Source organism: Nomascus leucogenys, chromosome 7b (genome assembly GCF_006542625.1).
Source record: "Nomascus leucogenys isolate Asia chromosome 7b, Asia_NLE_v1, whole genome shotgun sequence".
In the NCBI taxonomy this organism is placed as follows: domain Eukaryota; kingdom Metazoa; phylum Chordata; class Mammalia; order Primates; family Hylobatidae; genus Nomascus; species Nomascus leucogenys.
The window spans coordinates 105258887-105323323 of NC_044387.1; the positions used below are offsets into that span (position 1 = coordinate 105258887).

The following is a 64437-nucleotide window of genomic DNA, read 5'->3' on the forward strand; positions in this document are numbered from 1 at the left end:
TGAGCAGTGTGCGCGGCTGGAGAGGCGGTTTGCCTGCAGCTGCTAGAGCCGCGCCTTTGACGACTTCCCGGGCAAAGCCATCCTAAACGTACAACCCTCTGTTCGCAGAGAACCCCCGTTTCTCATAAAGTGATAGAAAAGCGGAGGAGGGACAGGATCAACCGCTGCTTGAACGAGCTGGGCAAGACAGTGCCCATGGCCCTGGCGAAGCAGGTAACGTTGGCGGCCTGGAGCCGGGTGCCAGGCGTTGGGAGGCCTCTGCGGCCACTCTGCGGAGACGCCCGAGCCTACGGACACAGAGGACCTCACTTGCGGGCCCCTCCCGGGGGGGCCTGAGCGCAGGGCGAACCTCAGGAGGCTCTGGCGCAGATCCGCAGCCGCGTCCGCTCGCTGGTCCTCTCCAGCGCCACAGTGCCCGCCCAGCAGGCGCTGGGCCGCTGCGAGGGGCCCTTCCTCCTTTTGCAGAGTTCCGGGAAGCTGGAGAAGGCGGAGATCCTCGAGATGACCGTTCAGTACCTGAGAGCACTGCACTCCGCTGATTTTCCCCGGGGAAGGGAAAAAGGTGGGCACAGGTTAGGGGATGGGACTCCTGGGCCAGGCGCCTGCGCCACCCACAGACCCTGGGGCTGGGAGGGTAGTGACTGAGCGTTCCCGAGAGCTCTACTAAGCTCCACTCTCCGGGAGGGCAGGGGTCCTGCGAAGGCGCCTCTCCCGGCCCGGCGACAGCAAGGCGGCGAGGGAGAGCTGGTTTCCAGGGAGGCTGGTTCCATCGCCTCCTCCTGGGTGGGGTGGGTGGGGTCAGGCTCTCAGGGAAAGGGGGCGTTTGAGCGTGCCTTGCCAGTCTCTAAGATTGCGCAGAGGAGAGGGCGGGGCTCAAATGGGAACTTTGGCCAGAAAATGTGGTGGGAGGTGCCCTGCACCCGCTTTGGGCTCGCGTGGCGAAGGGGCGCTCGGGATGTGTCCGTCCTACGGGCTTTCTCGTTCCTCCAGCAGAACTTCTAGCGGAGTTTGCAAACTACTTCCACTATGGCTACCACGAATGCATGAAGAACCTAGTGCATTACCTCACCACGGTGGAGCGGATGGAGACCAAGGACACCAAATACGCGCGCATCCTCGCCTTCTTGCAGTCCAAGGCCCGCCTGGGCGCGGAGCCAGCCTTTCCGCCGCTGGGTTCGCTCCCGGAGCCGGATTTCTCCTATCAGCTGCACCCTGGGGGGCCCGAATTCGCCGGCCACAGCCCGGGCGAAGCCGCTGTGTTCCCGCAGGGCTCTGGTGCCGGGCCTTTCCCCTGGCCGCCTGGCGCGGCCCGCAGCCCCGCGCTGCCCTACCTGCCCAGCGCGCCAGTGCCTCTTGCGAGCCCAGCGCAGCAGCACAGCCCCTTCCTGACGCCGGTGCAGGGCCTGGACCGGCATTACCTCAACCTGATCGGCCACGCGCACCCCAACGCCCTTAACCTGCACACGCCCCAGCACCCCCCGGTGCTCTGACGCCCACTCGCCCGCCAGATTTCTCCGCGCTTTGGGCGCTGTTTAGGAGAAATGCTGTATATATTGTACACATATTGTGTAAATATTGTACCCCAAAAAAACTGGGCGGGGGGAGGCAAAGAGCGAATGAGTCTTCTGAAGGATCTCCCCCTGGTAATAAACGTTTTCTGATAAAGACCCAAAGAGAGGGATTTATTTACTACCTTCTGCTCATCCGCAACCCATTCCCTCCGCGGTGCCCAGGGCGCAAGGCTGACAGGGTTCAAGGTAAAAGACCTCAGTAACCCAAGGGGCCCGCTGCGGAGTCTGACGGAGGAGGACGTTAAATGGAGGTTCAGACAGATATTCTAGGCGTCGCTTAAGGGCGAGATTCGCGGCTCCCTGCACCCGCCCCCGCGCCTCTTGAGCATCAGCCTCAGAGAAACAGGGGAGGCGAAGAACACTGCCCTTGGCTCTCAGGAAAATGCAAATTGAAGGACCTGCCCCAAACTGACTTAGACGGACTGTTGCCAGCTGCGACCCCGGCGCCCTTCCTACCCGGAGCCAAGTGCCCGACGCGCGCGCACCGCACGCCCGCGAGTCTGGAATGTGGCGAAACCCGGGCCAGCGGGGCGCGTGGCTGAGTTTACGGAACTAAAAATCCTCTAAAAAATGCCGGAACCAAGTACAGTTCTGAGTTGCGGATTAGAAACAACATCGTTGATGATAACTACTCAGAGCCTGAGGCTTCCGAGAAGCTGGCGTTGCCTTTTGCGCACAGAAGCAGGCCAGCTTCGGGGGCTCTGGGCGTCTCGGCGGGAGGTCGGCACCTGCCGGGTTGGGAGACGCCCCTTCCCCACCACTTAGGGGATTGTTCCCTACCCGCCATCCTCTACCATTCGGCCACTGGTGCGGGATGGAGACCCTGGGCTCTCCGTTTAAGTTCTCAGGCTTGGAGAGAAAAGTCTTCCTTATCCTTTCCCCAGTGAGATTTTTTTTTTTTTATCTCGCCCCACCCACAACGTGGTGAGGAAAGCTTGGAATCCAGGAGAGACTTGGCTAATGGTCTTTTAGGGGATTGTAATTTTCAGTTCCAGGACATCTGTGCCCTACCCACAAAATAGCGATGCATCAAAACGGCAAGCTAAAATCCTGTTTCTCTAAGACTCAAAGGGCAAAATAGGGCTCCCCGTTGTTTTATGTAAATAGGTAAAATAAACAATGTATCCAAGTGGCTAAATTTGTGTTTCTGGGTATTTAAATTTTTCTTTGAACTTCTGTGCCTCATTAACTTTAATGCCTTTTAAATAAATAATTCGAAATTAGGTAGCACGTTTTCCTCTTTGTTTCCAGAGGCCATTTCGCTGAACTGTGGTGATTTGTCTTCTCTCAGATCCGCTGGAGGAGGTAAATTAACTTATTCTATTTTCTCTGGACAGGGTTTAAGAAAGCTATGACCTAGACTGTTTGCTGAGGTCATGGAATGGGATGACCTGCAATTTGTAAACCATCAAACTTCGTTATGCACAGACAGGCAAAAAAAAAAAAAGAAGCCCTCATTACATTGCCCATAAAGTGAAACTTACACGTATATGTTTTGCCAGGAGAAAATCTTAAACTTTAGAAAAGGTCTTGCATGTGAGAGGGTCTTGAAATAACTTGTCTATAAAATGTGAGCTCTCTCCTTTCTATGAAGTGATAGAGCTGGAGCACAGAAGTGAGAGTGAGACCAGGCGGCCCTCCCGGATAACGAATATACATTGAGCAATATGGGATAAAAACAAATTATGCAGAAATGGGGAGAATGGGTGGTGCCTATTATTGGAACACATGTCTTACACCCATTTTCATCAGCGCTGGATACAGAATATGAAGAAGGCCTTTCAGGGTTTTTTTCCCTGAGCATTAAGCCAATCTGAATTCCCTTCGGCAGTGAAGCATTAAAGATATAGTGTTACCCTGGAAATATAAATTATTAATATATTCAGCATTTTTGTCACTTCTCAACTGTTAACCAAATTAGACAAAACTTTCTTTTGCTAAGTAGATTTTCTCTTTGGGATTAGCTTTGGGAATGCACAGGGCCACCACAGTAAAAACTGCTGTCATTTACATATAATTTTGCAAACTTCCACTGGTCCATGACAGTCTTTGTACCTCAAATGTTGGTATTCTTGATTTTTTTCCTTTCTCATTTAACTGTGGAGGATAAAACCCTGCTTTAGATTTACAATGACTTTAGGATAAAAGTCTCCCTCCGCTTTCTCTCTTTGCCCCTTTCTCTCTCCCCCCCCCCCCCCCCCCCCCGCCGTGTGTGTGTGGACGTGTGTATGTTTTGTGTCTTTTTCTGAAACCTTCACCCAAAGTCCCAATTCTCCAGGCTTGGCTAAAAGTCAATCTTGGAATAGTTTGACTTTGCAAAAGATTAAAAATGTCACTACAAAATGGAATGGATTCAAATCTGTTTGTGACATGAATGTGTTCTTCTTGCACTGTCTCTGACAATATAATACCTCCAGCTTCCCAGCTATAGCCCCTCTCCTGTCTCCCTCTGTCTGAGTCTCTTATGCCCAATCCCTCCACTTTCTTTAAGTAAGTTGTATAGTAATGGTTTCCAAGAGAGGCCCAACCAAACCTAGAAGTAACAAAAAACAGTGGGTTTGGCTGGAGGTAACCCATTGTGATGCCTCTGAAAGGGGCAACCTCTTGTTTCTTGGGCTTCATCCTTGAGTGGGCAAGAATAAAAATAATCATCCCCATGAAATCAAAGGTTTTCTCCAGAAGCTCAAGGAACAAAGCTGATGGCTGGTGCTTGGGGTCGGTCCCTGTGGCCCAGCAGGGCTGGAACTAGTCGCTTCCAGGCACTCCAGCCATCCCTGCCGAAAGGGCGGTAATACAGAGCTCACTTGTGCTTCCAAGCGTTGTTGAACAAAGACAGCCCCGTGTGTCAGTGAGAGCCCCTCCAGTCCGGGCCGCTGGATACCAGGAAAGGAAGGTGGAGGAGCTGCCATGGGAAGTGCCTGAGCCCACAGAGGCATGGACTTCTGGGAAGCTGGTAGTGGGTGTCTTCACAGAGTAACAAGAAGAAAAGAAAGGCCACATGGGCGTGAGGAAGAGTTTGATAAATACTCGGGGAACGGCTGAATGAACTGCCTCAGTGCTGAGCTCTTGGAGTTCTGCGTCAGGTCCTCCCTATCCTCAGTCGCCACCCTGTGTCATCAGAGACTAGCAAGTAATTGTACATCCACCCAGAAATCCATGGAGCACTCCACATGCATTCTGAGGATTGTCAGAACAAGCAACAGTCTTGCCTTTGCCTGGACATTCTCCCTTGTGGTCTGGCAGCAGGAGACCATGCCTGGCCTGTTTGGGTAAAGCAGTGAACTCTCCCTGCAGGTCCAGCTAAATGCAGAACACAACTGTAGAATTTGGATTCAAAACTAGCTTGATGGAGTTCTGCTCCTTTCACACAGAAAAGCTCCAGGTTGGGCCAAGTCAGCTTCGACCTTCCTTTCTGCTCCATTTATGATGCAGAGTGTAGCTTCTGGAGTCAGACAGCCTGGATTTGCATTCCAGCTCTGCTGTCTACTAGCTGCGTGACTTTGGACAAGTTGTTCAGCTTCTCGGGGTCTCTTTCATCATCCATAACACAAAGCTATCAAAAGCGCATACTCCCTAGAGTTGCTATGAGGATTCAGGGAGTTGGGACATCAAAGCACTGCAGACAGTGCCTGGCCCATAGGGGATGTTCAGTATATGTTAGCTATTATAATAAGCTATTTTTAATCTATCTCTGCCTTCCAAAGAGTTAGATATGTAGGGCTAGCTCAAACTAAAAACAAAATGCCCAGGGAAATCACGAAAAAAGTCTTTAATCTCAGGGCTTTTTAAACTCCCAAGTCTTGCTCTGGAACAGACAATTGTCTTCATTTAGGACAAGTCAGGATAAGGGTTTCTAATTCATCCCATGATCAACCTTGGAGCTGTGCGCCCTGCTTCAAGCTATGATTGGTCGTCAGAACCCCTCTAGTAAATCTGGAATGCTATCCCTTACAATCTTTTATATACAGAAATTTGGCCTCGTGTTGTTGTACGACAGCTCTTGTATCTGCAGCCACACACTCCCTACAGTGTAATGCTATTCATGTACAAATCTTGGCCATTGCAAATTTTTTTTGGACCATGAAGGACACAAACTATTTCAATGTTCCTTAAATGCAATTTTGGTAGCACCTCAATGTTCTTCTCAGCATCTCCCCCATTTCCTGTTAATGTTTTCCATTCCATTTTTTCCTTTTGCCTATCCTATTCATCACCTACTGCTCCACTCCTGAGTTCACAGTCAGCCTGAGGAGTCAACCCCAGATGCAGGTTCCAGCCCTGCTGCAGCCCCCAGCTCCCTGGACTCTGTCCCCCAACTCCCCTCCCTTTCTTGCTTGGCCTTCAGCTCTCCTTCTCCCTGGTTTTCTGGGTGCTTGACTCCTGAGGTCTGACTCCCCAACACCCAGGGCCTGGTGAGAGAACTGATCCATGTACACATGTGGCCATGTATACTTACATGTGTGGTTGAGAGGGACTTTGATTTCCCACTGCTCCTGGCTCCATGTGGAGGGATATTACTAGAGTAACACTCAGCACCTCTCAGCATTCCTTTCATATTCCCCAGTGATCTGATTGGAGTGTTTGGAAGCAGGACCCAGGCATGCTCCACTCAGCTCCTTTCTCTTTGGTGTCAGCCTACCCACAGAAAGCAAGCAAGCATGCCCAGCTGGCTGGTTGGAAGATGTCTAGCTCTTCCTGTGCTTGTGATGGATAAGCTTAATTCTTTTATTTTTATTTATTTATTTATTTTGAGACAGAGTCTCGCTCTGTTGCCCAGGCTGGAGTGCAGTGGCATGATCTCAGCTCACTGCGAGCTCCGCCTCCCAGGTTCACGCTATTCTCCTGCATCAGCCTCCCAAGTAGCTGGGATTACAGGCGCCCACCACCAAGCCCAGCTAATTTTTTGCATTTTTTTAGTAGAGACGGGGTTTCACGGTGTTAGCCAGGATGGTCTCGATCTCCCGACCTCGTGATCCGCCCGTCTCGGCCTCCTAAAGTGCTGGGATTAGAGGCGTGAGCCACCGTGCCCGACCTTAATTCTAAGCTTAATTCTAAGGTGAAATGTTGCAAGCCCACTGTCCCTGTAAACTGATGTCACATCCTCCTGTCAGTTGCAAAACAGACATTTTTATCTCCGCCTGACACCTACATCTATATATCAAAGGGTTCTGGGAACAGTAGGAAGAAAAAATGGCTATTGGCTATCCTAAAAACCCAGAACCTGGGTGCTTATCTGTGTGCAGCTAGGAATGGAGATACACATACATGCCTGTGTGCATGCACGGTGCAGGCCCAGGAGTGCCACATACGTGTGTGCAGGGTGTATGCTTGTGTACACAAGGGTGTGCATGAAGGAAAAACTAGGGCCAGAGGAAAGAGCTCCCCAATGAATAGAATTGCTAGGTTAGAGCTCGATGGACCCAACTTACTTCTGGCTCACATGGGAGATAAGAAACTATCATTATGAAAGTCTGGGTACTGGCACCAAAGCAGATATATAGACCAATGGAACAGAACAGAGACCTCAGAAATAACACCACACATCTACAACCATATGATCTTCGACAAACCTGACAAAAACAAGCAATGGGGAAAGGATCTCCTATTCAGTAAGTGGTGCTGGGAAAACTGGCTAGCCATATGCAGAAAACAGAAACAGGATCCCTTCCTCACACCTTATACAAAAATTATCTCAAGATGGATTAAAGACAACTGTAAAACCCAAAACCATAAAAACCCTAGAAGAAAACCTAGGAAATACCATTCAGGACATAGGCATGGGCAAAGACTTCATGATGAAAACACCAAAAGCAATGGCAACAAAAGCCAAAATTGACAAACAGGACCTAATTAAACTAAAGAGCTCAGGCACAGCAAAAGAAACTATCATCAGAGTGAACAGGCAACCTACAGAATGGGAGACAATTTTTGCAATCTACCCATCTGACAAAGGTCTAATGTCCAGAATTTACAAGGAACTTAAACACATTTACATGAAAAAAAAACCCATCAAAAAGTGGGCAAAGGATATGAACAGACACTTCTCAAAAGAAGACATCTATGCAGCCAACAGACATATGAAAAAAATGCTCATCATCACTGATCATTACAGAAATGCAAATCAAAATCACAATGAGATACCATCTCATGCCAGTCAGAATGGCGATTATTAAAAAGTCAAGAAACAATAGATGCTGTGGAGAAATAGGAACACTTTTATACTGTTGCTGGGAATGTAAATTAGTTCAACCATTGTGGAAGACAGTGTGGCGATTCCTCAAGGATGTAGAACCAGAAATACCATTTTACCCAGCAATCCCATTACTGGGTATATACCCAAAGGAATAGAAGTCATTCAACTATGAAGACACATGCACACGTATGTTTATTGCAGCACTATTTACAATAGCCAAGTCATGGAACCAACCCAAATACCCATCAGTGACAATCTAAATAAAGAAAATGTGGCACATATACACCGTGGAATGCTATGCAGCCACAAAAAGAAATGAGATCGTGTCCTTTGCAGGGACATGGATGAAGCTGGAAGCCATCATCCTCAGCAAACTAACACAGGAACAGAGAACCAAACACTGCATGTTCTCACTCATAAGTGGGAGTTGAACAATGAGAACACATGGACACAGGAAAGGGAGAAATACATACCAGGGTCTGTTAGGGGGTGGGGAGAAAGGGGAGGGAACTGAAAGGATTGGTCAATAGGTGCAGCAAACCACCATGGCACACGTATACCTATGTAACAAACCTGCACATTCTGCACATGTATCCCAGAACTTAAAGTATAACAATAATAATAATAAAGAAAGTCTGCAAATCTGTGCAATTATACTTTTGACCAACTCCCTCTATAGCAAGTAGGGCTGAAGCAAAACAGAAGAGTGGCAGCAAGCAGCGTTATGCTGAATAGGGGCATGGGAGATAGGGGGGAAGTTATTGAAATGCTAGTAAGTGGGGATGGGAAATTGAATGGGGTGGGAATTCTGGGCTAGACTATAGAGAGAGTGAGAGGAAAAAGGACCCCAGGAGAATTGGGAACATGAGCATTTTTGCTTCATTTACTATAATGTTTAGCTTAAAAGCAAGAGTCAATAAAATATATCAGTTAAAACTTTATAAATATAATGAAACTTTATCACTATGATATTTCTAGACGACCTTCTGCAATGTTTGCAATGACACAAAAGCAAGACTTCTCTATAATGTTGTTAGTTATATTAGTAGAGGTTTTTCCACAATAAAACTTTTGCATTTTCACCCACTAGTATCAGCACTCCCTTTTTTACATAAACATGATTTTTGTTTTATATTTGTCAGAATATAAATTTGTGGTCTAGGCAGGGCGCAGTGGATCACGCCTGTAATCCCAGCATTTTGAGAGGCTGAGGTGGGTGGATCACTTGAGGTCAGGAGTTTGAGACCAGCCTGGCCAACATGGTGAAACCCCATCTCTACTAAAAGTACAAAAATTAGCCAGGCCTGGTGGCATGCGCATGTAATTCCAGCTACTCGGGAGGCTGAGGCAGGAGAATCGATTGAACCCAGGAGGCAGAGGTTGCAGTGAGCCAAGATTGCACCACAGAACACCAGCCTGGGCGACAGAGTGAGACGCCGTCTCAAAAAAAAAAAAAAAATTGTGGTCTAGCCTTGTTGCTCTTTCTAAATACAACATAAAGTGTGGTAAGTGAAGACAAAATTCCTATAGAGGGTAGCCAGAAATAAAATGCCTGAGGTTTTAGGACTGGAAGTTGCACGCTGTCCCTGTACATTATGGATGTATTGTATGCTGCATGCATAGCCATAACTGCAAGCCAGATAGCCCTCGCAATACTGAGGGAGTATGGCAAAGCCAGTTCTGGGCACTTGGAGAAGCCGTTTTGGAAAAAAGTCAAATCGGAGAGAGTGTCATATGCAACCTTACATTCTGGCCATGAGCAATAAATCTGTGAAAGCTTGAAGAACCTGATTTCACAAACCCTTCCTACTCTGAGTTTCAGTAAAGAGGTAGATGTGAATACAAGTGAATCCCATCTGAACTACATCACAGTTCGGTCAAAAAGACGAGAGCAGCGTGGATATTGTCATATTAGAACAGAATGATAGTGACTCTGGCCTTGAACCCAGGCTGATGATGGCCCAAATATATGTGGTGAAGAAAGACTACTGGGGAAGGCATTTCATTGCTCTGTCATTTCAGAACAAAGAAATTGAACAAATAATTTCTTAGAATACAATTTAAAATGGAAAGATAATTTCTAAAATGACGGAAACTAGGATTATGTTATCTGTTTCCGTGATGTGAAAAGAACATTTATCAATGAGACAATACTTTCAAACCTTTTCATTTATGATTAGAGAAAGAGACACCCAGAAAGGTGAACCTGCTCAGTGGATAAATGGAGTTTAGAAAATAAGTAATTTCCAAGAAGCATCAAATGATTTTTCTGTGAGAAGGACAGTCCTGTAGGTAAGAAGCAAGTGATGTGGGTAGAGAGAGCATTGATAAATGTACAGTACACTTGATGGTGGCTCTCTGGCATCAGGTGTTCACTGTGATTTGCAAGTTTCTTTCAAAAAAGCCGTTTAATCAATTTTCCCATCTAACTTCTCGTCATACTTTGACATGGTATGATAAACCTCGTCTTCACTAAGGAGGAAGCTGCAAAGCTTAAGAACTGATCTAAATGCTTCTCAGAAGCTACATGTAGAGTCTTCCAGTCACCCTGGAGCTACAGAAGAGAAACTTATTGGACAAATAAATTCTTTCTCCCGAAATAAATATAAACATATCAAAATATAAATGGTTCCGCCCTTCTCGTCTCTCCTCTTTCTCTCTCCCTCCTACCCCGATTCCCAGCTTTTTTCCTGTTAGGCAGGATTCAGTTATCCTGAAGGTTTCTTTTGAGGCCCTTAATCTAGGCAAAATCATCCTATGTGATACAGGAAAATCACACGTTGGTCTCATTTCCTGATCTGTCTTCACCCCAGGGAGACTCACACGATCTCTCTCTCTTGATCCACCTCATCCCAAGATCAGTCTCTCTCTCCTGAACTCCACGTCTTGTCGATTTTGCCACCTGCCTTGAATCCTTTCGCTTCTGTCCATCCTCTCTGCCCTCACCACAGGCCAGGCTGCCAATGTTCCTTTTCAGACTGCTGTCCCCCTTACCACCAATTCTCCCAGCCTCCATTTTTGCTCCCTCTAATTCATTTTCAGCATAGCAGGAAGAGTGATTTTTTCCTAAAACTCACATCTTAAATTCCTCTGTCTAAAATTATTCGGTGGCTTCCTGTTGCTCTTAGGATGAAGCCCAAGTTCTTTGTGAGATCTTCCCATGGAGGCCCCTGCATATTTATTTCTCAAGCCTCTTTGCTTGACATTACCCCAAATCAGCATCCACGCACACTGACTTCCTTCATTTCTGGGGTGGACGGAGCTCTCTTCCATGCCAGGCTCTTGGGAATGCTGTGTTTGAGAGGCCAAGAAAAGTCCCAAGTACCTTTTCCCTTAGGCGATTGGTCAGCACACTCAGCCCTGCTGACTCTTCTCCAGTGAAAGGTTGGTCCTTATCCTCCCCAGGTGAAGGGAAATGTGTAATTGTAGCAACATTGTCCCCATTCATACAAACCTGTTTATGGAATGGCTTCAGAAACCCTAGGTATGAAATGCTGACCAAATTATATGGAATGTGTGTTCTACGTTTTCTCTGGACTTCCGTTAATTCCCATAGTCAAATAATACCATTGCTAGAGGCATTAATTATATCATCACTGAGAGGCATGGTGATGAAGAACATGGCCCTGGAGCTAGACTGCTGGGCTGGAGACCAGGCTCAGCTGTTTTCTGGTTGTATGACCTCCAGTGCACGGTTTCACAGCTCTGGGCTTCAGTTTGCACAAGTGAATGGGACAGTTGTGCCTATCCCACTGGTGGTGGGAGGATTCAAGAAGTTAACAGAGCAGCAGCTGGATAATAGTTTCAACCCCATAGCTGTTAGCTATTAGAACTGAAATCTGGCCGAGCACCGTGGCTCACACCTGTAATCCCAGCACTTTGGGAGGCTGAGGTGGGCAGATCACCTGAGGTCAGGAGTTCAAGGCCAGCCTGGCCAACACAGCGAAACCCTGTCTCTACTAAAAATACAAAAATTAGCCGGGCATGGTGGCGGGCGCCTGTAATCCCAGCTACTCAGGAGGCTGAGGCAGGAGAATCCCTTGAACCCAGGAGGTGGAGGTTGTAGTGACCCAAGATTGACCCAAGATTGTGCCACTGCACTCCAGCCTGAGCGACAGAGTGAAACTCTCCATCTCGGAAAAAAAAAAAAAAAAAAAAAAGAACTGAAATCTGTGTGAGATTTGGATATGGATGAAAACTGTATCCTTTGAAATTAGTTACCTACTTAACAATATTGGATTTTTGAAAAAATTGTTTATGTTGTCAATTCACTGCCTTCTTTTTTTTTTTCCTTGAAGCAGTCTGAATTTTAGCATTTCCGTCTTTTTTCTTTTGTTTTCCAGGGCGAGTGACTTTAAAGCACTTCCCTCTTTGCATCAGGGAAAATATTAAGAATGGAAGAAAGGAACCTGTGTGGCAGTGTGCGCCTGTAATCCCAGCTGCTTGGGAGAACAAGGCGGAAGGATCACGCGAGCCCAGGAGTTCTAGGCCAGCTTGGGCAATGTTCAGAGACCCCATCTCTAAAAAATTTTAAACAGGAAAGAAGACAGAGATCTTTTTTAGTGCTGGGATTACAGACATCAGCCACCATGCCTGGCCCAGAGATCTTTTTTAGAACTTGCTAAGGATCAGGTACAAAGACGCCTCCAGAAGATCCAGGTATTAAGAGTGCAGAGCAGCCACTGGGGTGGAACAGGGCAGAGGATTTGTCTTAAAGATGCATTCACTCAACAAACAAACTGTTTGGAGTGGGCTTCGTGGAGCTGGTGGAAATCAAGAGGGGGCCACCTCACCCAAAAGAGCCTCTTTGGCGCCTCCCAGCGCCTGTCACGGTGGTAGGTGTTTTCACACGCAGTCACTCCATTCCATCCCCACAGTAACCTCCGCAGTAGGCATCATTACACACAGCCTGCAGCTGAGGGCCAACACAGCTTCTCCAAAGCCACAGAACTATTCCATGGCAGCACCAGGACTGCAACCACAATGTGTCTGCTTTCCAGTCCAGTGTGCTTTCTTCGATGCAGCAGCTGCTAAATCAACAACATTTTCATACTCTCTTAGAATAGTAAGGTCTAAGGCTAAGTTTAGAAATACTCTTCTCTCCTGGGGTAAAGTTGTAGTCCTCCTTGACTTCAAAACTGAGCAGTTGAGTGTCCCAATGTAGTCTTTAAAATTCAGCTTTAAAAAAAATCACATCCCTTTCCGTTAACAATTTTTTTTTTTTTTTTTTTTGGAGATAAGGGAGCACAGTGATGTAATCATAGCTCACTGCAGTCTCAACCTCTGGGGCTTAAGTGATCCTCCCAACTCAGTCTCCTGAACAGCTGGGACTCCGGGAACATGCCACCATGCCCGGCTAATTTTTTTGGTTTTGTAGAGATGGAGCCTTGCTCTGTGCCCCAGGCTGGTCTCAAACTCTTGGGCTCAAGAAATCCTCCTGCCTTGACCTCCCAAAGTTCTGGGATTATAGGCATGAGCTACCACACCCAGCCAACATCCCTTTTAAACTATTTGCCAAAGCAATGCATGCTCACATAGAAAGGATAAAGCAGACACAGAAACACCTGTCCCACCATCCAGATATAAGCACTGCTAGCTTTTTTGATATGCTCCCTTACAGTTTTTTTATGCACACACGAATTTAAAAATACATCTTCAATAGCTAATACACTTATACGGGACAAAATGTTAAATATAGAAAAGCTTATGTGGTGACAAATAAGCCTTCCTCTGGTGTCTGTCCCCAGCCATCCAGTGCCCATCCTAGGAAGCAGTCACTACTATCAGTTCTTTGTGTATCCTTTAAAAGATAGTCCACACAGTCACATAAACTGAGTAATTTTTAAATTCTTGTTTTTTGAAAGCAGTATATCATTTTATGAATAAATACAAACACATATCTAATTTTCCTTCTCCCCTAGATCTGACTCACCGCCCGTCTTACCGCTTTCCCGGCATTTCACACTCAGATTCGTCCAAGATGTTGACAGCCAGTCAAAATCACCTTGAGACAGTCCTTGCTGGTCAATCCAGCGTGAGAGGAATCAAGTGGTGAAGGCTTTTCCCCATAAACATCCCACCTGAGAGAGACAAGGGATCTGAAATGACACATTGCTGCGTCTGTCCCCAGCAGGGCTGCAGGTGTACCGGGGTGTGAGGTGTTGGATCACAGCTCTGTGTGCAGCATCCTTCCAGTAAACCAAGTCTTCCTACGTGGTAAGGGTCACTGGCCCATTCCACTCCCTGACAATTCTGTCGACTAGAATACCTGCAGTTGCCTGAACTTGCCGAGCTCTCCCCGGCCTTTGCAGAGACTCCTCTGCCTCGAGTCATCCCACCACCACCCCAGCAGCCTCACCTCCCTTCTTTACCTGGCGAACTCCAGCTTCCTCTTTAGGGTGCAGTCTCATCTCTTTTGGGAAGCTTCCTCTGATGCTCCACCTGCTCCCCTCCCGATCCCCATGAGACACTGCTGTTTCTCTTCATAATCTGTGCACGAACCCTGCCCTTCATTTAACAAATGCCTGTTAAGTGCCTGCACGTGCCAGGACTGAGAGGGCTGGAAGCAAGGCAACAATGTGCTGATAGCAGTTAGAGGCTATCGAGGAAGGCATTAAATACAGTAAGTAATTATTAAAGCGTGACAAGTCCAGAAGTGGAACTCTGGGGCATGGGCAGAGGGGATCCAGCTCAGAGGCTCTCAACTAGTCGAGGTGAGGCAGAGAAAGTTGCATGTCAGCTGATACCAGAAGAAAATGTAGGAATTAACCAGGTGAGATGGGAAAGAAAAGGAAGAAAGAGGTTTCAGGTAGAGAGAACATCTCTGTGAGGCTCCAAGGCATGCAAGGGGCCCTTTTGAGGAGCTGGTGGTTGTCTAGTGTGGCCTGTGAGTTGTTGGAAGACTTGATTAGATGTGCCTTTCAATCTCTGGCTTCCGTGTAGAGAGAGAACTAGAGAGGAGTAGCACTCGAGATAGGGACCAGTATTTGTAGCATTTACGTGGGATTCCTCTAGAAAGAGTTGAAGCCCAATATCCACTTATTTCGGTTTCGTAATTCTGCACTATTTTTGACGGTTGACTCATCTGTGAGCTTTTTAATAGGGCACTAGATCATACTCATGTTTTCAACCCCAAAACTTGGCACAGAGTCTGGCACAGAATATGGGCTCGAGAACTGTCTATAAAAGACCAATGGAGCAATTCCTTATGGTAGCTTAAGCTCTAAGATGAGGCTCTTTTTTTGTTAAACTGAGTAGAGCAAGAATGCAACACAAAATGGAGTCTCCTACTATTTCTGATAAAATGTACATTTAAGGCCAGGCACAGTGGTTCACACCTGTAATCCCAGCATTTTGGGAGGCTAAGGTGGGAGGATTGCTTGAGTCCAGGAGTTTGAGACCAGCCCGGGCAACTTAGGAAGACTCCCCTCCACAAAAAAAAATATATATATAAATATATATGTGCGTGTGTGTGTGTGGGTGGGTGTGTGTGTGTGTGTGGGTGTGTGTGTGTATAATTAAAACAATAGCATCTTTATTACACAAATGCCAATTTCCAAACTTCAAAATAAATGACAAGTATTTTCCATAGTAGTGGAAGCAACTCAAAGATCCAACCACAGGTGAGTGGTTTCTGGTAGCCACTGAAATTGATCCTGAGGAAGCATGTGCTTGACATGGAAATGATAACAATGACTTCTATAGTAAAAATTATACATCTATAAGAACAGGGGCCAGGCGCAGTGGCTCACGCCTGTAATCCCAGCACTTTGGGAGGCCAAGGAGGGCAGATTACTTGAGGTCAGGAGTTTGAGACCAGCCTGGCCAACATGGTGAAATTCCATCTCTACTAAAAATACAAAAATTAGCCAGGTGTGGTGGTGGCCATCTGGAATCCTAGCTACTCAGGAGGCTAAGGCAGGAGAATCAATTGAACCCACGAGGCAGAAGTTGCAGTGAGCCAAGATCGTGCCACTGCACTCCAGCCTGGGCGACAGAGGGACTCTGTCTCAAAAAACAAAACAAAAACAAAAACAAAAGAATAGGCCGGGCATGGTGGATCATGTCTGTAACCCCAACACTTTGGGAGGTTGACGCGGGAAGATCACTTGAAGGCAGGAGTAAGACCAGCTCGGGCAACATAGCAAGATCCTGTCTCTATTTTTAAATGAATAAATAAATTAATAAAATAAAATAAAACAAAATAGGCCTGATGTAAACATGGCCAAATTGCACTGCTAAGTTATGGGGATAGGATTTTGAGAGTTAGAGAACAGAATAAAGAGAATGTAATGCCTCATAGGAACTAAACACTTTAAAACATCTTTTTATTATAAAATAAAACAAAGATACAGGAAACTACACAAATCAAATAGTGGCTTAATGATTTATCTTAAGGTGAACAGCCTTGTAACCACCACCCAGGTCAAGATAGAACTTTGCTCCTTCCCTGTGACCTCATCCCAACCACGACCTCTTTCTCTCCAACTAGCTAACCACTATCCTGATTTTTATGGTAATCATTTCCATGGATGTTTTTAAAACATAATTTTAACACCCAAATGCATCCCTGGACCGTCCAGTTTTTGTCTCGCTCATTTGAAAGCATTTGGCATGTTTTTCAGATCTCTTCTAATCCACACATTTCCCTTCCATCTTCGTCATTTCCTTACAATCCATCTGTTGGATCAATATATTGGCTACTTGGCCTGGACGGTCACAGAGGGAGGATATTGCTGCTGGTGGAGCTGTAGTGAGCTCCGTATGTTCCTCCATCTTCTCTATTCCTGCAGCTGGATCCAGAGGCTGGAGCAGACTCAGGTTTCATCCGTTCGGCTAACCTAAGTGCTTTGTTTCTGAACAACTGGAATGAAGTATTAATAAGTCTTCATTTCACTTTGGCCCCTTCAGAGTTGTTCCCAGCCTTGCCTGTCTGCCCGCCTCCCGCGTTCCCGTTGCATCCTGTCCTGGGCTGCCAGTCACAGACATGCTCTCTGAGCCCCCTCACACCCCTGTTGGCTCTAAGAGCTTGCAACGCTAATCGGTTCCTCTCCTTGGACAAGAGTGACTATCTCGTCTTACTTCCTTAGGCAGAGCTCTCTGGCTTATTGAGTTGGGATTTTCCAGTCCAGTCTATTCACTGACACTTCACCTACAAAGTGAATAGAGAGTGATTCTCTTCTTCACTCAAATACCTCAACCGCTTCCCCATTCATTTCCCAAATATTACTTTCAGTCACATTGAAGGAAAAAAATTGACTTGAAAGTTTAAAACTGCTCCAATGACCTCATTTACAATTCTGACATGCAGCTTGAGATCACCTTTTAACTTCTGAATGCACTTTTGGCCCAGAGACATTTGAAACATCACAATTATTACCCATTACTGTCATTGTCGTATCCTATGATCCAGCTGATCAGAAATGAAGTTTGATCTGGGTAGTGGATAGCTTTTAACTGCCATCCTAATAATTTAGATTTATGGAGCATTATATTTTGAAGAATTAAAAGTACCTTGTCAATTCATTTTTCTGGAAGTGAAACAACAGATCCTAATTTTCAGAGCAGACCGAGCCAGGCACTCAGTCCTGCCTACCATAGCACTGGCACTCCATCAGCCTGGGCACCTCCCTCTCCTTCTCCCCCTTGCAGTCCATCACCAAAACCTTCAATCTTTCCACTTGTCTCCATATCCTGTGATACTCTCATAGTTCAAGTCACTATTTCTCACCTTTGCCACAGCCTCCTAACCGGGCTCCCGGGCTACATTTTTGGCTTCTCAGAATCTGTTTCCCACATAGCAGTCTGAGTGGCCTATTTAGCTGGAGCTTCGACAGTGTTTAACCTCTCATTGCTGCAGGTAAAACCCAAGCTCCCCCCCACAGCGACAGGACTGTGCTCCACTCTTGCCCTCCTCCCTACCCTCGTGGCTTTCTGCTCGCCACGTCGCTGCCTCTGCACCTGCTACCTTGGTCTCTCCTGGTGCCTCAGAGCACTCCAGGCCTTATCAGCACAGGCCTTACAACGCCCGTCCCACTCCCCTCACCACACTCACCAGCAGGTGTCAGCAAGGCTTTCCTGGACCACCTCCCCTTACCCACCCAAATATCTGGTGGTAGAAACCTGTTGCTTTTTTCTCCTTCAAATTACTTACTGTAATTATTTTAAACTGTCTCAAAATATGCATAATATAAAATTTACCACTTTAATAACTTTTAAGTGAACTGTTCTGTGGCATTACATTGCTGTGCAACTGAAACAGACCCAATAGTCCCATAGACAGTTTGTTTGTTTGTTTGTTTGTTTTGTTGGTTGGTTGTTTTTGATAAACATAGAAATAGACCCTTGTGGTCTTAAAGCTTATAACTTACATTTGTTTTATCTGAGTTTCTTCCTCAGGAAAAGACTCCCAGACCTCTTAAAAAGTATCAAAGAACTGAAACTCACCAGATCACTACATCCAGATAATGAGACTCAGGCCCCTCATTCACCATGATGGGTTCCTTACCCCTTCCAAGTTCCTGTTTTCCCGTACATGGTTACATTTCTTCCCTGCTATATAAAGCCCTAGTTTTAGTTGATCAGGGAGATGGATTTGAGACTGAGCCCCCATCTCCTCAGCTGTTGCACCCAGTTAAAGCTTCCTCCTGGCAGTACTCGCTGTCTCAGTGGTTGGCTTTCTGTGTGGCGAGCAGCAGGATCTAGACCACACCCCTGGCATTTGGTAACACGACTATCACCTCCATCCATCTCAATAACTTTTTCATCTTCTCTAACTGAAACTGTACCCATTAAACACTAACTCCCTATTCCTGCTTAGCCCAAACCCTCTGGCAACCACCATTCTACTTCCTGTCTCTATGGATGCAACTACTCCAGGAACCTCATGTTAGAGGAAGCATATGATAGTTGTTCATTTGAACCGGGTGCAGTGGCTCACACCTATAATCCCAGCACTTTGTGATGCCTAGGCAGGTGGATTGCTTGAGGTCAGGAGTTCGAGACCAGCCTGGCCAACATGGCGAAACCCCATCTCTACAAAAAATACAAATTACCTGAACATGATGGTGTGCACCTGTGGTCCAAGCTACTCAGGAGGTTGAGGTGGGAAGATTGCTTGAGCCTGGGAGGTGGAAGTTGCAGTGAGCCAAGATCATGCCACTGTATTCCAGCCTGGGCAACAGAGTGAGACTCTGTCTCAAAAAAAAGCAAAACAAAACAAAACAAAAGGTGCTCATTTGTAACTGGCTTATTTCATTTAGCATAATTTCTTTAAGATCATCCAGGTTGTAGTATGTATCAGAATTTCCTTCCTTTTCAAGGCTGAATAATATTCCATTGTATTTATATACCACATTTTGTTTATCCATTTATCCATTAATGGACATTTAGGAGGTTTCCATCTTTTTGCTATTGTGAATAATGTTGTTATAAACATGGATATACAAATATCTGTTTGAATCTCTGCTTTTAATTTTTTGTGTATATACCCAGAAGTGGAATTGCTGGATCTTACAATAATTCCATGTTTAATTTTTTGAGGAACCCCCATACTGTTTCCCGCAGTGGCTGCACCATTTTATATTCCCACCATTAATGCAGAGGGTTCCAGTTTCTCCATATGCTCCCCAACACTTGTTATTTTCTGTTTTTTTTAATATGTATAATAGCTATTCTAATGGGTGTGAAGTAGAGTCTCATTGTAGTTTTGACCTGTAGTTCTCTGATGCAAATCAAATGTTCTATTAATGTTTAACATCTTTTCATGTGCTTATAGGCCATTGGAATATTTTTGGAGAAAAGTCTATTCAATTGACATTGAATTATTGTATGATCCAGCAACTCCACTTCTGAGTGTATACACAAAAGAATTAAAAGCAGAGATTCAAGTTCTTTGCTTATGCTTTTTTGTTGTTGGGTTGTAAGAGTTCTTTGTATATTCTGAACATTAGCTCCTTATCAGATATATGATTTGCAAATATTGTCTTCTATTCCATGGGTTGGCTTTTCACTCTGTTGAGAGTGTACTTTGATGCATAAAAGTTTTTAATTTTGAAGTCCAATTTATCTATTTTTTCTTCTATTGCTCGTTCTTTTAGTGTCACATTCAAAAATGACTCATAATGTTGTTATATATTTATTTGAATGTTTTATTACATAAATGCCTGCCTTCATAGACTATAAGATATACAAATACTGAAACCTCCATTTTGGTCACCATCATATCCCCAGGACCGATCCCGTGACTGATGACTAGTAAGTGTTTCGTCATATACATTTGTAATCTGATAAATGCATATCTTCTGATACTTTTAATTTGTGATGTTAAATGATACTTGATAACATATATGAAAAAATATTGATTAATAAAGGTGATATATGTGTGATATTTAATTCTCACTGAAAATTCACACTAAGTTAATTTAAATCAAGCCACATATAAAGTTTCAAGAAGTGTTGGAGAAAAAAACACAACAGAAACTGTATCAAAGGCATATTTTAAAAACATATTAGTTTTTTTTCCAAATCTTTACAGACTAAAAAATGAAGTGACCAGAAACACACCTTCCAGATTTAGTCATTTCATTTCAGATCTGATGTAACTTCGTAATATGTTTCTTCACTCTTCATTGGCAGGTATTCAAAAGTGGAATAGACCCGCTTCTTAGATCAAATGAGGGGGACAGCTCCGGTGCCCAGGTTAAGTGATAGCCCAGATCAAATGCTAACTCTCCCTTTCCTCTATGATTTCGTAAACCTTCAGGAGAAAAAGCTGACAAGTATTCATCTGCCTCGTAGATCAAACAAACCCACGAGGGATTCTCTTTCATTCTTCTGTGCTTCTGGGAATTAAAATACAAGGGACTTGTATTGTCAGCTGCAAAACAGCAGGGGGAGCTCATGAGGTTTTTAAGGCAGCTATTACTCGCCACCCCACCCCCTCCAAAAACATTGCATTAAGTACACACTTAACAGTACCAAGGAGAAATTCAAAGGGAAAAGGAAGTGCGAGTGAGCGCGTGCACACACACACACACGCGCCTGCCTTCTAATGAGAGGTGAAAATGGACACGATCCATTTTATAATAAAGGACTGACAAACTAACACTTAATTCAGACCTCTGAAACCACCTGTCGGACTATCCTTACTACCTTAACAGTCCAGTGTCCCTGTGGGTACCCAAGACCCCACCACTGCTCTTGATTCTTGACCATCTTTCTCATGTGTCCAAACTAACTTCCTAGACAGCTGGCTTAAAACCATAGTGCTTACATTTTCCAAACGTGTTTTTAAATATTCAGTGAAATTGTTTTGGAGAACAACTTAAATAGCATTTTAAAAATTAGGTTATAAACCAGAGTCGTTTTTAAAATATATGAACTATAGACCTTTGTCACTGAGGAGAAAGAATGAGGGGTCCAGGGTCTACATCGTGAGTTTTAGGGACAGGGTAAGAAGTCACTCCCTGTGAGGACAGAGTGGCCAGAGAGGAACGGAAGAGTATGTCCTATTGCGGAGAAATCACAAGTGACACTGGTATTGCTTGCCATGTTGTCCTTCGAGTCTCAACCTGGGACACAGGAATCAATGGTTAGCATTAACGAGTCATCAACAGCTCTCATTCGTGGATGACCACACACAGGGACTTGGGCTGCCGATGGACTTGCCAGGGCTAGGGTGGAGTGTGAGGTCTTACCTTTGCCCCTCCTCTATCTACAAGTATGTCTGAATCACAGATGAGCATCTGAGAACGCATCTTGAAACAGCTGTCACCTGTCCTAGAGGGGCTCATTTTTGGCATTAGGAAAACAGATTTTGGTGAGTGGCCACAAGGTCTTAAAAACTCCCCGAAGTTCAGGGCCTTTTCTTGGTTTGTGATCAGTGTTTCCCAAAGAATACAGCTCTCTCCTCATGTCATTTCAGGATGACATGAGGATGACCTTTAAAATATTGTGAGTCCTACTTGTAATGGAACAATGAGACGTGGAATTGTGAAAGGAACTAGGGTAAATATGTGACTATGTAGAAATAAGGTACTAGCTCTATTTTATGCCATTGACTTTTCTATGTCTGAACACTTTTTCAAGGGCTTTATAGGAAAGCAAACTGAAAAATAATTAAGTGTTTTCAATAAACTCCATCAAATGAATGCATGCATAAATTATGCATAATTATAAATTATATTGAATTTTCCTTAAAAATTATCTATTTGTTCTCCCAAACTATATTATAATTTATTCTTTAGAAAAGCACATATTTCCAAAGAAAAGCTATAGTAAAGAAGGACAGTCAACACATTACCTTAAAAAACTCTTTAAACAATGTAAGCTTTCTTACCTCTTTAAAAGGAAGTACATATATTCCTGGAGGAGGCATCTGAAGTTCCTTTTATCTAAATCTTCAAATTCTTTTTTCTACTGCCTGATAGTGTTTGGAAACCAAATTTTTATTTATCTTAAGTAACTTTTGAAGAAAAAAAGAATAAAGGAAGCTTTACTTATTTTCTAAATACTGATTTAATTTAGTTTTAATAAGAGGAATCTGAGTATTAGGTTCCAATTTTTATGTGAATTACATAAAATATTAAAATTACCAGAAACTCCAAATTATAATGATCTTGAAGAATTTAGAACAACCCAAGAAGTCAACATAGCTGTAGGATGTATTTCATATTAATATACTGGGCGAAAATTAGATATTATGTGTTCCTTTTTCTGTAATGTTGATCCAACTAAGTGTCACAATGAGTTAAGTAGAGTTAAGTCATGCCAATTTGCTGGGACTTGATTTCCTCTTCAATAACATGAGGGGTTTCAATTAGATGACTCTTAGTTTTCTCCCAAGAGCTAACAATTAGAACTCTGCCCAGGTGCAGTGCCTCAAGCCTGTAATCCCAGCACTTTGGGAGGCAGAGGTGGGCAGATCACTTGAGCCCAGGAGTTCAAGACCAGCCTGGGCAACATGGCGAAACCCCATCTCTACAAAAACCACAAAACTTAGCCGGGTGTGGTGGCTTGTCCCTGTAGTCCCAGCTGTTTGGAAAGCTGACGCAGGAGGGTCACTTGTGCCCAGGAGGTCGAGCTGCAGTGAGCCATGATGGCACCACTGCACTACAGCCTGGGCGACAGAGTGAGATCTTGTCTCAAAAAGAAAGAAAGAAAAAAAAAAGTACTCTGGCAACACAGGCATCCACCCCCAGTCGTTCTATTAAACTACATGAAACATAAAGGATCTACATGCTTAAGGGGCCTAGATTGCTGCCTAATTTTAGAACTAGATAGGTCATACCAGTATGTAGCTAAGTCCTTCAAAGAAACTGTGGTAGTGAGGGGAGAGCTGATGGAATTTGAAGTGTCTCTTGGTGATAGAAACTCACTTGACAGCCCTTTCGCGGAAGCAAGAGCCTAGTGCGGTTGTGGGAGAGGTACTGGCAAGAGCAGCGCTGCAGCCGGGGCCTGGGGCTGACCCGTCTGCTTCCCGTCCGTGCCGAGCCCGCTCAAGCCGCAGCCTTGTCTGGGGACGAGGTGATTTTTGATCCTACTGTGAGCAAGAAGAAAAAGAAGAAGAAGAAGCCTTTTATGTTAGATGAGGAAGGGGCTACCCAAACAGAGGGAACCCAGACTTCAGAAACAAAAGAAGTGGAGCCAGAGCCAACTGAAGACAAAGATTTGGAAGCTGATGAAGAGGACACTAGGAAAAAAGATGCTTCGGATGATCTAGATGACTCGAACTTCTTTAATCAAAAGAAAAAGAAGAAAAAAACCAAAAAGATATTTGATATTGATGAAGCTGAAGGTGTAAAGGATCTTAAGATTGAAAGTGATGTTCGAGAACCAACTGAACCAGAGGATGAACTTGACATTATGCTTGGCAATAAAAAGAAGAAAAAGAAGAATGTGAAGTTCCCAGATGAGGATGGAATACTAGAGAAAGATGAAGCTCTAGAAGATGAAGACAAGAAAAAAGATGATGGCATCTCATTCAGTAATCAGACAGGCCCTGCTTGGGTAGGCTCAGAAAGAGACTACACATACGAGCAGCTGCTGAATCGAGTGTTCAACATCATGAGGGAAAAGAATCCAGATATGGTTGCTGGGGAGAAAAGGAAATTTGTCACGAAACCTCCACAGATCGTCCGAGTAGGAACCAAGAAAACTTCTTTTGTCAACTTTACAGATATCTGTAAACTATTACATCATCAGCCCAAACATCTCCTTGCATTTTTGTTGGCTGAATTGGGTACAAGTGGTTCTATAGATGGTAATAACCAACTTGTAATCAAAGGAAGATTCCAATGGAAACAGATAGAAAATGTCTTGAGAAGATATACCAAGGAATATGTCACTTGTCACACATACCGATCACCGGACACAATCCTGTAGAAGGACACGCGACTCTATTTCCTACAGTACGAAACTTGTCATTCTAGATGTTCTATTGCCAGTATCAAAACCGGCTTCCAGGCTGTCATGGGGAAGCGAGCACAGTTCCGTGCCAAAGCTAACTAATTTGCTAATCACTGATTTTGCAAAGCTTGTTGTGGAGATGTGGCTGGACAGGTTTGCTATCAGAGTGGATATACCACTGTATTAAAAACAAGATAAAAAAGCTGCCAAGATTTTTAGCGAGTGGTTGGTTGGTCTGAAGTCCTTGCAAGACGCTGATGCTCAAGCTGTTGACATACTCATTGCCTACTTTAACACCTGTCAGAGAAACGTGATATGGGGTAAGGAGGTGTTTTTTAAAAATCCTTCATAGACTTCTGTAAAATGCAAGATAAATTAAAGTTATTATAACAGTGATTCTTTCAAAAAAAAAAAAGAAACTCACTTGACAGCAACATAAACAAAGACTTAATAAAACAAGTAGTAAATTCACAGGAAGGAAGAGTGTCCCTAAAATTTACAAATCTAATAAATCCCACACTTGCTGGGTTGATGGCTATCTCCTCCTGGCATATAGCTCAGTAACATATACAGTATCTGACAAAGTTGGCCTCTTTTAGGCTCTTCTCATGTGCTAGAAGTCCTCATTATTGACCATACCAACCACCAGTTGAATAACAGACACAATGGTAATCCCAGCTATTCATTCCTGCACTGTTGGCTCTCCCCACACACAGGTAAGAGGGCTATGCAGAATGATTCTCCAGTGGTCAGGATTCGGATCCAAGGATGTGCTTACCGTTCCCTTGTCATTATGGAAATGAGGTTCAGAAAAGGACTCATAAGTTCAAAGTTGTTGTGGCCTCTGGAAGAACACAGGGGTCTTTCTCCACTCACCCCCTCCCTTTGGGAGGGATAGATCAGGACATTGCCTTTCACTCTGGCCCCCAAGGCATTTTATCATTCACTATAAAAGTGGATGAAATATTTATTCTGTTGAGTTAAAAGGTCTTCAAGTAAGTTATGTCTAACTGGGTGTTCACTGATGATGACAAATGTTGAGATGTTGGGTATGCTAAGAAATGATATGACAAATAGGAATACCCTAACCCTTTAGACCACCCATTTTCAAGAGATTCTGAAGGACACGTGGACAAGATGATGAAACACAGCAAATAAACACTTCTAACAAGAGGAAGATTCAACCCTAACTACCGAAGCAGGGCTTGTGCAAGCTACACTGGGTGGATGGAATCTCCTTTCACCAAGTTTGGGCAGTGCGAACAGCGGAACCAAAGCAGGTCAGGAGAATGGTTCAGCCTGTTTTCCCCAAGCTCAGTCCCAGGCCTCAGGTCTATTCCAATGTAAGAGGCCAGAGCACAGGGGGCCATTTCTGAAGAACCAGAGAAAAGTGGGAACAGGACTGAAGAACCGTGAAAGAGGCCGGACTGCAGAATTGCTGTGTATGGCTGTGCATGCTAGCACCACACCGATGAACCAGGACTAAGGGATGCATGGGGCTGGATGCTGCTGTTTATTATTAGATGCATGTTTTTCTACTCCTGTTGTTTGCTGATAGAATAATAGCTTTACAGAATGTCAAAGTCAATGGTAATCATCTTCTAAAAGTTCATTAGATATCCAATTGTTAGTTTATCTATGCCTGATTGTTTTCTTACTGATTTCTGCCTTCTGGCTGAGGAAGCTACCAGGAGGTTAAGAGTAGGACCTCGCTGATTGGCACAGTATGATCCATCCCAGATCTTCTATGATGGGAATTTGAAGAACCTTAGCATACTTTTTCACGCATGCCACATAACATTTATTTTTTGCAAATAGTAAAAGATGTTTTTATTTAACCACATTTTTGTCACTAATCTTTAGTTATTTGTTACTTTATCATTACTCATCATTGCTTAAATATATGACCAGTGAGAATATGTAGAAAACACGTACAAGTGCAAAGAAAAAAATCCTCAAATTTTGTCAAAATCAACTGTGAATGTTTTCATGTACCATTTTCACTCTGCCCTCTGTGTGTATATGTGTGTGCATGAACGTATAATATGGATTGTATTTTCATCCTAGTAGGCTATGGAGACAAGGAGAATGGAAATAAAGGCTTCTTAAGAACTATAGTGATCTTGGGAATGACCTTGGGTGTGTGACCAGGCAGGATGCAAAGGGTCTTCAGTAGCATCTGTAAAGTTTGATTTCTTAGGGAAAAAAGAGCTAGGCCAGGTGCGGTGGCTCATGCCTGTAATTCCAGCACTTTGGGAGGCAGAGGCAGGCGGATCACTTGAGATCAGGAGTTCAAGACCATCCTGGCCAACATGGTGAAACCACTTCTCTACTAAAAATACAAAAATTATCCAGCTATGCTGGTGCATGCCCATATTCCCAGCTACTCGGGAGGCTGCGGCAGGAGATTCACTTGAATCCGGGAGGCGGAGGTTGCAGTGAGCTGAGATCACACCATTGTACTCCAGCCTGGGGACAAAGTGAGACTCCATTTTAAAAAAAAGAAAGAAAAGAGCTAAAGCAAATTCGGCAAAATGTTATCGTCATGGAATCTAGGCAGTAGGTGAATGAGCACCTGCTATATCTTTCTGTATATTTTCCTGTGCATTTGAAATATTTTATAACTTCCAAAATAAGGAAAGATTAGGATTGCTGTTCTGACAGCACATGCTGCATTGATAGCACTTTGAACATTTCTGGGCTCTCTGTTTGCTGCATGCTGAGACCAGCTCAGTCTGAGAGACCCTAACACAGTGACGCTAGAGGAATTAAAGACACACACACAGAAATATAGAGGTGTGAAAAAAAAAAAAAAAGAGGTGTGAAGTGGGAAATCAGTGGTCTCACAACCTTCAGAGCTGAGATCCCCAAACAGAGATTTACTCACGTATTTATTAACAGCAAGCCAGTCATTAGCATTGTTTCTGTAGATATTCGATTAACTAAAAGTATCCCTTGTGGGAAACGAAGGGATGGACCGAAGAGGTTGGGCTAGTTAACTGCAGCAGGAGCATGTCCTTAAGGCACAGATCACTCATGCTATTGTTTGTGGCTTACGAATGCCTTTAAGTGGTTTTCCACCCTGGGCGGGCCAGGTGTTCCTTGCCCTCATTCCCGTAAATCATTAGGGGCCATTATGGACATGTTACAGTGCTGCAGAGATTTTGTTTATGGCCAGGATTGGGGAGCCTGCTCCCAACAGGTCCCCCTTCTCTGATTTGCAAATTGACAAAAGCAAAGGCAGCTTTGTCACAGTGAGCTGCTTCTCGCAGGAGTCAAGATCCACATCTGCAGACTACACAAAGACAAACAACACAGATTAAAAGCACGATCATCATTGAAATCACAGAGCTTCCAAGTGTTTTTATCCATTTTCAGCTCCTTTAAGCACTCCAGTTCCTGGCATTAAGGTCAGGTGTGCCTGGGCTGCTTTAAATATTTGTTCTTTTCATTTTAAATCCTTATGTTAAGCTCCTAGAGCAGGCCATATCATTTGAGGTTGAGGTGCCACTATACCGCCATGATTGCAGATAATAGGAACTTTTGCCGTACTTCTTATCATTTCTACCATCTGACCATTTTGTTCGGATCATCTGAACATAGTGTGGCTGTGGCACGCAGACTGAGAGGGGCAATTCAAGCTAAACATCCCCTTAGGGGACCAATTAATAATGATTCCATCGGAATCTTGTGCAGCACCTCTGCCTGTTCTGCAATGCAATCTTCCTAAACAAGTACGTTTTCTAACTGGGTCCAATCCTGTTTACAAATAGGTTTTTGAGGGCAGTATGCCTCAATTACAGGAGCAGTTTTATTACGGTAAATACTGAGATCAGAAAGCATGTGTAACTGTGTCAGAGTGATTGCGTCCAGGCATTATTGCCAGCCAAGATTGATAAATATACCCAATAAGTATAATTGTTCTCTGTGTCAGCCCTTATTGAAGGAATACTCACTACAGTGGTGATAACCGCTATCATGGCTACCATTACATTACTCATTGTGACCAGTTGTCCTGCTTTCCCCAGGTTTTCTTCCGCCATCTGTGACAGCTTCTTGATCTGTCCCCAGGTGGGTGGCTGTGTTCGACGGGTGTTGCTCATGACAGTTGGGGTCCTCCTCAGCATCAGTCTCGACATGGCTGCAACCGGGGGGGCCTTGGGATCTTCTCAGAGTCTCTTCCTCGGCATCTGGCTCATGATAAGGTTTCAGGTGTCTTGATGGTATCCAAATCGGCTGTTGATTTTGGCCTGGAGATATACAAGCATAACCTCTACCCCAAGTTATTATTTTACCTATTTCTCAACTTTTTGTTACTGGATTTCTCCACCAAATCAGTTGTTCTACTTCTGTCTTTGCAGCTGGTTTCTGTAGATGCTGATCAGCTGCTAATAATATCTGTCCTTTGGGAAGGCTCAAAAAATTAAAGTTAATAATGCTAGGTTCAGTTTCATCTGCGGGGTTCCATATTCTCTGTCTCCCCCTTTCTGCTTTTGCAACTGCTGTTTTAGGGAGAGATTCATTCTTTCCACTATGGCTGGTCCTTGAGAATTATATGGGATACAAGTAATGTGTTTAATATTCCACATAGAGAAAAATGTAGCTAGAGCTTGGCTAGTATAGCCTGGGGCATTATCTGTTTTAGTAGAAGCTGGAATGCCCATCACCAGAAAACACTGCAAAAGGTGACATTTAACACAGGCAGAAGACTCTCCTGTTTGGCATGTAGCCCAGACAAAGTGAGAAAAGGTGTCCACACACACGTGTACATAAGCTAGTCTCCCAAACAAGGGAACATGGGTGACATCCATTTGCCAAAGAGAGTTAGATTCCAGTCCTCAAGGATTAGCTCCTCCTGTGAAAGATGAGGAATGTACCATTTGGCAAGTTGGGCATCATTGGATAATAGCTTTGCTTCTTTCCAGGTAATGCTGTATCTGCGTTTGAGACCAGAGGCATTAATATGGGTTAAATTGTGAAAGTGTCAGCATTAGATGTTGCATTAGCAACTAGGCGATCAGCCATTTGATTCCCCCCTTCAGTCAAAGGTCCTGGAAGAGATGTATGAGCCCTAATGTGAGTGATGTAAAAAGGGTGCATTCTACTTCCAACTGCTGTTTGCAATTGGGTAAATGAAGTCATCAGTTGTTCATCTGTATGAAATCGTAACTGAGCATTTTCAATTAACCGTGTGGAATGAAACATGTATGAAGAATGAGAAATCACATTAATAGGCATATCAAAAGCAGTCAATACCCCAATTACAACTACAAGCTCTGCTTTTTCAGCTGAAGTATAGGACGTCTGGAAAACTTTACTTTTTGAGCCAAAATAAGAAGCTTTACCATTACTAGACACATCTGTAAAAACATTCTCAGCACCTTCAATTGGTTTAAATTTAATTATTTTAGGGAGAATCCAATTAGTTAATTTCAAAAACTGAAACAGCTTCGTTTTAGGAAAATGATTATCGAGAATGCCCACAAAGTCAGCTAAATGGGTTTGCCAAGTAAGACTATTTATAAAAGCTTGCTGTATTTGTGCCTTCATGAGAGGGACAATAATTTTTCCAGGATCATATCCATGTAATTTAACAATCCGAGTTCTCCCAATTCCTATCATAGTAGCAATTTGATCTAAATAAGGAGTAAGAGTCCACGAATTAGTATGTGGAAGAGAAAGCCACTCTGCTAAGTCCCATTCTTGGGCAATAACACCAGTAGGTGAATGCTGAGTTGAAAAAATTAGCAAATCTAGCATCTTCTCTGGATCTATTCTATTTATTTGAGCCTTATGGACTTTCTTTTCAATCAGTTGTAACTCGACCTCAGTCTCCTTTGTTAATTGCAGAGAGCTAGTAAGACTAGGATTTCCTCTAAGGATAGAAAACAGATTACTCATGGCATAGGTAGGAATGCCTAGAGCAGGTCGTATCCAATTAATGTCCCCTAGTAATTTCTGAAAGTCATTTAATGTTTTTAGTAGATCCCTATGTATGGTTACTATCTGTGGCACAATGGTAGTGTCATTTACTGGGGTCCCCAAATAGGATTAAGGAGTAGTAGTCTGAATTTTGTCAGGAGCTATAATTAAACCAGCACGAGAAATCGAATTTTGCAAGTGGTAATAACATTGGAGTAATATTTCTCGAGTGGGGGCAGCACAAAGTATATCATCCACATAGTGAGTAATCTAACACTGTGAGAATTTTTTCGAGTAGGTTCAATTGCTTGCCCCACATACATCTGGCAAATTGTGGGACTGTTGAACATGCCCTATGGCAACACTTTCCAATGATAATACTTAGCAGGCTGCAGATTGTTTACTGCAGGAATTGTAAATGCAAACCGTTCACAGTCTTGCTCAGCTAAGGGGATAGTAAAGAAACAGTCTTTGAAGTCTATGACTATTAAAGGCCAATTTTTTGGAAGTACAGCAGGAGAAGGCAATCTGGCTGTGATGGTCCCATAGGTTGGATAACTGAATTGATGGCTCTTAAGTCAGTTAACATTCTCTGTTTACCTGATTTTTTCTTAATTGCAAAAACTGGAGAAATCCAAGAGGAAAATGTTGGAGCGATGTGCCCATTTTCTAATTGTTCAGTAACTGATTTCTCTACAACCTCCAGTTTCTCTTGACTTAGCAGCCATTATTCTATCCAAATTGGCTTATCTGTTCACCATTTTAAAGGTATAGGTTCTGGAGGCTTAACAATGGCCGCCATCAAAAATTATTTCCTAATCTTTGGCGGGAACTTTGTTTTTCTGTTTAAAGTGGTTTTTTGAAATCTTGCAAATTTTTTTCTAGTCCTATACCAGGGACACGCCCCATTTCATGTATTGTATGTTGACTTTGAGGGCTATATAATTGTTCTGGAATTAGAACTTGTGCTCCCCATTGTTGTAATAAACCTCTTCCCCATAAATTTATAGGTACAGAAGTTATAACTGGTTGAATAGTCCCAGGTTGTCCATCGGGCCCTTCACGATGTAAAATATAACTACTTTGATGCACTTCAGCAGCTTTACCAACTCCAACCACGTTAAATTGAGCGGGTTGAATTGGCCACGCGGACTGCCAGTGCTGTAGAGAAATGATTGAAATGTCTGCACCTGTATCTAGCAAACCTTTAAATTTCTTTCCCTGAATGGTTATTTCACAGGTAGGGCGTTTATCAGTAATTTGATTTACCCAATAAGCAGCTTTGCCTTGTTTACTTGTGCTTCCAAATCCTCCTGTTTGTTTAATTTCACTTTTTCCCATTCCCACATATGGCACAATCAGGAGCTGTGCTATGCGCTCTCCTGGCTCTGCTTTCCAGGGAACAGAAGTAGGTACAACAATTTGAATTTCCGCATTGGAATCTGAGTCAATGACTCCTGTATGTATTTGTGCCCCTTTTAAACCTAAACTAGACCTTCCTAAAAGTAATCCTGCTGTCCCCGCTGGCAAGGGTCCACAGACCCGTGTTGGGACCTTTTGCTGGGGTTCCCCAGGCAGAAGGCTCACAGCTTTTGTGCAGCATAAATCTACTGTGGCACTACCAGCTGTGGTGGGGGGCAGACATTGTACGGAGGTGAGGGAATGGCCTGAGCTGGAAATGCCCCGGTTTAGAACGGAGCCCAGGACGGGCCCCTCATGGTGTTTCCTGAAATCGGGTTCCCATCTTTATCAAACTTAGAGTGACACTGATTAGCCCAATGTTTTCCTTTTTCACATTTTGGACATATTTCAGGCTCAGCAGTTTTCTTTTTTCCCCTATCTGGTGACCTGACGTGCTGATTTTTTCTACATTCTTTTTTGGTATGACCATGCTTCCCACAGTTAAAACAAGCTCCAGGAAATGGAACATTTCCTTTATCCACTCTCAGTCCTGCCATTGCCTGTGCTAGCAGAGTAGCTTTATGCAGATTACCTCCGATACCATCACAGGCCTTGATATAATCAACTAAATGTGCTTTCCCTCTGCTAGGTCGCAGAGCAGCCTGGCAATCGGGATTAGCATTATCGAAAGCTAATAACTGCAACACTATATCCTGAGCAGCCGAATCTGCAATCATCTTTTTAAGAGACTCCTGTAACTGAGCTATAAAATCCACGTATGGTTCTCTTGGTCCCTGTTTTACGGCACTAAAGGAAGGGTATTGTTCCCCACCGGAAGTGATTTTTCCCCAAGCTCTAATGCACACTCTTCTAAGCTGCTCTATGGCATTATCCTACATGACCAGTTGTGCATCTAAACCAGCCCAGCCGCCAACCCCCAAAAGTTGGTCTGCAGTTATATTAATTCGAGGTTGGGCCTGGGCATTGTGAGCAGCCTGAATGGAAGCTTCATCTGCCCACCAAGTTTTAAATTATAAGAACTGAGCAGGAGTTAGACAAGCTCGAGTAAGAGCGTCCCAGTCAGTAGGAATCATTCGACTGGAAACAGCAACATTCTTTAACAGTCCCATTACAAAAGGAGAACCTGGTCCATACTGATTTATAGCTTGTTTAAATTCTTTGAGTAATTTAAAGGGAAAAGGATCAAATGTAGCTATAATATTTCCCTGTTGATCTGGGGGGTGTATTCTAACAGGGAACTGCCAAGCCTCTAAATCACCCTCTCGTCTAGCTTGCTGAATTCCTGCCTGAGTAGAACTAAGAGCGGTTGCTCGAGGCACTGCTTGAACAGTCACTGGGGCAACTAGTTTTTGCCCAGTGTCCTCTGGAAAAGAAAGATCTGAAGGGTCTTTTTCTTCAAAATAATAAGGAGGGGGTGCAGAAGGGTAGGGATGAACCTCTCCTTCCTTTGCCAATTTAGCTTTAGCTGGTAAATAAACATGTTCTGTAACCTCTTCTGTTACTTCACTATACTCTCCTTCCTCCTCATCATCAGTGTGAAAAAGTTCCAAGGTGAAACGAACCAGACCCCACACCTGTCCCATTGTTACCCTGACGCTTCCAAGCTCCCCTTCTTACTCACCACGGGGATTGCTTTAAGAGTACTCGGGTGTCCTCCAGCTAGTTTCCCTTTCCAACCGTCGCTCTGGTGACCCTTCAACCTGGATGCGAGCCCCCACGATGGACACCACTTGCCGAGACCAGCTCGGTCAGGGAGACCCTAATCCAGAGGCGCTAGAGGAATTAAAGACACACACACAGAAATACAGAGGTGTGAAGTGGGAAATCAGGGGTCTCACAGCCTTCGGAGCTGAGAGCCCGAAACAGAGATTTACCCAGTGTTTATTCACAGCAAGCCAGTCATTAGCATTGTTTCTATAGATATTCGATTAACTAAAAGCATCCCTTACGGGAAGCGAAGGGATGGGCCGAATTAAAGGAATAGGTTGGGCTAGTTAACTGCAGGGGGAGCATGTCCTTAAGGCACAGATCGCTCATGCTATTGTTTGTGGCTTAAGAATGCCTTTAAGCAGTTTTCTGCCCTGGGTGGGCCAGGTGTTTCTTGCTGTCATTCCTGTAAACCCACAACCTCCCAGCTTGGGCGTTAAGGCCATTATGAACATGTTACAGTGCTGCAGAGATTTTGTTTATGGCCAGTTCTGGGGCCAGTTTATGGCCAGATTTTGGGGGGCCTGCTCCCAACACTGCAGGTTCTTTCAGAATGCAGAGGCTTCTGCTTTTTCACTAATTTCTCTTTGCAATGCTCAAGAACATGCAATAGAGATTTCTCATCATGAAGACTGAGTAATCTTCTCCTCAGAGAAGAGGGTAATCCTCTCCTGAAAAGAAAGGTAGAATCATTTCAACAACCCCTCTTCCTTCCTTAGTAACATAAAACGTTGATTGTCCTGAGTTCCAGAGCCTCAAAGAGCACGCAGCATAACTGTGGGAGAATAGTAAGCATTGGACACAAAATGGTAAGGCAAGTGCTTGAAGTGACGTTTTCTCTTTCCCGTTACTATCCCAGGATGATTAATCTTTTGAAGGCTGAAAGTTTTTTGTGTTTGTTTGTTGTTGTTCTTGTTGTTGTTTTTGACAGTCTTGCTCTGTCGCCAGGCTGGAGTGCAGTGGTGCGATCTCAGGTCACTGCAACCTCTCCCTCCCGGGTTCAAGCAATTCTCCTGTCTCAGCTCTTGAGTAGCTGGGATTACAGGCACGCGCCACCATGCCCAGCTAATTTTTGTATTTTTAGTAGAGATGGGGTTTCACCATGTTGGCCGGGCTGATCTTGAACTCCTGACCTCAGGTGATCCGCCCACCCCGGCCTCCCAAAGTGCTGGGATTACAGGTGTCAGCCACCGCACCCAGCCTCAAATTTTTTTTTTAATGGTTCAGAGATGATAGGTATAAATCCATGCCTTCTGGTGCCTGAAGGGCTTGTTTGAGCTGGAACATCCTCGACTCGGGAAATATCACTGTGTTCAGAGCTCACCTCCCCATGTATCACACAAAGCGTGCTCTTCCAGAGCTTCCTGAGCTGAGGTGCTTGTTAACAAGAGTATCTTGACTGGGGTCAAGACTAGTCGCCTTTTTCAAATTCAGGTGATGGCACTAAATTCTTGGAGGGCTTTGGCAATTCGGCCTAGGTAATTTGTCCTTCTGGAAAATTGCTGAAATACACCAAAATATATAAAAATCCATTCTTAAAATTTCATCACATAAAAGGAAGTCTACAATGAGATTTTAGAATTTAATTGTGCAGTAGATTTCCATGTGGGTGGTGGAGCCCACTTTTTCAAACTTGCATGCAGTACAATTTTCATTAACATCTTCCTCGGGTACTCAAGAGATTCACTGCTGCTAGAAAGAAACAACTCTAAGACTCCATGTAATTTAGCAGGGTTTTATTTGATGGTCTAGAAGAAGAAAGGACAAAAATTACAAAGAAAATCTTCTTGAGATTCCAAAAGACTTGACAGTCAGAAATGGAACACTCTATCAAAACTGTTGAAGGATACTGAACAGTTGATTTAAACAGTCTTTGTGAATTTTTCAATTAAAAACAGAAGTGAGGAATTGGGTTCCCATTAATTAAGTCTATTTATTGAGCCAACACAAAGTGTCACTTCTTTTCCCATTCAAGGAAAAGCTGACCTTCTAGTACAGAAGAGAATGAGCAGTGAGCGAGCAGTGCTGATGCAATGTGAGGCGGCCTCCATGGTATAAGGTAAGGCCCTGCCCTGACCTGGGGAGCACAGACTGGAGAATTAGACAGTGTACCCATCCCTGGACCCACAGCCTCAAGTGAGTGTGCAGCCTGAAAATGAGGGACAGGCAGCAACTTCCCAGCCAGTTTTTGTTGTTGTTGTTGTTTTGTTTTTGTTTTTGTTTTGTTTTTTTGAGACGGAGTCTCGCTCTGTCGCCCAGGCTGGAGTGCAGTGGCGCGATCTCGGCTCACTGCAAGCTCTGCCTCCCGGGTTCACGCCATTCTCCTGCCTCAGCCTCCCGAGTAGCTGGGACTACAGGTACCCGCCATCGCGCCCAGCTAATTTTTTGTATTTTTCGTAGAGACGAGGTTTCACCGTGTTGGCCAGAATGGTCTTGATCTCTTGACCTCGTGATCCGCCCTCCTGGGCCTCCCAAAGTGCTGGGATTACAGGCGTGAGCCACCATGCCCGACCCCAGCCAGCTTTTAAAAAGAAAAAAAGTAACCCTCCTCCACTCCTCTCCAGCCCCCATGAAGGCCAGCATCTTTTCAGAAGACCAGGAAAAAACAGCCTCAGGCACTCAGTATGGGTGGGCAGGTGCCGGGCCCGGTGCTGTCACTGACGGGCAGCCCAGCAGGGTTAAAGGGGAGGTGGCCCAGCTCCTCCAGGGCCCGGGAGGCCTGACACAGGCATACCCAAGTGCACTGGATAAAGAGGCTACAAAAACACGGTAGCCCCTAATGAGATATTTTTGCGCTTGGGTGAACGAAGGGCTGCTTCAGGAGGCTAGTGACGAAAAACCTGCCTGGCTTTTGTGCGGAGAAACGGCAGGCACTTTCCATCCTTTTCTCGGGGGTGGGTTCTAAAAAGAAGGCCTTTCGGAGTCTTCACGAGAGATGTGGATTTTAAGGGTGACCTTAGGTCATACAGAACTAATCAAGCGAAAACAATAAGAAAATGAGCCTGACAGTCAGCAAGTATCTGAGGACTTTATCAAAAAGAATTAGAAATGGACAAATTCACTGGGAGCTGCAAAGGATCAAATCTGCAAGGTGGCATTGTGTGGCTGGGATTAGATTATTTATTCATTGTTAATTTATTTATGTATGTATGCGCAAATGGCCTTGCTGCTGCAGATGCTAAGGGGCCTCTGAAAAGGCCGGGATTTTTAGATCCAGGCCTAGAATATGGGTCCATTTAACTCATTCTTTCCTTAAGGAGATCAGCACTGACTTTTATCTAAGGAGATAGAGGAGGAAAAACCATATGTGTTCAGGGAACGATGCAGGACTCAAGCAGTCCTAAGGACCCAAGTATTTCAGCTTCATTCAAGATTCTGGGGAAGACTCCATGCAGTTGAATGTCCAACAAATTAGCAAATGAATGCTTATGTCAATATGTGAAAAATCCCTGGTTAGTTTAAACAGATAAAAAAAAAAAGCCTCTGGGGAAACCCCGGAAAATGCAGGCTCTTTTTCTTTCTCTTTTTAGGTAATTTAATTTAATTTTTAAAAGAAGGTACAGCACTTCCGGAGTTCCATGGAAACCCCCAAAATTACACAAAATAAAAAGGTCTAATGGATCCTTGATCTTATACATGCTTGAAATAGGCTCAGTGCGACCACTGGAAGAAACAAGGAGATTGAATCAGCCATTCTCTGTGTCGTGTTCACTATTCAGTAGTGCCCTGCCCAAACTGAAAAGCAGAGAACCCATCTTCACCTCCTATACACGCCTAAGGAGTGAAAAACAAATAATTACTCTGTATGTATGACAACATAGTTTGCAGAGGGAACCTGAGGGTGAAATCAATCATGATCTTATTTTCTCTAGGTTTAGGCAAATAATGATGAACAAAAATGGTCATTCTGTGTTCCTGCTGACCCAGCACAGTGGGGACGCTGTGTAGGACATGACCTTTGGGGGAAGGGAACACAAGAACTCAGCATGGGGGATTCAGAAAAGAAGTCACACGTATTGAAGCCAGTAACACCAAGCCAGTGAATTCTCCTTGAGGAGAAAGACCCACTTACTCTTCAAAAGAGATATATGACAGCTGACAATCCCTGGAGGAGAATCTTTCTACTAAATTGGTAAGGGATGCTAAGCAAATGATGTGGACTCAGGAAACAACGCATTTCATGATATATGGTTGCCTCTCAAGGTGAATTCGAGACCTTTCTTGAATTACAAAGAGGTAAGCTTTCTCCAAAAGGGGAGAAAATGAAAGAATGAAAAAAGAAAAGAAAAACCAAGGGAAACTCCTTCCAATAGAACAGCAAGATCTTCTCTCACATATTCAGTTGTTCTTGGTCCTTAAAATATTTAGCACCCGAGTGCTAAATAAATGATTAAGTTCTAAAGGTGAAAAGGGAAAACGTAGAGGACTTTTCTATACTGCTGAACATCATTAATTTATTCTCCACTATTTTAAAAGTGGGTATTTTGGCACTAAATACCAAACTACCTAAAGAATAAAAACCTCAAAATAATTTGTCTCCTCATAAATCACCTTGGACTTACCTAAGAGTAAAGGGATAGTCAGTCTAAAATCAGTAACAGTTATAAGCCAAACCTTCATAAAATTATGAATTCCTTGGATGTGTTTTCAACTTTTCAATCCCATAATTAATTTTCCTGCGTTAAAGTTTTATTTTGTTTGTGGCACATTGCAATGTAGTGATGTATGCCTGCTTTGAATAGGAATTTTTAAATCACTTATTCCTAGTTAGGTTTTTATTTGTAATATGGATAGCACTGCTTGAAGTAGTAACACTCCACGTTTAAGTTTTCCCGCATAATGGATAGATAAGCCTTCTTTCCCATTATTCCAAATAATGAGCATTTTATTTTAATACTGTGACAGAGTGAAAAAAAGGAGTAAAAGTAAAGATCTACTCCAATGTATTTTATTAAAACATCTACTTGGAAATACCGTGGTTTATTATTCCTGGTGACACAACTTGGCATTTTTTCCCCTTTCTGTTGTGCTTCATGTTATTGCACTTCGCAGATACAGAGTTTTTTCTTTTTTTCTTTTCTAGTGTTTCTTTGTTACCTCTTCAGCTTTTATTTTAAGTTCCTACTCACTTGCAAATTTTTTTACAGAATATGAATGAATGCCTGAAAGTCAAAGTATATGTACCCCGGAACAATTTGTCATTTAAAAACAAAAACAAAACTTTGACATTCAGGCCTTCATTTGTACTCTGTAAAAAATCTGCAGATGAGTATTTTCTGAACGGAAGGAAAGAAGCACTTTTATCGTTTTGTTATTCTCTTGTTATCTATGAAGTTTGATTTATTGGAAACTACCAAGAAAGAAATTGGCAGAAATCATCACAGCAAGACTCTTTAAGGAATAGATTGTATTTAGAAAGGAATTAGCTGGAAAAAATTGCAAAATTTTTAAGTGCCAATTTTCCATTTAATTTTCACCAGCAATACCCATTTCACAAATGCTGTTTCTGAGCTTGAAATGTCAAAATAATCAAAAATAAACGTAGCTCATGTACTGAATTTTATCATCAAAATACTTCGTTTTCCATTGAGTGTTGGGAGATCTTTTTGTTGGTAACTGCTCATGCAGAACACGAGCAGATGTTCTGGTTTTGTGAGGGCATCATAGATAGGATGCTACTCCTTAGTGGTAGGAGATTCAGAGCTGGCAAAGAAATTCAAAAGTTATCTTTTATAAGCCCGAACATCTTACAAAGCAACTAAAGCAAAATGCATCCATATTTTACCATGTTCACCCTTTCCAAGTCACGCACAGGTGTTCATTCTATCTTTTTATAATGATAGCAGTAAGCAACAGCAACATGTATTGATGCCTTAGAATATTCCAGGCATTGTGCAAAGCAATTATCATAGAATATTTCTTTTTTTTTTTTTTTTTGAGACGAAGTCTCGCTCTGTCACCCAGGCTGGAGTGCAGTGGCACAATCTCGGCTCACTGCAAGCTCCGCCTCCCGGGTTCACGCCATTCTCCTGCCTCAGCCCCCCGAGTAGCTGGGACTACAGGCGCCCGCCACCACGCCCGGCTAATTTTTTGTATTCTTCAGTGGAGACGGGGTTTCACCATGTTAGCCAGGATGGCCTCGATCTCCTGACCTCGTGATGCGCCCACCTCGGCCTCCCAAAGTGCTGGGATTACAAGCCTGAGCCACCGCTCCCGGCCTATCATAGAATATTTCTTTTCAGACTCAAAATAACCTGTGAGATAGCTATGATTATTTCCATTTTCCACAAGAGGAAACTAGTCATCAACAAGGCTAAGTAACCCTTCCCAGGTCAGATAATAGTGAATGGCAGAGCTGGGATTTGAACTTGTGCCGGTCTAATTGCAGAGCCCAAGCTCTTAGATACTATGTGCCTGCCTCTTTTAAGCATGGTTCACTTCTGCTTCTTGCTTTTAAATGCTTAAAAATGATTCGATTCTATATTGCGCAATTTCTTCTAATGAATTCGACCTCAGCATTAACAGGCCACACAAGTGTACTTTCTGTAGGGTGGCTTGATTTCTCCCTGGAGATGTTGACTGGATTCTGTGAGGGTTTGGGTGGCTACTTCCCCCTTTCCTCTAGAAGCTCTGGCCCTTTCGTAATGGCAAGTCTGCTCACCAGCCCCCAGCTTCCCCTCTCATGGCTCCCATCACGCTCAGACCCACCATTTTCTTTTCTCTGCCTTTTTCTGCTTTATTAGCTCTTCTCTCACCTAGTTTGCCTGCTAATAATAATAACAAACATTGCTGTATGTGCTCAGCACTGTTCTAAAGGATTTATATGTACTAAGTAGCTATAGCCTCGTAACAACCCTACTGCGGAGGTACAGTCATTGATCCTCATTTACACATATGGAACGGAGACACAGATTGAGTCACTTAACAAAGGTCACACAATTAGGAAATGATACAGGTCATGATCTCAACCAGTGTATTGTGTCGTGTGATTGCACCTTGAGTAATGTGCTTGTGTGCTCATTGTCTGCCTCCTATTTTTAGTGTGTAACAGGAGAGGAATTTCCATGTTGCTCACCGGGGATCCGCAGTCTTTAGAAGAATGCCCAGCATACAGTAGGTCCCAATAAATACATGTTGACTGACTGACAGCTTCTCTCCCATCTTGGCTTATCAAGGGCATTTCCCTGATCCTTACTGAAACTGCAGTAACTCAATCCCATCTTTACGTTCACAGGATGAACTGATCATTCGTAGAGTAGTGTAATCTTCAGGTCTTTTGCTCTCTTCAAGTTGAAGTTTGGGGTGGTGAGGGGACTCAAGGTCTCTGAGATGGAAGAAACCTTACAGACATGTTTCTCCGCCCTGCTCAGTACCTTACAAAGGTCATCTCTCCCTGCAAACTGCATCCCCTGAGCTCCTGTGTCTCTGCATTCGAGCTCGATTTGCCAGTGAGAGACAGCAGGAAGTGGAGGCTGGGAAGTTCTAGCCCGGCTGCTTCTTTGCCTTGGCACCACAATTCTGCCAGAGGCTGCTCCCTCTGGAACTACCAGTTCCTGCTGGGGGGGTCCCCCTTCCAGCTGTTGCTGACCGCTCTCCTACAGCTCCCTCGGTCTCCTTGAACAGCACTGCTCCGCTTTGCTCCCTCAGGCCTGATGGTGGGGGGCCTTCCCACTGTTGCTTGTTCTTGGGTACTTCAATATCCTTTGTAGGCTTCCTCAATCCTGCTCACATCTCTGTAAATAACTCTTTCATTAGATAGGCTTCAAAAATCCCAGCTGAAAATTCCTTCTTCCTGTTGGGTTGCTAATACAGGGACCACCTGGTCCAAATTCCCATCAAACGCAGCAATCCCCTCTGCAACATCCCCAGCCTCTATTTACCCACTTCCAGCATTCCAAGGCATCTATTCCATTCATAGACTGTCCTATTATTAAAATGTTATTCCTACTATTAAAATGTTATTCCTTTTTTGGAGGCAAAAATGATCTGCTTCCCATGAAATCCTATTTCTGTCATCTGAAGCACACAGAATAAGCCTCCTCTTTCCTCTACCTGACAGCCCTGTAAATATTTCAACACAGCTGTCATGACCTCCCCCAAGTCTTCTCCTCTCCAGGCTCAATGCATTCCACTTATTTTCCACGTTACATTTCTCCATGCTCCCATTTAAGCACCTGAAAATGAGGGAGTAAAGAATTGGGAGAATAAATTTATAATAATGGATAGGTGTGAGTGGTGGGATCAAGAAACCAGGAAGGAAGCGGAATCTCCCGATTTCTGGACTTATCCCTGAGGCTGACTTGTCAGCTTCCCATTATATCTCTTTTATTGTTATTACCACTTAAACTTATGTCACTTCATCCATTCTCTTTTTTGCATTTTTTGTTGTGAAAATAGAATAACATGAAAGTTACCATTTTAACCATTTTTACATGTACAGTTCAATGGCGTTAAATACATTCAAAATATTGCGCAACCATCACCATTATCCATTTCCAGACCATTTACATCATCCCAAGCAGAAACTCTGTGCTCATTAAACAACAAATTTCCATCCGCTCCTTCCTCAGTCTCTGGTAATCTCTATTCTAGATTCTGTCTCTAGGAGTTACCTATTCACGTAAATAGAATCCTGCAATATTTGTCCCTCTGTGTCTGGTTTATTTCATCTAGCATAATGAGTTCAGGGTTCATCCATGTTGCAGTATGTATCAGAATTTCTTTCATTTTTAAGGCTGAATAATATTCTGCTGTAGGTATATACCATGTTTTGTTGATCTATTCATCTGTTGATACACACTTGGGTTGTTTTCATCTTTTTAACTATTGTGAATAATGCTGCTATGAACAAATATCTGCTCAAGTCCTTGCTTTCAGTTCTTTTCGATATGTACCCAGAAGTGAAATTGCCGGATCATATTGTAATTCTATGTTTAACTTTTTTGAGAAACTGCCAATCTGTTTTCCACAGTGTCAGTACCATTTCTCATTCCTACCAGCAATGCGTGAGGGTTTCACTCTTCCCATATCCTCAGCCAATACTTGTTTTTTTGTTTTTTTGTTTAGTTTTGTTTTTAATTGTGATAAGGTCTCACTCTGTCACCCAGGCTGGAGTACACTGGTGCCACCCTGGCTCACTGCAGCCTCCACCTCCTGGGCTTAAGCGATTCTCCCACCTCAGCGTCCCAAATAGCTGGGATCACAGGTGCATGCATCCATGCCCAGCTAATTTTTTTTAGTTTTGGTGGATACAGGGCTTCCCCATGTTTCCCAGGCTGGTCTCAAACTCCTGAGCTCAAGCGATCTGCCTACCTTGGCCCCCCAAAGTGCTGGAATTACAGGCATGACCCACCAGGCCTGGCCCAACACTTGCTTTTTAAAAAAAAAAAATAGCCATCCTAACAGGTGTGACCATTCTTTTAAAATTTTTTAAACAAAGGTTTATTGGGGTAACTGACATACAATAAAACAGCAATATTTAATGTGTATAATTTGATACGTTTTGACATATGTATATACCCATGAAACCATCATCACAATCAAGATTATTACTACCATTTCTATTACCCCAGAAGTTTCCTCAAGCCCCTTCATAATCTCTCCCTCCTACTCCTCACCACTCCCTTTCCTAGGCAACTTCAACCAATTATTAACCCCCTATGTGCTTCAGTTGCCCTTACCTCACCTGCTCATTTTCTTCCATCTGTGAAGCTTGATCACTTGGATCCAAGACGAGGGCAAAATGTATTAGCAGATACATTCAGTAACTTTTACACATACCACGTTCCCTGCTCCCAGCAAGCCAGCCCTAAGTACCAAGAACTTATAAAACTTAAGAGCAAGTTGAAAATTAACCTTGCAGTCACTGCTTATACCTCTGTCTTTTCCAAACACATACAAAGAAATCAGACTTAAATTACAGTTACCTTTGAGGTAAGAATTATTATTACGAGCTTATAGACAAAGGAACTGAAGCTTGAAGAGGTTAGACAACTTGCTCAGAATCCCACAACTCAACACCAAAAGCACAGACCATAAAAGAAAACATTGATAAGCTGGACTAAATCAAAATGTAAAACTTTTGTGCTTAAAAGACACCAATGGGCTGGGTGCAGTGGCTCATGACTGTAATCCCCAACACTTTGGGAGGCCAAGGCAGGTGGATCCCTTGAGCCCAGCAGTTCAAGACCAGCCTGGGCAACATGGTGAGACCCCCATCTCTACCCAAAATACAAAAATAGCTGGGCATGGTGGTGCACACTTGTAGTCCCAGCTACTCTGGGGGCTGAGGTGGGAGAATTATCTGAGCCCAGAAGGTCAAGCTTTAGTGAGCTGTGATTGTGCCATTGCACTCCAGCCTGGGTGACACAGTGAGACCCTGTCTCAAAAAAAAAAAAAAAAAAAAAAAAACATGCACACAATTGAGAACATAAAAAGACAAGTCAGAGGCTGGGATAAGATGTGTGCAAATCATATATGTGATAAAAGACTTAAATCTAGAATATGTAGAGAGCATTTACAATGACCAACAAATAGAAAGTTCTTGCCAAATGACCAAATTTTTTAATGAGCAAAAGATTTGAATAGACATTTTCTTAAAGGTGAAATATCAATGTCTAATATACAAAGAAAAGATGCTCAAAATTATTATTCATTAGGGAAATGCAAACTAAAACCAGAAGAAGATACCTCTAGACACCCACTAGGATGGCTATGATGAAAAAGACAGACAATAACAAGTGTTGTTAAGGAAACAGGGAAATTGAAACTCTTATGTATTGCTAGTAGGATTGTAAAATGGTACAGACACTTTGGAATGCAGTTCGGCAGTTTCTTAAAAACTTAAACAAACTACTAATACAACCCAGCAATTCTAAGAATCTATCAGAAAAATGAAAATCCATATTCACACAAAGACATGTACACAAAAGTTTATAGCACTATTATTCATGCTAGTCAAAAACTGGAAACAGTCTAAATAGATATCCATTGATGAATGAATATGCAAAATACGGCACATTTCTACAATGGAATACTATTCAGCAATGAAAAGGAATGGATTTCTTTACATGCTACAACATGGATGAACTTTAAAACCATTAAGCGCAAGAAGTTAGACACGAAATACGTACTGCATAATTGATTCCATTTATAGAAAATATCTAGTAAAAACAAACTTACAGAAGCAGAAAGCAGATGGAAATGTTCTAAAACTGTTTTGTGGTGGCGGTTCCACAAGTCAACAAATTTACTAAAATCACTTACAGTGGGTGAATTTTATCATATGTAAATTATACTTCAATAAACCTTGTAAAGTTACATGACTGATAAATGGTAGCACAAGTTGTAAAGAAAAGTTATCTTCAAAGACCTATGATTAGTAAACCTACTCAAAGATGTAGGATGTAGAATATATAAGTTGGTGCTGGAGTTCCTCGACCTCCCTAAAAATTAACAAGAAGCTTATTTGGGGGGTTGTGTTCAGCAATCATACTTTAATCAATTATTTCATTAAAAGCCATTAGTTATTTTATAGCCTTTTACTGTGTTTTAGATTTCTCACAGTTTTACTTCAGTCTATTAAATGCCCTGAAGACTTTGTTAAATCTATACAGTGGATGTATTTTTGTGATTTTAGTTTAAATTTGCTTTATATGAATTCTTACAGTTGAAAACATTCACGTACAGAATAAACCATTACTGCGAATACGCTCATATGACACAAGAACAATCTCTGAGCTTCTTTGAGGATGTCCAGATGACTGCTGACTGCACTAATTGCAATCATATATCCATACAGGTTCTTTCTATAAAATAGTGGTCGCTAGTTATGAGGCATTAAGCCTTCATGGATATAGACAGACTATTCCACCTAAGTGATCTGGCAGAAGCTTAGTTTTCTACCACAACATCCACTGTCCTCCCTCCCACCCTTCCTAGCTGGTCAGAAAAGCTACTCAGAGTAAAGACTACATTTCCCAGCCATCTTTGCAGCTAGGTTTATCCACCTGACTAAATTCCACCGATAAGATAAAAGCAGCAGTGTTTTTTTGTTTTTTGTTTTTGTTTTTTTTTTTTTTTTTGAGACGGAGTTTCATTCTTGTTGCCCGGGCTGGAGTGCAATGGCACAATCTCGGCTCACTGCAGCCTCCGCCTCCTGGGTTCAAGTGATTCTCCTGCCTCAGGCTCCCAAGTAGTTGAGTTTACAGGCATGCGCCACCATGCCCAGCTAATTTTGTATTTTTAGTAGAGACGGGTCAGGCTGGTCTCGAACTCCCTACCTCAGGTGATCTGCCCACCTCAGCCTCCCAAAGTGCTGGGATTACAGGCATGAGCCACCGTGCCCGGCCTAAGCAGAAGTGTTTGCAAGTGCCCTGAGAATCGTGCTTAAAGGGAACAGACTCAGCTAGAAGGAACCCCTTTCCACCATTCCACCTTTTCCCCTTCGTCAGGCCTGCCACAAGAACATGAAGGCCAGAGCTTCAGCAGCTGTTAGAACCACGATGTGACCCTGAAGGCAGGAAACTTAGCTTTGGAAGGTAGAGAGCCTGGGTAATACCCTGGAGCTGCCACATCAGCATGGGCTGCTGCCTCCATTCTTCTCTTATGGAACAGAAAAACATGCTTCTTGTCCTGTTTAAGACATAGGAGCCAAGTTTCTTTTACTCACACAGAGCCTCATCCTAAGTGACACAAGGTCTAACAGAAAAAGACAATGGAATCCTTTCTCTAAGGAATGAGCGGAGAGAGAAGAGCAAGGCAGTGAAGTTCTTTCTTTATTTTTTTTTTCAGGTGGAGTTTTCGCTCTTGTCGCCCAGGCTGGAGTGTAATGGCACAATCTCGGCTCACTGCAACCTCCACCTCCTGGGTTCAATTGATTCTCCTGCCTCAGCCTTCCAGCCTCCCAAGTAGCTGGGATTACAGGCATGCACCACCACGTCTGGCTAATTTTTTTGTATTTAGTAGAGACAGGGTTTCACCATGTTAGTCAGGCTGGTCTCAAACTCCTGACCTCAGGTGATCCACCCACCTTGGCCTCCCAAAGTGCTGGGATTATAGGCGTGAGCCACTGCGCTTGGCTGGAAGTGAGGTTCTATAGCAGCATGTCTGTGAGGCCTCAGCAGAGAGGTCCAGTCACACTCAGTAGCCACAGTTAACGACTACACCTGCTATGCTGGAAACCACCTCAGTAATGAGATTCGTAGAACTATACTTAATACTGCTCCCTAGTGATGCAGCAAAAGGTAAATACATACACATCAAATGTTCACATCCTAAATCTAGTTTATTTCTTCCAACATAAAGATTGGAGAATTATTGTAAGGTGAAAGGTAAGTCCATTAAGGAGTTCCTGAAATGCTGATCGAATCAGAAGAAGCTTCTTAAAATTCTCAGACTCTGCAGTTTCTTAAAATTCTTAAAAATACAGTACTTGTTGACCATATGTAAGATGAACATATTATCTAGATTCTCTGTCTTTTCTCTAAATTATGTACCACTCAGACTTAGACTCACCAAGACCTACATGTGCTAGGCCTCTCAAGGGTTAGTTAGTTAATGAACATAATATAGTAGCTATCTTAATGCTATGTGCAGATAAATGTTTCAGTATTTTTTTGTGTGAGAAAAATGTGAATTTTTTTTTTTAGGCAGGACCTTGCTCTGTCACCCAGGCTGTAGTGCAGTGGTGTGATCTCAGCTCACTGCAGCCTCAACCTCCTGGGCTCAAGTGATCCTACCACAGCTTCCTGAGTAGCTGGGACTGCAGGCGTGTGCTACCACACCTGGTTAATTTATTTTATTTTATTTTTGTAGAGATAGGGTCTCACTATGTTGCCCAGGCTGGTCTTCAACTCTTGGCCTCAAGTGATTCTCCTGCCTCAGCCTCCCAGAGGGCTGGGATTATAGGCATGAGCCACCATGTCCGGCCTAAATGTGATGACTTTTAGACCTCTGATAATGGTTTGCTGGTGGTAGTACAGGGCAGATAATGCATATGCCAGTATCTTCAGTGAGGAATTGCTGCAAAGCATAGGTGAGTTCACTGGTGGAATACAGTGTGGATTGGTAGTTTGGGCTCTAGTGCAGATGTGTTGCCAATTTTAGGCTTAGAGATCTAACAAAAGTAGTTAGATTCACACAAACATTAATTCCTGCCCTCATATCATACGGCTGATGCCGAAGAAAGACAAGAAGCATACGTGGTCAACATGGAAGTTTAATTTGGACCTTACTCATTCAATAGAAGATGGAACTTTTGATTCTGGAAATTTTGAACAGTTTCTAAAAGGTTAAAATCAATGGAAAAACTGAAAATCTCACAGACGTTGTTAACAGTGAATGCTTCAAAAATAAAATCACAGTTGTTTCTGAGAAACAGTTTTCTAAAAGGTCCTTAAAATGCCTCACCAAGAAATACCTTAGGGCGAACAATCTTCGTGATTGGCCTTGAGTGGCTGCATCCTGCAAAGAGCCTCACGGACCTCACTGTGTCCCAACCAGTCACAGTGAAGATGGGTAAGTCTGAGGAGCAGGTAAAGCTTCCTTCCCAGGGCTTTGCTTACCAATACAACAAATCGAGCATACGCGGGAAAGAAACATCTAGAAATCGACTTTCAGTTTATTGGTGAATAAAAACATTGTACTCTTTAAAAAATTAATTCCTGAAATTAATCTTCCTTAGAAGCCTCACCTTTCTTGAGTCTCAAATTTCTTCCCTGTTCCAAAAAGAAGGTGGACAATATGACCTCTGTGGTTCCCTTTAGTGCTAGCTTGCTGAGGATATGAATTCTCTTCTGGAAGTAACCAAAAAATAAAAATATAAATTAAAATAGTGCATATATACTAAGTAAACACATTGTCTTCAGATTTGCTGAAATGGAAGGGTTCTGGGAATAAACCAACATGCTTCAGGATGTATGTAGTAAGTAAACGATATGGCTACTGAGACAAATGACCTTTCCCTTAAGATTTCAAGAAGCTAGTTATTTTAGACCCTTAAAAGTTGAAAGTACTACGTTAAAACTAAAAATACATGTTACTGTGGAAATCAAAGGTGGACTTGTCATGTAAGTAGTCGTCCAATCTTAATACTTTTAATAGACCTTCTTGATACAGATACCCTTGGCTATCTGCCCTGGCTGAGAGAGCCACACGCCAAGCTTATCCTACTGGGTGGCTAAATGCAATCCTATGGGAAATAAAGTGGTCACAAAGTCCTTCTGCTTGTGGCTTGTCTAAATGTCCTCTCTGCAGTTTAATGTACAGTATGTGGTCATCCTGGCTAGTAAGCCTAACCTGCCCAGATGGAAACAACCCAGCATGGATTAGAAATTAGAAAGCGTGACTGCAAGCCCCTGGGCCAATAGGCCAAAGGAGTGGTTTACTTTGACATTCTGAGAGCCCAGACTCCTCTCACAAGGTACATAGTAAGTTCCTGGACTCCTAAACCTCTCTGAAATCCATTTGGTTCATCAAGAACTAACTGGGCAGCCATGAAAAAGGTTACATAGTAAGAAGTGGAAAAGGCATGCTGTGACTCATACCAAATAGGCTGTGATTTTCCTAGTAAGTAACATTGCTCCTTGCACACTAAATTATCCCATATTAATCTCTATGTCAATTTTTTCATTGCTAAAGTCACACAGGCAAATTCTGAAATGGGCGAATCTCCAGGAACAGAGAGGAGATCCCTGGCTGCCTGCGGCTGGGGCAGGGGATTGACTGTAAAGGCTGGGGGAGGTGTTCTGGTTCTTGAGTTTGAAAGTGGTACATGTATCAAATCCATGCAACCGTGTTCCTAAAACGGGTGAATTTTACTGTATGTAAATTATACCTCCATACACCTGAGTTCAATTTTTTTAAATCATATGTCAAAAAACACAAACCAGATAATCATATTTGATCCAATTCTCTGGGTATTTTAAATACCCCACATGCATACAAAAACCCTGGCTAGAATCAGTATCTCAGCTGCTGACATAAGTATTAGACCAGAAGGACACGAGACAAATGACACCTAACATTTGCAACCAGTGCTGCCATGAAGTCTCACTTAGATAAAACAATATTTTACCATCCACTACATGGAATATGTTCAGCAGTGGGTAACATAAGAAATTAGGCCAGAACACTAGATCAGAGTTATCTGGGACTCTAATGTGGAGTTAGCCTAGTCTCTAAAACTCTTAACATTTATTACCCTAAAATTCTGTCACAAGTTTCAGGATGCATTAATAAAATGCTTGTTTATTTCTTTAGGCACTTTGATGAATGCCTCAATAGCATTTTCTTAATTTTATTATGATCAATCACTAATAATTTTTTCTATGTATAATACTTCAAAACTTTTCAGTCTGCCTCAGTAGATTTTCCCCCAGGCTTTTCCATGCCAGCACTGCTAAACTTACAAATCTGAACTTACTGACCAGCTAAATGTATTAACAGGTCTCAGCGTTCATGTGATATAACATGCTCTAAAAGAATTAGCCTAAGATTGTAGCATTTCATTCCTTACACTGAAAAGACAAATTTTATTGCTAAAATCAAATATCTAAAATTATTTTCCTAGATAATATCTAAAATGCTTTTCCTACACTAAGAAATACATTTTACACCTTAACCCAGTACAGACACACATACACACACACACACACACACACACACACAGAGAGAGAGAGAGAGAGAGAAAAAGGTTTCATGAAAAAAATAACCCTTACTATATGAGGTGCACTCCGACATTCTGCTCTATTTTGCTTTTTTCTTAAATGCTGGCAATGACACATTAAATTGATTTTATGACCTACTAATGGATTCCATCCCACTATTCAAAGAGCACTGTTTCAGGCCTTTGCATATGTTAGTGTCTCTGCTTGGAGTATCGTTTACTTCTTCTTCTCCTGGCCAACTCTTAACTGTCTGTCAAGATCCAGTTTAGAGTGTCTATCCGTCTCCTGCTCCCTGGATTAGTACCACTCTGTGTTCGCACAGCACATCTTGTATACCTGACACACTACGTCAATCTCTTCACCGGTTTGTTGCCTCCTCTCAACTGTGAGACTCTAGAGGACAGTGATGGAGTTGCTCATCCATGTGCCCCCCTCTGCCTAGGAGACAGTGTCTAACATAGAGCCGACCTTCAGTGAATATCAGCTTAATGAGTAATTCATCTATTCCAGTTTTCATCTGGGTAGATTGAGATGTCCAAGATTACAAAGTTTGGCTATCTCCTGAGGGAACTCTTACACATTTCAGTAGTGGAGCCACCCAGAGGTGTCTAACTTTAGGCCAGAGCACTTCTCTCCTTGGTTTACAGCAGCAATTTTCAAATTTCTTAATCTAAGAATTCTTTTACACTCTTAAAATTAATCAGGACCCCAATCAGCATTGATTTATGTAGGAGATAATTATTTATATGTAATTATTTACTGAGAAATCCAGAGCACATACATTCATTCTAACTATCAATGTTTACCAATATAAAAACTGAGAAATATTTAAAACATAAAGAGTACACAGCACACTTTTCAGTAGCCATCACAGCAATGGTGTTATCACGCATCATTTCTGCACACTCCACTCCATGCTCATCAGAACGAGAGTGCAAATAACATCTTAGTATTACAAAATAGTTTTGACCCCACAGGCCCCTGAAAAGGTCTCAAGGACTCCAAAAAGTCCTCAGACCATACTTTGAGAACCACTGATTCAGAGCATTTAAGCTATAGACACTGCTGCTTAAGAGGGTTCAATAAAAAACACCTCTGCTTTTATCACCTGGGTCTGGAACTGAGAGAGAAGTATTATGTGGGTCAGCTTTATTATTGACAGAGCTCTTGGATTATATGGCATGACTGCATGGTAATAATGATCTTCTGAATATTGTCCCCCAAATTTATCACCTAGTCACGGTGCTAAAAACTGCAGCTCTCCCCCTAGAGGCAGGCTCCTGTAAAACTTTTGAGCCAGAAAGGCAGTCCAGAATGCAAGCACCCTGTGGGCAGTGGCTCCCAGTGCAGAGAAAGGGGCTGGGCTATGCCGTCCCACAGCGCAAATCAGAAATGTCACTCTTCCACTACTGGGAGGAGAAAATAAGAAGCCAAGAATGTTATGCTAGTGGGGCTCCCTCAACAAGGAAGAGAATATCAGGAATGGATAATAAGAGCTAGGCACGATGGCTCACGCCTGTAATCCCAGCACTTTGGGAGGCTGAGGTAGGGGGATCACTTGAGGTCAGGAGTTTGAGACCAGCCTGGCCAACATGGTGAAACCCCATCTCTACTACAAATACAAAAATTAGCAGGGCATGGTGGCGGGCGCCTGTAGTCCCAGCTACTCAAGAGGTTGTAGCAGGAGAATCGCTTGAGCCTGGGAGGCAGAGGTTGCAGTGAGCTGGGATCACACCACTGCACTCCAGCCCTGGATGACAGAGCGAGACTCCACGTCAAAAAAAAAAAAAAAAAAGGATGGATAATCAGTATTACCCCATATGGCACTGAGCAGCAAGTTTGTTGTGTTACCTAAAATTACATATTTTAGCAGAGTATCAGTTTTATGAAATTTTCCTATCTCTAAAAAAACCTGCATAATTTGTGAACCTCTTTGTAAGAGTGAATACATGATACATTGAGGTATTATTTACACTCAGCAATTGGTATCACATTTTAATATGGTAACATTCCCATATGTTAATGTCTGCTTGGACCACTCTTCACCCCTTCTTCTCCTGGTTCACTCTTGCCTTCACCTGCAAGTGCTATGCTAACATGTTAAATAATTTTCTAAAAAATCTCAGATACTTTGTCATCTATATTAGGAATAATGTGTCTTCTTAAAGTAACTCCAGGTTGAAGAACTTCTACTTACAGGCATCTATTCAACAAAGACAAATCCTGGAATTGGGATGGAAATGATGGCTCATGTCTTAGCAAACTACCAGTACATCTACTAGAACCGGATACTTCTTTAACCAATATGAGCACAGCAAAGGTCAGAACTAGGTTGTTTTTCATAGTCGAGAGCACATTCTCCCGTTTTCTGTTCCTCAAATACTACATACAAGATTAAGCAGCATTACATGTAAACAATATCCCTTGAGCATACACATTCATGACATAAAGAGACACTAAATTAAAGTGTCTGATCAGTATTGTCAAGTCTTTCTTGCCAAATAGAATGATTTTGTTGAATAGATACTCTTGGCCTAGAAATGTGCTAAACTATTCCTGAGTTTTCCCAGCTGTCTCACACTTACAGTGTTTCAGGTAGCAAGACTTACTTAATTTCCGTCCCAATAAATACATCTTAAAAGGAAGTGATGTCAGTGACATTAAATGACAGCACAGCTTGGATGTCAATGCCACAGGAATGAGGAGAGATGGGAAAATAAAGTGTTATCACTGAGCAAGGTTTTAAAAAGTAAAATTTCCCATGTACTTTGGACAAACATAAATCTTTAGGCAATCAGAAAGAACTTAAGACATTCTGATCCAAAGTCCATAGTCCAAATCTTTTTATAGATTCCTTGGAAAAATAACTTAGGATAAATAAAAGTTGTCGGTGTTTTTTGTAAAAAATAAAGTTACAGTGATTTTTAAATGAAGCAATGAGATGAAAATAAAAGACTAAAACTCTTTAGAATCATGACTTATGAGTAAACCAAGGCAAAGCTTCATTTCAATTTGGAATAAAAGTGATCATGAAGCTAAAATTCAAGAAATTGAACTCCAGGTTTCATATTACTTTTTAACATTTTCCTTTGCCAAAAAAATAAAGGTCCTTTTTTCCCTCTTCCCTTTCCTTTCCCCTTTTGAGGGGTGATCTTTATGAAATGAAATGTCCTCTAAAGCTCACATCCATTCTTTCCCGTCTTTTAACACAAAGAGTTTTACCAAATGTGGCTCACTCAGTTATTTTCTTCTGCCCAATCCCAATACCTGGGTGTGTTTGCTTAGATTTCAGGCTACTGCTAAATTTTTCAATTTCTTTCAGTGCTCCCACCCACTGGAAGTAGAAGTTTCTTAGCAGCAACAATATTAATTAAATGAAGCAAAACCCCACTGTTTACTAACTGCATATATAATTTCCTACCCAAGTACAAATTTCAGAGTTAAGTGTCTTCACCAAATAAACTGAGAAACCCTAGACAGTGGGAAGACACAAATGTTGCCTCATGTTGCCAAAGAAAATAAGAAAGACCTGACAAACTACTGGCTAAGCATTAGACAGACACATAGATAGAATCAATGTGCTTTTTCTCATGCAAAGAAAAAAATTAGATGCAAACTTTACATTTAAAACTGCATTGTTCCCCTTTAATCTGGCCACCATCCGAGTGGTGATCTGGATGTTAGAGAAGAGATGAATGGGAGACATTGGCAGGGATTGAAGCTTGGGGATGAATGTGGAAATGTAGAATGGATGTTTCTTTTTTTTGGCTTTGAGTTGACTGTTGTTTCTGTCTGTTTTTTAGAACTGATCCGAGAGGACAGGGAAGTCAGTGTGGGCGGCTCTAAGGAGCCTCCCTCTCTACAGCTGCGGCTCAGAGGATTATGGCGCTTCATCCACAAGGCAACATTGCACAAGTAGCTTTTGAACAAAAGTCATGGATACTATTAATGATATGGTAATCCTTAATCGAGCTACCTCCCAGTAGTGATTATACTGACATGGGAAGAATATCTAAGTCGTGGAGGCAGCCCACAACAACACTGTGTCATTGTTCACCCCAGGCTCGACCAGGACTAACTTTTACCAGCATCTCTAACGTCACCTTTCCCTTGATGCCTCCCCACAACCCCTGGCCCCAGCTCCCACACCCACCCCATCATGGCAAAAAAGTAGCAAAGAAAACCCTGCTCCTAAATCTTTTTTTAGATTTGTTTTTGCAAGTTCCCACACACATTTAGTGTCGTCTCAAAATTCACGCTGTCAACTGTCTCTAGGAATCATTTCCATCTGAGAACAAGACCACACAAAGGTTAGTTCGGTGGGTCTCGGTGAAGATGTTTTAATTGTCTGACAATAGATTCTTCCATCATTTGACTTGCAAATACTGTCCTCTTGCTCTCAGATAACATGTTCAGAATTAGACCATTTGTCAATAAATTTCCCAAAACTCCTTCATTATGATACTGAGATACAAGTGGTTTGCCATTTGACAAGACTCAATTACAATCCAGCAGGGAAAATCTTATGGCTCACTATACTGTGGGACTCCCCGAAAGGCCAAACTTAATTTACTCATAGATGAGTCCCCTTAACATAAGGAAAGTGACCTTCATAAAGACAGAATATATCTATGATTTTTATGTAATTATATGGGTGGGATAAACATGTTCAAATGACTTGTGGTAAATGTACTAATGAAGCTAAAGAAACTATACCCTAACTACCACCCTGACCTAATTATTCTTTTTCCATAGCTCATTAATATTTTTAAACGATGCCATTTCTCTGCCATTCAAAACAAATCTAAACAAAACCAACAACTAATATAATTTTATGGACAATCTCCCATATTCATGAGACCACATAGATGATCTTTCTAAACCCCATAATAAGCCGTGTCAACACACAGTAAAATTGGGATGTGAAAAAAGTCTGCTTTTTCTAACAAGCATCTCTGGAGGAGATCATTGTTCTAAATCAGCTTTTCATTATTCTTTGCTAAAAAAAAAAAAACTCTTGGAAAATACACACATTTTTAGCAGAACTGCCATCTTTAACGAATGTGAGATGCATACATTTGATCCAATATATGACTATAAAGAACAAATAAAAAACTGTATACATATAACATTATTAGAGCCACAGCCATACATAGGTTCATACTGAGCACTGTGATAATTTATAAAATATTTTAGAGCCACAAAACTAATGTACTGACTTCTATGTTAAAATTAATAATTAATTGGTTTTTGTTTGAAGGCTGGATTTGGGCAAAATGATAAGGGCAGAAACTTTCCCTCTTCATTTTATATACACTTTATATTTGGATATTTACGATAACCCTTTATTGCTTTTCTAACTTAAAAGATAATAAGAGTAAGTGACAAAAACACAAGAAGTGCTTGAAACGTCTGAGTATCTTATCGTCTCTAAGTGGTTTTGTTTTCTGAATTTATTCATATGAAAGTCCCACTGTGGCAACTTCACAGTCCCAGCAAAGTACAGAGTAAAAGTTTTGAGATTCTGGTTTATGTAAAAATTGGCTACACAAATCAATACATCATGTCAAATAAAAGCATAGAAGCTTTAACCTCATCTAATTTATCTATATACATCTTCCACTGCTGAGGTGAAGCACAGCTGATCATCACCTCACCTAAAAATTATTAAGCATAATTTTCTTTTTTTTCTTTTTGACGGAGTCTCACTCTGTCGCCCAGGCTGGAGTGCGGTGGTGCGATCTCAGCTCACTGCAAGCTCCGCCTCCCGGGTTCACTCCATTCTCCTGCCCTCAGCCTTCGGAGTAGCTGGAACTACAGGTGCCCACCACCAGGCCCAGCTGATTTTTTGTATTTTTACCACAATTTTCATTACCTGGAACGTATAATGAGAAAAGTATTGGCCTTAGAGCCAAGCAAGGTAGGCCTCGCCACAGAAATGTTTTGTTCTTGCCAAGCGCAGTGGCTCACACTAATCCCAGCACTTTCGGAGGCCGAGGCAGGCAAATCACCTGAGGTCAGCAGTTTGAGACCAGCCTGGCTAATACAAAAATTAACCAGGCGTGGTGGTGCGCACCTGTAATCCCAGCTACTCGGGAGGCTGAGGCAGGAGAATCACTTGAACCCAGGAAGCAGAGGTTGCAGTGAGCTGAGATCACACCACTGCACTCCAGCCTGGGGAACAGAGCGAGACTCTGTCTCAAAAAAAATAAAATAAAATAAAGAAATATTTCGTTCTGGAGTCAATGTCTGTAGTTCAAAGATACACATCTATCTGCTTAAAGAAAGTAATAAATACCTAAAATTCATATTTAATCTGGATGAGCTATTTTATTATAATATTCTGGCTTTGGTGGATAATTGTCTAGCCTCCTGCAAACATTGGGCAAAATGATTCATAATCGACTTTCTTCAATTTATTAAACTCGTGAGGAAAATTCAAGTTTTCCATCACATTGTATAGATAAACTAAGGCACAGAGACCTTAGGAACTGATTTACTTGGGATAAAAGACTGAATCAATTTCTTTCTTCCATCATGCTGCCTACACTAATTTAAAAGATTTGCTGTCTAATTCAGGGCTGTCCATAGGAATACACTGCAAACTACATTCATAATTTTAAATTTGCTAATAGCACACTAAAAAAGATGCTTTTAAGTGCAATTAATTTTAATCATATATTTTATGTGGCCCAATATATCTAAAATATAATCATTTCAATATGTAATCAATATAAAAATCATTGAGAGGTTTTAATATTCTTTTTTTAATACTAAGTCTAAATTGAATTCAGACTTAAAAAAAAATAAGTAACCAGAAAACATGAGTGAGTTTCCTGTAAAAGCTAAACCTTGCATTGCAAGCCACATTTCAAGTGTAACCTTACTTGTTGGCACAGTAATGGTTAGCAGAGGCACAATTGCTTGTCCTGACTGTCCAGAAGGCAAGGTGGTATTGAGTATGTGGGCTCTGGGCAGGTGCAGTCTGGGTTTGCACCCTGGCTCCGCCACTGCTAACTGGAGGACAATGGGCAAGTTACTTTCTGTGTCCCAGCTTTCTCATATGTGAAGCAGGGCTGTTGTAAGAATGAAATGAGTTAGTATTTAGTGCCTGACAAGTAGTAGGCATTAAATGTTAGCTATTGGTACTGCTATTGTCAGAGAATGCACAAGAGTACACAAGAGCTAATTATTATTTGTACCCTCCCCCCAGCAAAATTTGTAAGAAACTAGACATGCTAGGTCTATAACAGGGTTTGTCATGTGTTAAATTGTGTCCCCAAATGATAGGTCAAAGTCCTTATCCACAGCACCTCAGAATATGCCTTCATTTGAAAATAGGGTAGTTGGAGATGTTACTAGTTAAGACAAGGTCATACTGAGTAAGTTGAGCCCTCATTTTGAGGAGACTGGTGTCTTTATAAGAGCAAGGAAACTTGGACACAGAGACAGAGACACGCAGTGTGCCATATGACAGCTGAGGCAAAGATGAGAATGGAACAGCCGCAGAACAAGGCTCACAGGGATTACCAGTCACCCTGAGAAGCAAGGAAAGGGGAGGGAAGGATTCTCCCGAGTCTCAGAGGGAGCGTGCCCCAGCTCACACCTTGATTTTGAACTTCCAGCCTCTGGAACTGTGAGAGAATACATTCCTGTCATTTTAAGCCACCCAGTTTGTGGTGCTTCATGATGGCAGCCCTAGGAAAGTAATACAGACTTCTTCACCCAAAAGGAAGCACTCTGTCTCACCAACAGCCAAGGTCCTGCATGACTGACAACCTGGAGATTGCAGACCTCCAAGGAATTAAAGTAGGCTCTACAAAGTCTGGGCAGCGCCATCTTCCAAAGTCTGCTTCTCAAGTCCACACACACACTTTGGAAGGAGAATCCTGCTCTTGGACGTGGTATTCTTGGTGGGACAGCTGCCTATAAAATGAATGAGGAAGTCACAAACCCAGCGAAATAATTCCATTGGTTTCTTGGTGATTAAACTAGTGTGAGCATGTCACAAAGTCTACCATTTGTTCTTAATGGACTTTGTCATTTTTTGCCACAGTTTTTTCAAACATCTTATTATGGTCAAAACATTAATTTTCATTCAGTTTTTTATTTGTTTCTTTGTTTTAGAGACAGGGTCTCACTTGGTCACTCTGGCTGGAGTGCAGTAGCACAGTCATAGCTCACTGCAGCCTCAAACTGCTGGGCTCAAGTGATCCTCCTGCCTCAGCCTCCTGAGTTTAATTCAGATTTTTAAAAAGTTTTAGTATTTATGTGTATCCTTAAAAACTGGGGCACTAAAGGTAGGACTTACAAAGAAGTAAAATAAAAATAGTCTAAAGTGATATGGATTTTTATATTGTTAATATTCCTGGAACTGTTAACCATTCTATATACTGTTTCCTATAGTTCTTCATTCTCCTCAATTTGACACTTATGTTTCTTTTCCATTTCCATTTACATATATATATATATATGAAATGAAGTTCTCAATCATATATGCAGATTTTGTGACAAAATTACAAAAAAATTCTCTAAAAGAAACATTTATTTTCACAATTCAGGAATGCTTGACTGTAAACACAAGTACTCATAAATGTTTACTGTGTTGATTTTATTTTGATGATTATAAAATAGACTCTAAAAATGAATTTATTACTCTAATGTTATGGCTTGTTAATTCTTCTTATTTACCAGGGAAACACATGCTTCTGTTACAGCATCTTCTTAAGTCATACTAAGTGGCTGCCTCAAATCTTCATTAATATTTATAAGAATATAAACTACTTCAAGCAGAACTTTTCACTTAGAGAGAACCTTGGAGATCTTTTGAGCTAAACTTTTCATTTTACAGATGAGAAAACCAGAGCAAGGGGATATTAAAGATTTGACGAAAGGCATGTCATTATTAAATGAAAAGCCAAGCTGTAACTCTTGTCATCCAAGTCTCCTAACACCCAGTGTAGGGGCCTTTACACCACACCACCAGGCAATAAATTCCATCCTTCTATCTGGCAGATACGATGGACAGTTAGCAATCCATCGGTGGACTCAAGCGGAATTGAGGAAAATGGTATTTACCATTAAATTAAATAACACACATCAAGCTCTTAGCAGGACATGGGGCACATAATAAACGCTTGTTAAAGAGAACAGTTATTTTTGTTGTTGTATAATTCAGAAATGCAATGTGAAATAGTGGAAACGCTTGTAGATTTTCAAATCAGATGGACCTAGGTTTAGCTGGCAGTGTACTCTCACTGACTTATGTAACCCGAGCAACTCACTTAATCTTTCTATGTATCTGTTTTCTCACAGTCAAAAAAGGAATAATAATGAGATTGGGTATGTAAAATATCGATAAGTAGAGGCATTTGTTAATGTTAACAATGAAATTATAATCTGTCATTTTATGTGTTGAGTCAATAATATAAAGAATTCAAAGAGATGTGACCTGTCATTAACATTGATCTACCTGAAATTGAGGGGGATGGGCCAGGCTCATGCCAGCTCTATGGTTAGTGCCCCCACCTCCCTCTTTCCACCCTGCCCCTTTCCTTTGGCACTGACACTTGGGCCTCAGTGCCTCTACTCTGCTGCCTTCTGGAAGTTCAGGAAACTCCCTTCATAACAACTTGCTTGTACTTCTCTTTCCCTACAGGCCCCATACTTAAACAAACAAACAGGCCAGGTGCGGTGGCTCATGCCTGTAATCCCAGCACTTTAGGAGGCCAAGGTGGACAGATCACCTGAGGTCAGGAGTTCAAGACCAGACTGGGCAACATGGTGAAACCCCGTCTCTACTAAAAATACAAAACACTTAGCTGGGCGTCGTGGCGCATGCCTGTAATCCCAGCTACTCGGGAGGCTAAGGCAGGAGAATCGCTTGAACCTGGGAGGCAGAGGTTTCAGTGGGCCGAGATCGTGCCACTGAACTCCAGCCTGGGCGACGGAGCAAGACTCTGTCTCAAAAAACAAACAAACAAAACCAAAGAAACAACCCCTGCCCCCCACTTCATTTCATTCTCTCGGGCACCTGATCTTCATCTCCTAAAATAAAGGCTAATACTTAGCTGAATAACTTACTCAACTAAGTTAGCATGCCCATGTTCTGTGGAATGCTAGCCTCTAAGATGCTCCATCAAAGAAGGTCAAATAAGCTTGGGAAATGCTATGGAATAATTGCACGGTAGGAGATGCCCACCTTTAGGTAAGGCCTACTGGTACCTCCTCAGCACTCCTGGTTCTCTTTCACTTCAAGGGCTTCCTACTGCCAGCACCTGTGACTCTGTCTGAGGGCATTCTCTGACTTGTAGCATGCTTTTATTATGCCCTTCAAGCCAAACCAGGTTGGTAACTTCCACCCTGCTGTCAAGAACTAACAGAAAACATGGGTGGGTTTCATGGCTAAAGAGATAATCATGAGATCTGGAGGATGGTCCAGGAGGCATATGGGATGAAGATAATTATATTCTGAAACTGCCCCGGAAAAAAAAAAGGTATCTTTAGGAAGAAGCAGCCCATCTTTCAATAGCTTCAGCCCAAATCATCAGATGCCTGGGACTGCAACATGCCTTAAAGTACTTAAGGAATAAAATGGTCAATACTGATCAGAATTTTAAATACTTAAGCCTTGAACTACCCTATAAAATCCACGAAAAGATTTTAGAAAAGAGTAAAAACTTGGGTTCCCTGATAGAGAAATACAGATTGAGAATATTTCAGAAGGCATTCTTGCTCCGCCTTTAACACAACCATTGGCAATAGGTGTGTACTCTACTGTCCAGGCAGAATCCTCTGGGAAGAAAGTAGAAAGACGTCTTGTAAATGGGAGTCCCTTGGGAGGCGAGTGAGGGGGTAAAAGTCAGTTTGTGTGTGGGAGTGTTTAGTCCAACTGGGAACTAAACACCAGTCATCTTCAGGACTTGACTTTTGCCACTTACTGCAATTTTCTTCCCAACTCTGCAAACACAGTTTACATGCCTCGTTTATCACCTCAGTCACACATTACCCTCCCATGTCCACTATTCAGTCTCAATTCTGAGACATTAAATAGTTTCAAATGCATTGCCATAGTTCATCATTTAAAAATTCTATCTTTTTGTTAACAATGTTTTTTCAAAAATCCTTTGTCACTTATAAAATATTAATAAGTGAGATACCAGGCCATAAAGAGAAAATGTAAATAATCCTAGTACTTTTGGGGTACATTCTCTGTACTAAAAGCAAGAATAAAAAATTTACCAAGAAATGAGAAAATGTGGAAAAGGAGTGCTAAGAATCCAACACGGCCATGAATTGGGGGTCTCTGACATTTCCATCTTCATCAAGGGGATTCTGTCAAGTAGTAAGTCAAACTCTTCATCAGTAATCTCCACACCAAACCTGAAACAAATAGCAGTTAGCATCAGTCACCCCTCAAGTTCACATTTGGGTCACCCATACCCACAATACCCTAAGCATATGGCTGCCATTAAAGCTTTGTGACTGCTGCAGTCCTCAAGATCAAGAGCACCACGTGAATATCAGAGGTTAATCAGGGTTTTGATCGCTTCAGCTTTCTCAGAGAAAGAGATTCTACCACAGAATCCCTGCATTGGTGGAGCACAGAAATAGAAACACCGGCATGTTGAATTGTGTGTGATTGTCCTCTGTAAAAAGTTATTCATTACACTAAAACACTGGTATTGCTTAAACAAGTTAACTTTGAAAAGCCTTTCAATTGGGCTGCTTAGCATGAAAGAAAAGGTAGAGAAAAAAATGCCTTTCGAAAAACAGCTTCCTAATACTCTTGCAAAGCATTTCATAATGGCTTTAAAGACATTTTGCATACAAATATTTTAAAAGTGGCAGTGTTTATTCATCAGCAAGAAAGTGTTTTCATCTCTTAAGAACAATCAAAACATAATCCGTGAATCACTGGCATAAATAAGAATGACTTAAGCAATAATAATGAACAAGGCATTCATTCATCATTTTGCAAAGCTGATAAAACCCAGCTGACTTTTGGAAAAGAGGGGAATATATTTTCTTTTGACAACGCAATGACAGAATAACATCAAAAAGGCTCTTTTTCCATTTTCATTATTACTTCCTTAATAATTATAAAAAGGCAAAATATTTATATGATCTGCAGAGAAACCAGAGTATACTTTCTTAATAATTATAAAACAACATATATACATCATCAACAACAATGCAACAAACAAAAATGGCTTTTTTTCCTAAACTGCAAATAAGTTATCACATATTTGTATTCAGAAATACTTGAATTTAAATAGCATCTCAGGGACTTTGCAGTTGGGTATCCTCTTTTTCATTTGTATAAAATTAGAAAAAAAAGGGTAATTTAATGTTATAGCTGCACAGTGTTTATCTTACTCCCTTTTATTCTCTTTATCATTTCTTCACAATGAAGTTACCTGGACTAATGGAGAACTCCTTGGTATTTTGCATCAGAAATGAAAATTAATTCTCAGGTTTTATTTGGATTTAAACTCTTAAACTCAGTACTTTAAAAGGAAACAAACATTTTGTATAGGCATATTGGGGAAAAAAAAAAGATTAAAAGTCAAGAAATCCGAATCTAGTTTATATCCACCATTCTACAGCTAGATAATCGTGGAAAATCACTTAACTTTTACATTTCATTTATAAAAGTGGTCTCAATGGTCTGTGAGTGTTCTGTATCTTACTGAGGGGTTATGTGATAGTGAGATAATGATAACAAAAGTGCCTGGAAAAACATCACATAAATATTGTGTATTACTATTTTTGATGTAGAAAACAGGTTAAAAAAGCCCTCCCAAACATACTAGAAAAGACTGTTCAAACCTAACAGTAACACAAGCCCTTTTTGTCAAGAGCCCGTCTTGGTGAGTGGCATGTGGTTTAGTGGAGATAGCATGGGCTTCGGGTTAACTGGACCAACGTTTGAGTCCCAGCTCTGTCATTTAGTAGCTATGTGTGGCCTTGGGCAATTTCCTTAATTCCCTGAGCCTCAGTTTTCATTTGTATAACAAGAAAGGCTATTTTGAAAATTGATTAAGTAAATAAGTATGCATATACTATCTTTAATGTAAAATGTGTTTTCTTAACAGTGAAACTACCTTCACTGTATTGGATAAAATAAGGCTTTCCCTAACCACCAAAATTAGTCTCCCACCTCGGTGTCCAATCTCTATCTTATCACGCTGCTATTATTATCTTATCTCTCTTACCACTATCTGAAATTATTTTATTGGTTTACTGACTACTTGGTTATTGTCTGTCTTTTGTCTCTACTTCTCGTGTAAATTCCATGAAAACAGGTTTAGTGCAACTAGGGACTAAACACCAGTCATCTCCAGGACTTGACTTCATCATTTGCCTGTTCACCATTGTATCCCTAGAATGTAACAACAACCAGAAGGTACTCAATAAATATTTAATCAATGAACAAATGACTAACTCATTTCTACTGTAAGGGTATATGTACTTGAGAGAAGAGGAATTTTTATTATGTGAAATAAGGCATATGTTAATTATCTTGATTAAGCCATTACACAATGTATACATATTTCAAAACATGTTGTATATGATAAATATATACAATTTTATGTCAACTTAAAAAAGAATAAAGAAATAATAATAACATAAAAAGAAGCTTTTATGTATTTATTTGTATATATTCCTGGGGTACAAGTGCAATTTTCCTACATGGATATATTGCATTGTGGTGACGTCAGGGCCTTCAGTGCATCACTGGAACAACACACACTGTACCCATCAAGTAACCCCCCATCCTCCACCCTGCCTCCCACCCCCTGATTCTCCACTGTCCATCATTCCACATGCTACATCCATGTGTACACATTTTTTTAGCTCCCACTTATTAGTGAAAACGTGTGGTATTTGTCTTTCTATGTCTGAGTTGTTTCACTTAAGCTAATGGCCTCCAGGTTCATTCATGTTGCTGCAAAAGACATGATTTCATTCTTTTTTAAGGCTGAATAATATTCCATTGTGTATATATACCATATTTTCTTTATCTAATCCTCTGTTGATGGACACCTAGGTTGATTTCATATCTTTATTATTGTGAATAGTGCTGCAATAAATATACCAGTAGAGAATGTGTGCTTTGAAGAGATTGAAAAAGGTTTGAAATAAGCACAGTGGAGAATGGAATATAGAGTTGACTAATAAAACATAGTGGGAATTGACAGGAAATTGACAGGAAACACTAGGAATCCACGTGAAGTTGGTGACAATGAATTTACAGTAATGTACGTCTCCTCAGTAGCACGGTTTCCCCCAGCAGCACTAAGCAGCCTGGGTGCAGGTGAAGACAAGATGAGCAGTTGGGCACATGCAGGTTTGAGAATTTGTCAGATAGATGTGAATGAAAGACAACAAAGCAAGGGAATGTAGAATACTGACCAAAAAATGACTCATGGAAAAATAGAATCTAAACCATGCTCCAGCTTAGAGAGGGAAGAGAGAACATGTGTGCAGGGATAGAACTGGGAAACAGCAGGAAGGTCAGTGGACTAGAACAGATAGGAGATAA

The 64437-nt window shown here is 42.1% G+C and overlaps 2 protein-coding genes and 1 long non-coding RNA gene across 4 annotated transcripts in view; all 3 read left to right on the forward strand.

Annotated features, from left to right (window-relative positions):
• Nucleotides 1-1522, forward strand: part of HELT (helt bHLH transcription factor) — a 1956-nt gene extending 434 nt beyond the window's left edge. The window contains exons 2-4 of one of the 2 annotated variants that reach the window (XM_003271485.3): nt 109-213; nt 466-562; nt 991-1522. In XM_003271485.3, the coding sequence (XP_003271533.1) occupies nt 109-213; nt 466-562; nt 991-1490 (702 nt within the window). In that variant the 3' untranslated portion in view covers nt 1491-1522. The remainder of the gene's footprint in view (nt 1-108; nt 214-465; nt 563-990) is intronic. The other variant, XM_012508017.2, reaches the window with a different exon arrangement.
• A 12912-nt stretch (nt 1523-14434) lies between these two features.
• Nucleotides 14435-24273, forward strand: LOC100601189 (eukaryotic translation initiation factor 2 subunit 2-like). Its single transcript, XM_030815188.1, is given in 4 exon segments — nt 14435-14477; nt 17624-17826; nt 20401-20463; nt 23149-24273. Coding segments are annotated over 4 exon segments (1434 nt in total).
• Nucleotides 24274-33990: 9717 nt separating this feature from the next.
• On the forward strand, nt 33991-45247 carry LOC105740094. The gene is made up of 4 exons (XR_001116115.1): nt 33991-34031; nt 35198-35281; nt 37095-37458; nt 44891-45247. It is a non-coding gene; the product is annotated as an uncharacterized LOC105740094 (long non-coding RNA).
• The last annotated feature ends 19190 nt before the right edge of the window (nt 45248-64437 follow it).